Source organism: Solanum verrucosum, unplaced genomic scaffold (assembly GCF_900185275.1).
Source record: "Solanum verrucosum unplaced genomic scaffold, falcon-dt-bn FXZP01000238.1, whole genome shotgun sequence".
NCBI lineage: Eukaryota > Viridiplantae > Streptophyta > Magnoliopsida > Solanales > Solanaceae > Solanum > Solanum verrucosum.
Window position 1 is genome coordinate 1,701,209 of NW_026020630.1, and position 53,199 is coordinate 1,754,407.

At 29.5% G+C, this 53,199-nt stretch overlaps 4 protein-coding genes across 4 annotated transcripts; 2 read left to right on the forward strand and 2 right to left on the reverse strand.

Annotated features, from left to right (window-relative positions):
* Nucleotides 1–13,307: 13,307 nt before the first annotated feature.
* LOC125811691 (receptor-like protein kinase 5) lies at nt 13,308–16,901 on the forward strand. The gene is made up of 2 exons (XM_049491220.1): nt 13,308–15,898; nt 16,166–16,901. Exons 1-2 carry the CDS (start codon nt 13,672–13,674, stop codon nt 16,594–16,596), a joined length of 2,658 nt encoding a protein of 885 aa, XP_049347177.1. The 5' UTR covers nt 13,308–13,671; the 3' UTR covers nt 16,597–16,901.
* LOC125811698 (hexokinase-1-like) lies at nt 16,902–22,607 on the reverse strand. Its single transcript, XM_049491229.1, has 9 exons — nt 22,213–22,607; nt 20,152–20,305; nt 19,883–20,065; nt 19,262–19,336; nt 18,962–19,117; nt 18,733–18,831; nt 18,528–18,658; nt 18,192–18,273; nt 16,902–17,928 (listed from the first exon to the last, which is right to left on the reverse strand). Exons 1-9 carry the CDS (start codon nt 22,485–22,487, stop codon nt 17,584–17,586), a joined length of 1,500 nt encoding a protein of 499 aa, XP_049347186.1. The 5' UTR covers nt 22,488–22,607; the 3' UTR covers nt 16,902–17,583.
* A 14,782-nt stretch (nt 22,608–37,389) lies between these two features.
* On the forward strand, nt 37,390–40,154 carry LOC125811885 (protein IQ-domain 26-like). The gene is made up of 3 exons (XM_049491438.1): nt 37,390–37,896; nt 38,601–38,804; nt 39,534–40,154. The coding sequence occupies exons 1-3, from the start codon at nt 37,480–37,482 to the stop codon at nt 40,152–40,154; spliced, it is 1,242 nt and encodes a 413-aa protein (XP_049347395.1). The 5' UTR covers nt 37,390–37,479.
* Nucleotides 40,155–41,884: 1,730 nt separating this feature from the next.
* On the reverse strand, nt 41,885–47,812 carry LOC125811701 (probable pectinesterase 53). The gene is made up of 5 exons (XM_049491233.1): nt 47,418–47,812; nt 46,073–46,262; nt 45,219–45,425; nt 44,195–44,430; nt 41,885–42,044 (listed from the first exon to the last, which is right to left on the reverse strand). The coding sequence occupies exons 1-5, from the start codon at nt 47,765–47,767 to the stop codon at nt 41,897–41,899; spliced, it is 1,131 nt and encodes a 376-aa protein (XP_049347190.1). The 5' UTR covers nt 47,768–47,812; the 3' UTR covers nt 41,885–41,896.
* Between the last annotated feature and the right edge of the window lie 5,387 nt (nt 47,813–53,199).

The following is a 53,199-nucleotide window of genomic DNA, read 5'->3' on the forward strand; positions in this document are numbered from 1 at the left end:
AATTTCTGAATATATAAATTTTGTTTCAAAAATTTTAAAAGATTTCATACTCAAATTTACAGTCAAAATTAAATTGCTTAATTTTTTAAAAGCGAAAAGTGTCACAAAAAATGAGATTAAGAGAGTAATGATTAATATGAGTATTTACTGCAATATGCATATTAATAGCTATATAGTCAACCCTGAGGGATAGCTCAGCTGGTAAAGGCCTGGGACAAAGTCCTTCAGGTCGCCGGTTCGAGCCCCAGCAGGGCCACTGGAGGCATTACAAACCGGCCGCGTCTCCAGGGCCCCGTGGAACTAACCGTGGTGGACCCGCCTTGAAACAGTGGGACCCGGTGGGTACAGCTAGTCGGGTTCGCAAAGCGACGCCCGGAAACCACGGTAAAAAAAAAAAAAAAAAAATAGCTATATAGTCTTAGAGATGTTTATGATTAGGATTAAAAACGATTTAAGACCAAATAATTGATTAAATAAATCATTTTTATTTGGATTTGATTTGATTTAGTTTTATATTTAAAAAAAATGGTTTGATCTTGATTTTGCTAAAAGAAAATGAAGAAATAACCAAATCAACAAATTATGTACAATTTTTTTATAATTATATATACATATTTAAAATTTGGTGTGCAAACTGCAAAATATAGTAAAATATATCATATACATTATGTTGCACTTGGAAAACATGAAATTCGGATAAGTTCAAATAAAAGATTAATTAAAGAATTTTATCTCAATTGATATTTTATTTTTAAAACGATAGGATTCTAAAGCAAATAACTCATTATTCTATTGGTCCAACACCAAAAGAAGGTAACGATCATTAGAAGAAAAAGTGACTTCATCAAATGATGCACGTGGGCTGAGTCATTTACATAATATGAATTTTAAACTTCTTGTGACATGCCTTTTCTATAGTTGAACATTATAAACATTATTGTTGTTTTTAGTTATTGTATATTATGAGTTTGAATACTTCTTAAAGTTGCATTAATTAAATACTTACTATAGAATCTTTATGAAAATTGCAAGAGAAAGTATTTTCACTTTTTAGCCAGGGAGGAAAGTGGTACCGTTAGTGGCTATATTTGTAAAGGATTTCTATTAGCATTTAACACGTGTTAAGGTGTTTATTAGTGTCATTTTCAAACAAAATTATGATGATACACATTAAATGCAATAATATATAGTCCCGATTTTTTTAGTTGTCACTATTTTAGATTTCACGTTTTTTTAAAAAAATTAGATAAGTTTATCATTATACCCTTATTTTAGTGTTCTCTTGAGAGCAAATTTTCAATAAATGATCACAAAGTATTATTTTTTTTCGAAAAGTACATGTAAGACAAGGTGTATCTTTAATAAGAACGACATATAAATAGGAATAGAGAGAGTATTTTTTTCATCTTATTTGGTATTTGATATCTTCATTAAAATTTAACTAAATTTAAATTAATGTATTACATGACCAACTTCTGTAAATAGCGCTCCTAACAAAAAAATATACATAAAGATTTAAACTCGAGACCACTAACAAGAAAAAAAAAATTCACGAACCATTTCTCAGAATCCATATTGTTATAATATTTTAATTTCATCTCATATGAAAGTGAAACACGTAGTTCCAGAAAAATCCAAATAATAATTTGGACCCTTAATCCCTTTTATTCATTTTTTAATTTCTTCATTGATTTTCCCAGATTTGGTCTCGATTTAGTCAAGTACTAAAAGGGATCTTCAATAATTTAAAAACTCAATTTCCAAATCTTAATTAAATAAACCTTTCTAAATCAAACTTATTAATCGGGAAAATTAACAATAACACATCAAATTAAGCATAAATAATTCAAAACACACATTATGAAGTAGATATTAATACCAAATATTGGACGGTCGACATTCTTTCACTTTTAACCAAACATTTCAAGTTTGATTTTAATGAATGTAGTACTTTTTGACGACATTGGAGTCAGAAATTTCATCAAGAAATTTAAAATATGAAGAAGTAAAACATATAGAGAAGTTAAAGGGAGTTCAACATATGTTATATATTCATAAAAAAAATAATTTAATTATATATATACAATGTAATTTTTCATCAAACAGGATTCAAAAAAGCTCTTTAACCCTTACTGGTTAGGCCCAACTTTTTTATATGAAGTGTTTAACTCTCTTAAAAAACTTAAACATATTCTATGTAAATATGAATTAATCAATCTAGTAAATTTCAAATATCCACGAGTTAAACAAGAAAAAAGAATGTGAGTACGTTATCTTTATCTACCTAAGAAAAACCTATATCCAAAAATTTAAATCCAATGTTTTGATTAAGAATGAATGAAACTTTTACCGTTCTATTGACCCTTTGTGACCGTACTAAAAATAGTTGCGTGAAGAATATTTTGCCAATGATGCAAGCTGTATCCAAATGGCACTAATCAAAATGGAATATGCGTTTAAATTTTTCCTTCTTTTTTTAAAAAACAAAAATCTTTTCTTTTTTTTTTGGACATGTTAGTATTATTATAAACTTATAACATTTCATATTCATACAACTGGCACAGCTGTACTTGTCAACTAGCAAACTAATTAATGTAACAAAAATCATATTGTTGTCACCCAAATACTTTAGTATTAGTCATAGTCATAGTCATGTTGATGTGCTGGGATGACAATGCTATGAAGTTAGAGTTGAAAATAATTTCAAGCTTTTTGTCGAATTTCAAGTTGGATTTGGAATTTGCATAATCAATTATTAAATTTTAAATGAAGTAAAATATATTTTAAAAAACGTGAATAATTTTATGACCTAATGAGTCTTATATAACTTAACGTACGTATCAAATTTTCTGCATATTTTAGCGCTGACACAATGCACTGGGCCAACCTGGCGCAGGAGTAGTATCATTCCTTGCGGCATTAGCCATGTAGTTGACCACTTAGCTAGTGGCACGCCGAATGACTCGGTTGATTAAAAATTTTGGATTTGAACTTTGAAATTGAATTTTTTTCAAATTTAATGGATCGTACATTATATAAATTCAAATTTCTATCGTGATTATTGAGATTCGATCTTTCCGTTGTCAATGGTGGAGTTACCTTTGTCAAAGGGTGTCATTGACAAAAAAAACTTTTAAACCTAACATTTTATGTAGAAATGAAAGTTGGTGAGGAAGAATACCTTATAATACATATCTATGAAACGATTTTGATTGATTTAAGAAAATTGTACATCTGATTAATCTTGAATTTATATCTACGTATAATGTATGTGTCACAAATATCTTTGGTTCTTGAATATTCAACTCTTGTTTCACTAAATAGTTTGGTAAAATGTAAAGGAAACATGCATGAATTATAATCTACTTATTTTATTTCTTTGTCATTAACTTATAATTTGCTCTTTGATACATATTTTATATGATACATTGTAATTGGAAAGCAATAATAAATTGAAATATTATCCCTTATAATTTATGAGAAATATTAAGGCACTTGATTGAAATTTGTCCCCTGGGCCGGCCCACTTGTTGATCTTAATTTTTGGGCCCATTACATATAGCCCATGTAAAATGTTCTTAAATTTGTCCCCTGGGCAGCCCACTTGTTTTTCTAAATTTTTGTGTCCATTATACATAGCCCAAGTAAAATGTTCTAAAATTTGTCCCCTGGGCCGGCTCACTTGTTGATCTGATCTTTAGGGCCCAATATATATAGCCCAAGTAAAATGTTCTAAAATTAGCCCATATCTATATGAGCAAAAGTGGGTCGTAATCCTTTTTTTTTCCGATTTTCCAACTGGTTTCCAGAGCCCACATTGGAACGTCGACTAAATCTGGATCGCACACTTCATGGTCCATTTGGAGGGGGGGGGGGGTGGTGGCCCTCCCAATAAGATTTTCTTCCTATTCAGGGCTCAAATCTGAAAACCTTTGGTTAAGGGTGGAACAATCCCACCATTCTAGATGTCATTAGCCCAAAATTCTGAGAATTTTTCGGAACATAATTATACATTTGCTATATATTTCATTTGTCCTAATTTATATAACACACTTTCCATTTTAATCGATCTAAAAAGAATGACATATTTCCCAAGTAAAATACTCTAAGATTTGCCCCCTGGGCCGGCCCACTTGTTGGATCTTTTGGGTCCATTATATATAGCCCAAGTAAAATGTTCTAAAATTAGCCCATATATCTAAATGTGCAAAAGTGGGCCGTAGTCTTTTGGATTCCCACCGGAATTCAGAGCCCTCATTAAAGACCCGACTAAACTCGGATCATGCATTGCATGGGTCATTTAGGGGTGACGTTTCCAAAAGGATTTTCTTCATACTCAGGGCTCAAACCCGAGACCTAAGGTTAAGGGTGGATCAGTCTCACCATTTCAAATGTCATTAGCACAAACTTATACATTTGTTATATATTTCTTTTGTCTCAATTTATATGACAGACTTTTTATTTTAATCAATCTAAAAAAAATGATACATTTCTATACAGTAACAACTATTACTAATTATTGTGGCTATACGTGCGAAACGTTTTCTAGCTGGTTAGTTTTCAAAAAAAAAGTCAAGATCCAGCCTCCTTTATCAGTCACAAGGTGCATTCAAACAAAATAAGTTAGATTGGTGGACCTTATACATAATGATTTAGATAGGTCATTTGCACTTTTGTCACAAGATAAAAGTAATTTTTTCGCGGAATATAAATTTATATTTAAGTAGATCATAATATTTCATAAATTATGTCTTGTAGCTTTAAATAATTTAATTATATCCCGCTAAACATAAGTTCGATTGTTAAGGAGAAAATTTAAAAACCAATCTATTAAAATGGATAAATGGGAAAAATTAGCCTATTTGATGATTGTGCAATTAAATGTTATAGTTTGCCATTATATATCAATTTCTCAGTCTCTAAAATTTTCTTACTTAAAAAATAATTATTGCTTCTTAGACTAGGCTTGATTTATTTAATTATGTACACAATAGCCTCTGATTCAACATAACAAGAATAGTATGAAAATGGTGGAGTAATAATATAACGTTCGGATTATTACCTTTACCATGTCAAAAAGAAGCCGACTCTAGTTTCTAAGCTTCAACGATTATAAATGGCGTGTTCAATCATGTAAGTGACATACAATGAATCTTGAAAATTAATTCATGAATCGTAATAGTTAATCACGTGGAACTTTATTCGAGAGGAGAACATGTGAATCATGGTGATAGGCTAATGGAATAATGTGAAAATTAGTTCGAGGAGGAGACAATTGGATTAATAATACATGAGTATTTGCTTAAAAGGAAATATAATGATGTAGGCAAAAAATATTAGCGTAACGTAAGGTATATATGATAATTAATTAGTCAAAAGTTTGAACATTGAATTGTAAATGTGACAAAAGGGTTTTGTTTCTTTTTCCCCTTTAGAAAAAGGAGTGGAGGATTTTGTGTATTGATTTATTATGACGTTGATGGATGAAATAAGTTTGTATATATGAGTTCATTTTTAATTAGAGGTTTTGAATTTCGAATTTTAGGTACTGAATCGTTTTTATTATAGTGTATTTGCAACAAATTTGTGATGAATATGTGTGGATATAGTATTCTGTTAATTATCTTTTGATTCTTTTCTTCAAAATATTTTATGTGATTCGAGAGTCATTACTAACGTATATTTCGAACATATAATGATATGGACCTCCTAATAATATATTTGATCAACAACAATGTCGGGCAACACGTTGCTTTGTGAAAGACAATATTTGATGTCTTGATCTCTATGTGAATATTCAATGCTTTGTGAGAGACGATATTTGATGTTTTGGTCTCTTTATGAATATCCAAAATTTTATGGAATTTTTGAAACACATCTCTTCAAGAGAATGGGTGTCCGACTTGAGATAGATTTAAGATAAGAATATTTAAGCCTAAAATTTTTTTTGTCGAACTTTAGGATTTGAAGAATATGATCGAAATTCAAATTTAATAAAAATGAATATCAAACATCGAATAAGAAACAAAACAAAACAAAACATATAAATGTTACAAAATAATTGCCATGGTTAGGTGATTTAAGTATAAATTTTAAGATATTATAACTAATTAAAATTTCAAGTTCATTTATATCTTAGCTACAATATTCAGACAGTGATGGAACACGTTTATACAATACATACACTTATGCCTTATATATAGAAAATAAATATATACAACAAGTTGCCTGGTGCATTAGCATAGGGCGTGTAAATCGTGTTTATAAACTACGGGTTCACGTAAATTTAATATCACTTTAATATATATACAATACTGTTTGTTTTGAGTCAAATCCATAATATTTTTTGCAAAACTTTCACTCTATTATGAAACATGTATAAACTATTGTTTTTTTCGCGAGTTTCACATCCCAACTATCAATTGTTCTTTTTTCCTACTCAAATTATCATCATATTATGTTCTCCTACCTGAACTTTAACCATCTATGTACTAAAACACGCTTTGAAGCTCACTAGACCAACTATAACCAATTGTTTTCTTTTCCTACTAAAATTATTATCGCCTAGTTGTCACGACCCAGACTATCGTGATTGACACCCACACTAACCCTCCGGTGGGAGAACTACTACTACAACCCAAACCAAGCAACTAACCCAAAAACTAAAGCATTTAAGTAATGGAAGCAAGTTAAATGGCTAAAACTAAAGTTCCCATAAACTTCCAAAAGATCTAACAACTAAACAATGCGGAAATACGCCTAGAACCTGAAAGTCAATGTACCAAAACTCTAACAATGAACCAAAGTCTAAACAAGAAGGGTTACAACCCCAAACTAATGAACTAATAACCAACTAGAAAAGCTACATCCGAAATATGGACATAGACAGAAAGAGAACTCATGGTAGCCTGGAAGAATTGGCTCACCCTTGAATTCGATCGGCGATCATTGATCTTCTAAGCGAGGTCTGTCAATAGCCGCTTGAAGATGCCATGTGCTCAACAAAGAAAGAGAAAGTGCAGTATCAGTACACAACCACAGTGTACTAGTAGGATCACATGGCTATCCCACTAAGTGTAACATACATAAGTCGTTACAACAATATAATCACATGTATATATCGAACATATACAATATTATCAATAATTACAAACAAGGTACAATTCACGTTTCTCAAGATACACAATTATGTCAACTCATTGGTCCTCTCATGGAACCCAAACCCAAATAGTTAGCATACCAGAACGTGGTACCCGATCCAATGACTATGCCGGAACGTGGCAACCAATCCCATAATTATGACGGAACGTGGCAATCGATCTAAGTTAGTGTGTCGGAACGCAACACCCGATCCATTCAACAAGCCACAAATCACAATCAGAATCTCAAAGTACATTCTCATAATTATACAATCAAGTCATGATCATGGCAATCACCATTCATATATCCTCATTTACAATTAATGTGATCAATAATGCAACATTCACACACATACATGTATCATAATGAAGCAAGAACAAATATACATCACACAATCATAGAATCACAACCATCACCTACCTTAAAACAAGCTTGAAACTCTAAGAAACTTGATCCTTCCCTTTTCGGATTCGTTCCGCTTATTTTTTGTCTACAAACAATCAATATAATACGGGAATCAATAAACAATCATTGATTACTCGGATTACTAACAATTCTAACAACCCTAGATCATACCCATGATCCCACTATCCAAATTAAGGCTTTTTCCAACATAATTTCTAGATCAAAACCCTCCCACATCGATATTTACCCATTAGATTACGTTCTACTGATCGAAAAATGGATGCGGGGAGTTAAAATCTTACCTTTAGTCTCAAGAATGGTGGAAAACTGTTAAGAAAGTCCCTGGATTCGTTCCTTAGCTCTCAAGTTCGAAATTGCAAAATAAAACGTTTTTGGGGTTTATTTCCGACTTTAAGTCGCGTCTGCCTCGCCATGGCGGCACCCACCCCGCTACAGTGGCCCTGCCCTGGCGGCAGAAATCCTGCCCCAGCGGCTTGCACGGAACCAGTGAGTTATTTTAATAATTCCAAGACCCCATTTCACAACACACCTTCAACCAACGACACTCAGAAAATACCGATCCGTTCACGCCAAGATCAGTTTCGGGAGTTCTACTAGCCCGAATTCAATTCCGTAAAGTCTACACCTAGTACTCAAGTATATTCATTTTAATACATAGATGATGATACATTCAGTAGGAAAAGAAAACGATTGATAGTTAAAAAGTATTACTTGCGAATTAGTGATAAATTGGTAATTCAATTGTGTTTTTTTATTATTATCTCTATAACTTACCATTTCTTTTTTACTTTTCAGGTGGGACGCTGTTCACATAATTCAATAATATTTACCTAAACTTTATAACATTTAATTATAAATTTAAAATTATTATTATATATTAACTTTAGATTATTATTAAAAAAATATAAATTTTAAATCTTAATTCCGTCTGGTCCCAATCTTTTATGAGTATTCAACAAAGGTGTCCCCTTGACTTCTATCAATAAAATAAAATAACAACAATCAAGCAGTGTGAAAGGCAGAACATTTTGGCTTTGTTAAGATGGGTATCACTATCTTAAGGAAACTTCCTTTAACAATAATTTATTAACCAATCAACATTTGACATTTGGAATATTCATTTACAAATTAGTAATTTAAATTCTTGTATTTCCTATCTAATTCGACAGAAAAATCATGTTTTTCGCAAGAGTTTAAATTTTATTCGTTCATAATATAAAAAATTATGATTAGTTACACTAATATATATATATATATCAAATTTAAAGTTTATGTATTTATTTTTATGAAGTTGAAAAAAGACAAGTTTTTTTGTTGAACTTTTTTATTTACGCTTTTAATGAAGAAAAAAAAAATATTTGCTTGAAATATAAATATATATTTGAAACTCTTAAATATAAAATAATACAAATTATTTAATAATGAAATAAGCATCCTAATGAGACAGTAGACATAGGTGGATGGATAAACTTAGCATATATTTTTTTTAAAGATTACAATATTATTACTTTGACTATGCATTTTTTAATTATGAAAATTTTGTATATTACATTTAAAATACACCAATTAAGTTTGAAAAGAAATTAAGAAATCGACCATAGAATATTCTTTACAATTAAATAAGTTGACTTTCTTCCAAACTTATCTTTTGGGCCAAATGTAGCAAAATAGAAACACTCAAAATAAATAAACTAATTAATAAACATCATGAAACAAATAATAATACAACGTATATTATACTAAAAAAAAATTTAAAAAAATTGGACCAGACCTCATGTTCATAGTCGTCCACTAAGTTCAATAAAACTTATCAATATTGGAAAAATTAATTATTATTTTTACTTTCACTCGGTGTATAATATCTGTATTGAAAATTTGATTAAATTATTATTCACATGTTACATAATACTGGATATTCAATATATGTATTGAAGTTTAACTAAATTAAGATTCACGTATTACATGTAGAACTTATTTTTGGAGGCAGTGCTTTCAACTGGATATTTTTATCTTAAAAACTCAAACTAAAATCTTTGATTAAAAATAAAAAGATTTGGACCCATCCACCATAATTCATATTGATAATTTAAATTGATTTGCCACTCAGATCCAACAAATATCTAATGGTTTTTATTGTGGAAGACAAAAACAGCACCAAGGAGGAAAATATCATCATATTCCATGGTTAATGGCACTCAATATGTGGTTAAAAAATTTTATGCACTCAATATTATTTAATGGGTACTATGTTCAATAAGAATATTAGAAGAATAAAGAAAATAGAAATTGTAAATGTATTAAATAAATATTCCAGGCTATAGAATTTAGAAAATTACTCATGTGATTAAAGTTATTACATATTTTTATTAAAATTTAGAAGGGTGACTGAGCTGGTACAACAAGTGATATCTCATTAGGAAGGTCAGAGATTATTTTTTCCTACCAACGTCTTCTCAATCTAGCCTGTTGCACTGAACTTGCCAATTGCGATTTACAACTTTTACGTAATTTACAAGTTATTAGATTTATCCAACATTCTTAAAAGACTAATAAATTGACTTGGAGACAAAGAACTCATCTAGTAAATTCCAACAATAATAAGTCATCCGCTAAAAGTTCCAATAAATTTAAGAGATCCTTTTATTGAAAATTCATTTGCCACTAATTATAGCAAAATCAAATGTTTCTTTAGCGGTTTTACTTGGTGGAAGATAAAATTAGCACTAATTAAGTAAGAAAATATCACTATCTACAATGGTTGTTGATAATCTTCTTGCTATTACATGGGAAGAAAATGGAAGACTTTAATCATGGGCAAAATCAGAATTTAAAATTTCATCGTTTTATTAATTGGAATAAATATTTATATATTTCTAGTGAACTTCTTATTCGATTATAAAAATTAAGAAAAAAAAATTAAATTTATCTAAACTCATACTTAATATTATAGCTTCGCCCTCGATTTTAACCAAGGAAACAATTCCAAAATTCATTTGTGATCTTAAAAATCTCACCTTTCTTGATTTTAACCATAATCTCATCCCTGGAAACTTCCCTGATATTTACAATTGTTCAAATCTTGAATTCTTAGACCTTTCTTATAACTACATGGATGATAATATCTATATTGAAATTCGATTAAATTATGATTTGCATGTTATCGGGTACTTGATATTCAATATTTGTATTAAAATTTAATTCAATTAAGATTCATGTATTACATGTAAAACTTATTTTGATGGCAGCCTGGATATTTTTTATTTTAGAGACTTATATTAAAATCTCTGATTAAAAATGAAAGAAATTTAAACCATACACCACAATCGATATTGGTATTGAAAATTCATTTGCCACTAAGTTCCAACAAACTTTTCTCTAGTATTTTTTACTGTGAATGATAAGATAAAAGCAGCACCAAGGAGGAAAATATCACCATATTCCATGATTAATGACACTCAATCTGTGGTTAAAATTTTTTATGCACTTGTGATTAATGTTATTAAATATTTTTATTAAAATTCGTAAGAGTGATTGAATTGGTGCAACAGGTAATATCTCATTATGGAGGCTAGTGATTGATTTTTTCTACTTATCAAGTGTGATTTATGTCTTTTATGTGATTTACGAGTCATTGCACATGAACGAATTTACCCAACATCTGAAAGGTAATGGTTGAGGATTTCGATGAAAGTTCCAAAATAAATAAAAAAGATATTAAAGAGTGTATAAAAATCATAAAAGACTAATAAAATGACTTGGAGACAAACAACTCATCTAATAAATTCCAACAATAATAAGTCATCCACTAAAAGTTCCAACAAATTTAAGAGATCCTTAAAATTCATTTGCCACAAATTATAGCAAAATCAAATGTTTCTTTAGTGGTTTTACTTGGTGGAAGATAAAATTAGCACTAATTAAGAAAGAAAAATATCATCATCTACCATGGTTGTTAATAATCATTTTGCTAAATTACATGGGAAGAAAATGGAAGACTTTCACTAGTGATAGAATTAGATTTTGAAATTTATTGAATTTTTAGCTAGTTTTATTTATTGGAATAAATATTTATATATTTTTGTGAACTTCTTATTCAAATATAAAAATTAAGAAAAAAATTATTAAATTTATCTGAACTCGTACTTAATACTATACCTTCGCCCTCGATTTTAACGAAGGAAAGAAATGGTCCTAACTATCCCATCTTTGATTTATTAACACAACTAAATTGAGAAAAGTATTTAACCTTTGAATTTAAAAACTTTGCCAGTTTAAGACGCAATTGTCTGGCTTTTCTTCTCGAAGGAAAACAAAAATGAATAAATAAAGGCTTTAATTAAGTTATATATTTCAAATTTTGTCGGACTTCAAAGAACTCATGATTGGAAAACTATAACTATAGTGAAAGTATACGAGAATCATATACTGTTTACTTGAATAATAGATAACACATACGTTATGTTAGAATATTTACAATCCCGCTAGAACATAAATTTATTGAATTTAATTCGATAAATACCTCTTAAAGCGTGAACAAATACCTCAAGTGCTCCACAAGGTAGACTGTAGTTCAAATCCTATTAAACATAAGTTTAAAAATACTAAAGACATTTTTTAAAAAAATCAGTCCATTCAAAGAATAAATTGTGCAATTAAATAGAGATATTTGCCTAATCCAATTTTAAGAAAGAAATCATTTGACAAGTCATTTCAAGTTGCATTAGTTAAATCATGATTACATAACTAACCATAGTTTGCCACAACTGTCATTTCAATGGTGGTGGGACCCTAACTTTGCATTTTTTTACTTTCAACTTATTCTATCCGTTCAATTTTAATCTAATCCATTAGTTAATTCCCTATTACATAAGGACATGATGAAACGGTAAAAATTTCTTCACCTTAACTAAAAGTCTCGCGTAGAACCTTCATAGTATACTTTCCTACTACACAAATCCAAATCAATTAGATCAAGTGAATTTTAGACACCGAATAATTGAAATTTAATCAATCATCATGTTCCACAAACTTAATTTCAATGGGGGGATGAGGCCCAACCTTACACCTTTCCCTTTAACTTATTTTATCCATCCAATTTCAATCCAATCTATCAGTCAACACAATCAATCAATATTACTAAAAGGCACGGTAAAATGATAAAAAATACTTCATCTTAACTAAAAGTCTCATGTAAAACCTTCATAGTATACCTTTCTACAACACCAAACCCAAATTAATCAGATAACGTAAAACTTTTAGGAATCGTTTGGTTGGAAATAAATTATTCTGGAATTGATTATTTCCGAATAAGTTATTCATTCCACCTTGTATATAAAATAACGTATTTCATCATTACGACATAAATGGTGGAATAAATAATCTCAAAACTGCCTAATATCTCCAACTAAAAACACGATTATTATTACTTATACCTTACAGACTCACACCAAACAACTTCTCATATTATACTTTTCTGTAACACAAATCTAAATTAATCAGATCAGTAAGTTCCGAACACCGAATACTAGTGGAGTTTTTAAGAAAGAAGGAAAAAGTTGAGTCAACTAACTAATAAAGAACTAGAAGAAAAAAAGAAGAAGAAAAAGTCTATAAAAACCAAAGTTGACCAGTATGAGTTTTCACGTTTAATCTCACCATACCACAATTATACCTTCATCTTCTCAGTTTTTTTTTTACCAAATGTTCATACAAACTTAGAAAAAATCACCAAAAAAAATGTCCAAAATTATTTTTTCACTTTTCATTTTTCTGTTTTTCATCATTTCTCATGGAAAATCCCAAGAATCTCCAAATCAAGAAAAGGCCATTTTACTCCAACTAAAACAACACTGGTTTACTTCACCAAATGTCACAAAATGGATTTCATCATCAAATCATTGTTCTTGGGATGGAATAATTTGTACCCAAAATTTAGTTTCTGGTATTCAAATCCCTTATGGAAATATCTCAAAACCAATCCCAAATTTCATTTGTGATCTTAAAAATCTCACCTTTCTTGATTTTAGCTATAATTTCATCCCTGGAAACTTCCCTGATATCTACAGTTGTTCAAATCTTGAATTCTTAGACCTTTCTTATAACTACATGGCTGGTAATCTCCCTGATGAGATTAACCGTCTTTCGAGTAATCTAAAATACCTAAACTTAACTTCCAACAACTTCAATGGTGATATCCCTAAAGGAATTGGTGGATTGAGTCAGCTCAAAGTACTTGACCTGAGGGGGAATATGTTTGATGGATCTTTTCCTGAAGAGATTGGTGAATTGTTGAATCTTGAAGCACTTATGTTGAGCTCGAATGGTTTTACTCCACAGGCTATACCATCACGATTCACAAAGTTGAAAAATTTGAAAAATTTTTGGATGACAGAAGCACATTTGATTGGAAATATCCCGGAATATATTGGTAACATGACAAGTCTTGAATTTTTGGATTTGTCGAACAATGGATTGAGTGGTAGTATCCCTGATGGTTTGTTTCATCTCAAGAATTTGAGTACTGTGTTTTTATATACTAACAAATTGTCAGGGGAAATACCACAGTCAGTTTCTGCAATGAATTTGTATGTTGTTGATTTGTGTAACAACAGTTTGACAGGAAAAATACCAGAAGATTTTGGAAAATTGACGAAAATGACTGGATTGTCTTTGTTTTTCAATCAATTATCAGGTGAAATACCATTGAGTATAGGCAAGTTATCATCATTGGTATCTGTTAAGTTGTTTGGGAACAAGTTATCAGGTGAAATTCCACCTGATTTTGGTCGATTTTCGAAACTTTTTGACTTCCAAGTTTCAGAAAATCAACTTGTTGGAAAGTTACCTGAGGGTATTTGCAATAACAAGGCTTTAGCTACGATGGTTGCTTTTGGCAACAATCTAACAGGTGCACTGCCAGGTTCACTTGGAAGTTGTGACAGTCTGAGGTCTCTTCGAGTCGAAAATAACCGACTTTCTGGTGAGGTTCCTGATGGATTATGGACAGGTAAGAGTTTGTCAATGCTTTTGATGAATGATAACTTGTTAACTGGTCAGCTTCCACATAGAGTGGCATCAAATTTGTCAAAAGTTGATATCAGCAATAACAAGTTTTCGGGCGAATTACCAGCTGGTATGGGTACTTGGCACAATCTAAGTGAGTTCAAGGCAAGTAATAATCTCTTAAGTGGTCAAATCCCTCAAGAATTGACTCTTCTTCCAGGGATAACTAAACTTTTTCTTGATGGTAATCTACTATCTGGAAATTTTCCATCGAATATATCGTCGTGGAAGACTCTTGTCACATTAAATAGCAGAAAAAATCAGCTTTCAGGTCCTATACCTTCTGCACTTGGCCTTTTACCAAATCTCATTGATTTGGACTTGTCAAGTAACCAATTTTCAGGTGTTATTCCAACTGAATTAGGTAACTTGAGGTTAACTTCACTTAACCTGTCATCCAATCGCCTGTCGGGTGAAATCCCATCTCAGTTGGAAAATGCAGCTTTTGGTAAGAGCTTCTCGGATAATCCTGGTCTTTGTGCAAGTAATCCATCAGTAGAAGTCGCGTCTTGCAAGAGGGAAACTAATTCAGATAAGTTTCCTGTTGGACTTGTTGCTGCTCTTGCTAGTGTAGCAGCAGTTACTTTCCTTGTGGCAGTTCTGTATGGTCTGTTTGTGTTGAGAAGTCATAGAAAAAGAAAACAAGAATCAGTTTCGACATGGAAACAAACATCATTTCACAAATTAGACTTCACAGAATCAGACATTGTATCCAATCTGACCGAAAACAACATAATTGGAAGTGGAGGATCGGGACAGGTCTACCTCGTGCCTTTAAGCCAATCAGGTGACTATGTTGCTGTCAAGAGGATTTGGAGAAACCAAAGGTTGGATCACAAGCATGAGAAACAGTTTCTTGCTGAAGTTCAGATATTAGGCACGATTCGACACACCAATATAGTGAAACTCCTCTGCTGCATCTTCAGTGAAGAGTCGAAACTTCTTGTCTACGAATATATGGAGAATAGGAGCTTGGATATATGGCTTCACTCAAAGAATAGGTTGAACAATGCCTCAAGATCAACACCACATCTGGTCTTGGAATGGCCTAGGAGGCTGCAAATCGCGATAGGAGCTGCCCGTGGTCTTTGCTACATGCACCACGACTGCTCACCACCTATTATTCATCGCGATGTGAAGTCAAGCAACATCCTATTGGATTCTCAATTCAATGCAAAAATTGCAGATTTTGGCCTTGCCAGGATGTTACTCAAGCCTGGAGATAACACAGTGACAGCAGTAGCTGGCTCTTTCGGATACATTGCACCAGGTATAAGACCATCAACTTATCTATAACATCATTATAAAGTTTAGAAGTTGGTTTAATCTCTTACATGGAAAAAAGTTTCCTATGCTACACAATTCAATAACATATCAAGGGGTCGTTTGGTTCACGTACTAGTTATGCATGAGTTGTAACACGGGTTGTTTATGTAGTAAATAGTAATGTAGATATTAGTACGCGAGTAGTTATTCTTAGTACACTAATTCTCGCGTAACTTCTATATATGCTAATATATTCATGATGATATTTCAGAGTATGCACGAAAAACTAGAGTGACCGAGAAAATTGATGTGTATAGCTTTGGAGTCATACTTTTGGAACTGGTGACTGGAAAAGAAGCCAATCTTGGAGATGAAGATTCATGTCTTGCAGACTGGGCATGGCGCCACCTTCAAAAAGGGAAACCGATGGCTGATGCATTAGATGAGGACATCAAAGAAACGCGATACTTGGAAGAAATCTTCGTTGTGTTTAAGCTTGGAATCTTTTGCACCAGCACATTTCCTTCATCAAGGCCAACAATGAAGGAAGTTCTGCAAATCTTGATCCAATGTAGCAACGGTTCACCTACATCTGGAGAAAAGAAAAATGAAACAGAACAGGATGTTTTGCCACTCCTCAAGAACTCAAGGAGTGAGAGGATTGAAGAAAATGATGATGTTGGTTTAACATCAATTATTTGATGGCATTACAATATGATTAGAGTGAAGGAGAGCCTTGACGTAACTAGTAAAGTTGTTGTGGAAATAGTCTCTCGCAAAAATGCAGGGTAAGGTTATGTACAATAGATTCTTGTGGTCCGGTCCTTCCCAGGACCTTGCGCATAGTGAAAGTTTGTGCACCGGGCAGCCTTTTTTTAACAATATGATAAGAGTAAGAAATAGCAAAGAATAAGACCAATAGATAATGTATCAGGTAGTGAAAACTAGCATTGTACATACACTGTATTGGATCCATAGTGTTGCTTTGCATTGTTTTGCTACATAAATTTTGCTTTTCCAATGTTTTCTTTACTCATAAAATAACTGTCAAAAAGGTACATTAAAACCATAAACTATTGAATGGAGGATAGATTTCCTAAAAATCCCGAAAAATAGAAACAAGCTTGAACTACCTCAGTACTTTAACTTTTGGCAACCATAAACAACACATCCGATGTAATCCCACGAGTCCCAAACTTTTGGCAACAATACAACAACATATCTGATTTAATCCCACAAGTGGCTCTGGGGAGGGTAGAGTGTATGCAAATCCTACCCTATCTCGTAGAGATAGAGAGGTTGTTTCCGATAGTAACTTTTTGGCAACAATAAATCTTGTAAAGGTCACCTACTAGAAGAACTTTATTTGTATCCTAGCTTTATTTCTGGCTAGTGAGGAAAAAATTTAAGTTTACACTGGGGATAAAGATGATCCCTAGAGGCACCAGGAGTGAAAAGGTCAGCATATTGATGTTTAGCTGAAGAGAGATGTGCTCATTTGGTACATTGAACTATGGCTCACTTCAAAGCTCACTCTTGCATGACGCGGTGCACAAGGAAGCAAGAAATATTTCAATCATCTTGGAGAAGAAAGTAAGAAGAGGGTTCTCTTTAGCAAGAAGAGGGGTGATTGTAAACGTACAAACTTTGACTAGCTAGGCACTTTTGTTTGTGTCACTCTGACCATGATCATGATTCCTCGAGATCTGTGTATTGGGAATGCGAGGCAGCCAAAAGTGCAGCTCCAACGCCTGAACCATCATTAGAAAGCTCAATGACTATGCTGTCCGCAGCGTCTCCCAGTAACTCTTTCATAGTTTCCTCCAAGCAATTTCTGAACTTGGTGTAACGCTCAAACAATGCACCGTCCACAGCTATGACAGACCTCTGGTTCTCTCCGTCCTTCAAAGTGTCTTTTCCCAATTTCTTGAGGATGCCCACGATTCCTGCTGCAGAAAGACGAGCTCCACGAGAGGTGATAATGTCGCATAGCTCCACAACTATTTTCCTCATTTTCAAGGTAGAATTAGGTACCTGTGAAAAAAATGTATATATAGCAAATAGGATGAGAAAGACGTTCTCCACTTAATTAAGCCTAGCCAACTTAGTGATGTTCAGACAGGAGCTAGGAATTTGAGTTTATGGGTTCCGGATAAATTATTTACACATATTAAGTGGGGTTTTTAGTACAAATACAAAGCTACTGGTTTTTTGTCCTATCATATATAGGACAAAAAAGATGAGAACTTCAAAGACTAGTAATGTTTCACTTTAAGTCAAATGTTTGATCTTAATACCTCTAAGATATCCTTCAGTTTATTGCCAACCACCTTGAGATCAGCCGACTCGTCGTGATGCATAGCAGCCATATCCGGAGTCCTGCATGTGTGGCAGTAAATAACCTTTTTCACAATATTTGACAATTCAAAGCTTACATATGCTTAATAAACGTACACGAATCTAGTCCAACGAGAAGCATAACTTACAGTGTAAGAGATTAGTGCAATTACATAAACCTTAAGTTGCACTAATTGCATGGAGAAGAATAAGGTTAAAATTGATGAATGCAGATAGGGCCTGCCAAAAAATAAATTACTGCCGTAATAAATGTGTTGGTCAAAGCAATACTCTACCTCAATATGAAAGGAATTTTCAGTTTGGATGGGACATAATCACCGAATAATGAAGCTTCTTCAGCCATTCTACACAATACTCTACGCAAAATTTCTCCAAGATACATCCCGGAGATCATCTTTTCATAAATCTGTGCAGTTTCCGAAAGTTCAACAACAGATGTAAGATAGAAAATGTAGAAAGGAAGGGGATTGTCTTAGTTACCTGCTCCCCGGGGTTTAAACTCTCAACATCAAGATTTTGGTCATATTCTGTTACTGGAAGATGTGATGAGCGGAAATTACCCCATTCCAAGTTGATAACCTTTAAAGACCAGTCAAAATTACGTTTAAGTAAACAAACGTTTATGAATCTACCAAGGAAAATATTTTTAGGAAATGAATTAGGCACATATCAAGTCATGAAGGTGTTATGAAATGTCATAAGCATCTACCATCTCTCCGGATTTCGGCAACAGGCCATGCCATTTGGGAATCGCATGTGCCCGCTCAACATATGCTGCATTGGTTCCAGTACCCAGTATTAATGCAGCAATGACATCGGGATTATTGTACCGACCTCCTGCTAACGTTCCAACAGTATCATTGACCTATACAGCCAAGTCAACTAAGAAATTCAGGCTCAGGAATTGCTTAAGATTAAAAATCAGAAATATCACACATGCAAAAACCTAATACATGAACATCATCAGCTTACTTATATTTTATTGAATTTGATTGGGAGAAAAGCTTACTAAAGCAGCCACACGCACATCAAGGCCGGCCCTTTCCATTGCTTTTGCTAATTCTCCAACCACATCTTGGCCAACCTATGTTAGATTCCATGAAGAGTAGTTCAGAATTGAAATACAATAAAACGTTGGAAAAGGAACTCTTAATAACGTACTTTAAATCAAATCGGTGCAAATGCAATGAAACAATGATCAACTTTGCATGTATAAAGTTGTATGCATTAAATCCTTATCAATGCCAACCTATGTTAGGCCATGAAGAGTAGTTCATCATTGAAATACAACATAACGTTGGAAAAGGAAATTCTATAACGTATTTTAAATCAACTCAGTGAAAAAGCAATGAAATATACGTTGTCGGACTCTCCAATAATATTACCGCACCTGTGTCAGATCCTTCAAAATGTACTGCTTTTGAAGGATCCTACATGCACCTGGCGACATCTTTGAAGAGTCCAAGCAACATAGATGAAATAATCATCAACTTTGCATGCATAAAGTTGTATGTATTAAATCATAATCAATGCAAAACCGTACATTGAAATGGATGGACTAAATCTAAGGTTGATTGTAGGCATGACATGATCAATCGGAAGTGAAAATGAGAAACTATGTATGACTAACCACGTCTTCTATGGAGAAGCCCTTTGTCCATTTAATAAGAGTTCCTGATGCAATTGACAATTGTTTCACAGGGAAAGAGAAGGTAAAGCCTAACTCCCTTTGTCTACCAGGTGGAAGATGAAAATCATCACCTTCTGTAGCTACAAATTCTGCAAGTGCCGTGGCAATAAAATCAAATAACACCTGCAATTAACAGTTTAATAATGTGAGTACAACCTTGAATGAATTAAAAAAGTTGCATTGCATGGCTGATACAGCTTAAGACTTACTTCAGATGACGATCCAGCCATCACATTCTGTGGAATTGAAACTTCTTTAACTTCATGTTTAACTATACGCTTTTCTTTCCCACCCAACTGCACACGCATCACACGAAAGTTTGTGCCGCCTAGATCCAATGCATAAAACAGACCTTCTTCATCCCTAAGATGGAATAAAAGTAATACCAGTCGTTAAACTGAAGTAAATATACAAGACATACATGGAAAACATACCCCACCCCTAATGCACTACAGAGGTCTATTGGCAGCAGCTTTTGAAAATTTGTCGATACACGTAATATTTATACCCAATTTTAGTAAGTTTATCACAAGAACTTGGAAATGTTACCAAGTCCCTGCCTCCGCCTGAGTAGTGGGTATAGGTATGCCATTTTTAAACTTAGACAATGTCAAACTGATTCATATGTCATATATTCTTTTCTTATGGATCTAACTTCATGATGTTGAACACAGAGATGAGAGTATCAAGACAGAGACAGAAAATACTTGTCTAGAAATGTCTGTGTAGACACATAAAAGTATGCACACTAACAAATAATGAGCAGACAGAAGAAGATAGAACTGAAAAATTTACACGCATGATAAGTGTTAAAGAATGGAACTGGCAATGTAAAATTCAAAAAAGGTGGTCAAGATACAAAACAGTAGAAGAGAATAGAGAATAAACATCAAACTTAGGATCCTTAGATAACGAGTGACTTGATCACTTGTCAGTTAGAAACTTCTTAGTGGACTCTAAGTTCAACAAATACTTCAAATAATAGAGTTTCATTTTTGCTCTTTGTGATTTATAACGATGCTCAAGATAATCACCTTAAGGACATCAAAAAAGAGAAATTCTTGATACCCAAATTAGCAAAAATCAGTTTGTGCACATATACACACAAATACTCATCCAATGCGGAGGCTATCAACTTAGCTAATAAGCATCTTAAGTTTTCCAATGAATCATTAGTAAAAAACACAATCTGATATAACTCTCCACCACAGAAGCTAAAATCAAGAGACAACACTACCAAGATCACAGCTTTATTGAAAAAAGAGACAAATTCTTGACACCCAAATGAGCAAAAATCAGTTTATACACACAAAAATACTCGCCCAGTCAGATGGTTATCAACTTAGGTAATAACCATCTTGAGTATGTTGATGAATCAATTGTAAAAACACAAAAAAAGAACTGACATAACTCCAACCCAGAAGCTAAATTAAAGAGACAACACCTCCAACCGAGGTGAAGCTAAAATTTGATGTTTATAGGTTCTGAACTTGTCGAGAAAAAGCTATTAGGTTCATCCGAACCCGTATCTAATATGTAGCTCCACCCCTGCCTCCAAGATCACAACTTTACTAAAAAGAGACAAATTCTTGAACACCCAAAATAAGCAAAAGACAGTTTATGCACATTCTTAAACACCCAAATTAGCAAAAAACAGTTTATCCACATTCTTAAACACCCAAATAAGCATAAAAACAGATTATCCACATTCTCAAACACCCAAATAACCCCAAAAAAAAACAGTTTATGCACATTCTTGAACACCCAAATAAGCAAAAAAAAGTTTATCCACACTCTTAAACACCCAAATAAGCAAAAAAACAGTTTATCCACATTCTTAAACACCCAAATAAGCCAAAAAAAAAAAAAAAACAGTTTATGCACACTCTTGAACACCCAAATAAGCAAAACAGTTTTTGCACATTCTTGAACACCCAAGCAAGCAAAAACCAGTTTATGCACATTCTTAAACACCCAAATAAGGCACCCAAGGGTGCGGCCTAGTGGTCAACGACGTGGATTGAGCAGCATGATGTCTCAGGTTCAATTCCCAGCTCCTATCTATTCTAGCCTTGGTGGACTGAATACTGATACTTGTTGTTGGTGTGAGGTGCCAGGATTTAGTCGAGGTGCACGCAAGTTATTCCGGATATCAAATCAAAGAACACCCAAATAAGCAAAAAAAAAAAAACAGTCTACACACATTCTTGAACACCCAAATAAGCAAAAGTCAGTTTCTTCACACACACACACAAAACACAAATACTCACCCAGTAGGAAGGTTATCAACATAGCTAATAAGCATCTTGAGCTTACTCCCACCCTCAGAAGCAAGTCCAGCATGCATCTCTACAGTCATAGCATCAGCTACCTGCTTAAGTTTCCCCACTGGAGTTGCACACTTCTCCTCAAAATCCTTCAATAAAGCTTCAACTTTTCCCCACTCGCCAGAATTTTTCATCCTGCGCTTCATTAACAAAACTGCCACCCCACATACTACAGCAGCAGTACACACAACTGATACACCTACAACCAATTTTCCCATATTTTCTTGAAAAAAAATCAATCTTTTTGTGTATATTTGAGTGAATATACTGTAAAGATTGAAACTTTTTTGGTTGATTTTAAATGGGATTTGTTAAAGATTCAGAATTTGATGTGTGGGAGTGACAGAGAAAGAAGAAAAATGGGAGTTGCAGAGGATATTTTATTAAGGTGACATGGAAGGATGAAGACAAAGAAATAGGTTCCAACCATATAGATTCTTTATTTACTTTTTTGTATATATAAAATTGATACAGTAAAACGATTCCTAATAAAAACGATTCTATAAATGAAAAGATTCAAAGTTAAGGATAAATGAGTACGTATTATCTTAACAGTAAATTAAAAATCTCTCCATTTCAATTTGTCTTACTCCCTCCGCCTCATTTTAGATGACATTGTTTGAATTAACTTTTTAATTTTAAGTGATTTTTTTTTTTTCTTTTTTTGTTTTGTAAGTGTTTAGATAACAGAAAAAGTGTTTTAATCTGAAAAAGTAAGAAAAAAAAACTTAAAATTGCCTAATTTTTTATTTTTAACTTTTAATTTATAAGTCACTTATAAAAAACAATCCATACACCCCTCCATTCACAAAAAAAAATAATCATTTTACTATAGTTAGATATAATTTAACTTTAAAAGTTCTTCTATATCTTTAATAAAATGATTTATAGCCATATAAATATTTTTTTTTAAAAATATCATATTAAATAAAATAATATCACATAAAATAAAATGGACAAAATACAATTTTTTAAACAATTGTTTTGGTGCTTATCAAAGTCTGTTAAAAGAATCTTTTTATGTCTGTTTCTATATATAGTTCTTTTGGGATGTGTACCAATTTTTAAGGAGTTTGGATAATTTATTTTCTTTCCTTTTTGGTTTTCCCTATGTGTGATTAATTTTAAATAATGTACTATATGGATTACTTTTATGAGTGACATGTTTAACAATTTTGTTTTAAAACTTAAATCTTAATTTTTTAATTAAAGAAGAAGAAATTTCAATCTTTTGAGGCTTCTACGAAATAATGATAATATTTGCATACACACATTTCTCTTTTTTTCCAAATAATTCTTTTTTTTAGTATCAAAATTATATAATCATCTTATTCAAAAAATTAAATTATTATAAATAGTAACTTTAAAATACGTAAATATGATAAAAAAAAATTTATCCTTTTTCCCAAATAATTCTTTTTTTAGTATCAAAATTATATAATCATCTTATTCAAAAAATTAAATTATTAAATATAATAACTTTAAAATATGTAAATACGATCAAAATATTTTTAAAACTATAGGTGAACACAAAATACTTTATGCAACTAATGATATCTCTTCTTGGCACATGAATCAAACAATGTCAACCATTGTTCTTCAAAAGTGAATTATTCTATAGCGACTTATAAATAATTATATTTATATTTTTTTTATAATAATGGGTGGGAATCTAGCAGGTCATGTGATAATACTATATTTTAAAAAAAATCACAACTTTTTTTGGTGACCATAGGACCAATTTGCACATAAAGTGACAAATATCAATCACCTATGAGGTGACGTATATTCTTATTGGCTCAATGTTAGGCGCATATGGCCCTTATCTCGATGTGATTGGCCGTTATTAACGAATTTATAATTTAAAATTTATTAGTTTTCAATACTAGGATTGTCATTCAAATATAGTAATTGAATTGTGAATTTAAACTTTATATATATAAGGAATTTCTTTACTACATACATAATTTGGATCAAAGCTATTGAATTTTATTGAATTCCTATATTAAAAGCTACGTCCAATTGTTTTTTGTGCAATTGCAGTTATTTTTATGATTATTTAAAAAATATATATATAATATTAATTACAAATTAAGAAAACAAAAAAATTCATCCGTAAGTATTGAGATTTCTCCATCTCTAATCAGATGTCTCGAATTTGAATCATGAGAACTGAAAATATCTTGTTTGAAGTGCGACTAGATTATAGGAGTTGTATTGATTTCCTTGTTCCTTTTATATGTCATTTATAACATATTGGGCTTGCTTGTACTTCATATTCTTTTAAGGCCCAAAATTTGTATTGTGGGCTCATGCAGATGGGCTGGGAAACCACAAAACCATAAGCAAGTAGGAACGAGGCGAGTTGAACTGTATTTGGACGAGTTAAAATGAAATGACTCATGAACGAGTAAATGTAATGAGTGTAATAATCCTATCCATGTAATCTCTCGTTTCACTTAAAAATGAAAGGAAACTATAGTTATGAACGTAAAAGAAACAACAACATATTCAGTATAATTTAACAAGTGAAATCTGGAGATGAACGTAAAAGAAACTAACATATTCAGTATAATTTCACGAGTAAAGTCTCGAGACAAACAAAACACAATTTAAATGGTAAAAGGGCCCCATAATGCACGTTAGAAAACCATGTGAAGCCAGGCTAGGCCATTCCATAAATGGGCTTTAGAGCTATTGGAGGCCTTTTTATAGAAATTTTTTTGTACAAAGTAACCACTTTTAAAATTAATTTTAAGAAAAAACAGCTAGGGATTTTAATGTTTTTTGAAAAGCAACTAAATTTAATGTGAAGACATCATGACGATTATACAGTAAAAATTGTACTAAATACTTACCTTTTAAATATCTTTGAAAAAATATCTACTATTTGAAAATTTGTTGAAAAGTAGCTACATTTTATGCGAAAATATCATGACAATTATATTGTAAAAATTGTACAAAGTAACCACTTTTAAATCTCTTTTAAAAATTAACCAATATTAGAAAATTTGTTGAAAATTAACTACATTTAATGCGAAAATATCATGATTGTTCCATGGATTTCAAACTTAAACAAGTGAATAATCCAGAATATTATCCTGATTATTTCGTTTTCCACGAATTTCAAACTTAAACAAGTGATTTTTTTTTTAATATTGTCCTGATTTCAGATTTTATGACATTGTTATGGATTTCGTCCAGGATACTATGATGGATTTCACTTCTTTTAGATTCAAAAATCCAAAATAGTACCATGGTATATCCACATAAAAATAGATATTTTTCAACGAATTTTCTAATTCGAGTTTTTTTTTTTTTTTTACAATTACAAGTTCGAAAAATGACTATTTTTGAAATATTACCCTTAGTTTTTATTTCCTTCCTTGTGGTCCATTATGCAGAAATAGGAAACATAGGCCCGTGATGAGTAGTCCTTTAATTTCCTTTTACGTATTTTGTAATTAAAGTTTTTGGGCTTTTATTACATTGTTTTGTCACAATTTATTTGCTAATTTTAGCTTTCTATAAGTAGACTACTAAAAAAAAAACTATATTATATACACTTTTATTCTTTGGAAAATAATTGGTTCATAGGATTTAATAGTATAGGTCGTGTTAAGAATAGTTAGTATCGATGAGAGTATTTGACATAATGTGGAGCGAGGAGAGAGGTAGGTGTGTTATACAACATTTGAATTTAATATGTAGTAACTAGTAAGTAATCCTTCCGTCTCATATTAGATATGTTTCGTTTTTATAGATTAAATTATAAAATATTGAGTTGATCCAATTTAGTTCAGGTTAAAAAACAATTCAAATTAATGTTCGAAAAAAGAAACATAACAATTAATTTGAGACAATGAGGAATAGTCGGTAATTGATACACCCTTAGACAAAAATGACTCTGACACCGACTATAATAATATAGTATAAATTTTAAATCTAGAATCTGTCTCCAATAAAATGGTTAGATCTTGAAGCTATGGGTTATTTTGAATGGTGGAAAGGTCATTATAGTACAATTATAAGATAGAAATATGGCCCGTGAATGTGCATTAAAAAAAGTACGTAAATTTCAGAAAGAATTTTTTTAAAAGATAAATTAGGGTGTGTTAGGTATTTTAATTTTCTCATTTTTGGTGGTCAAAATGTTTTTATTTTTTTCCTTATTATGAAAATCGTGTTTCTTAAAAATGAGAAAAATCACGTGACATTCTAACAGGGGTAGAAAAAATAAGTTTCATTAGTGACATTCCAAGTTCATTGTCCATTCCTTATCCATCCAATCAATTTAGCAGCCAGAATTTTCACTAAAGAGGTTCAAAATCTAAAGAAATTAATTAACACACGAACAAGTCAAATAGGGTTCAACATCTGCTATATATACACGAAAAATAATTTTTAGCCATGCAAAAATAGTATAATTATTTTCCATCGAAGGGGGATAAAATAAATCTCTAACCTTAAGCTCGGCAGCTGCACCAACGCCTTCATTCCCCACTCCTTAACCACCCCTGCCCTCAAATCTCATATCTGCACCTCATATCACTCATACAGTATTTTGTTAGATTACATATAAATACTTTTGGAATAATATTTTTTTTATTTATTGACCAGAAGCTAGAAACAACAACATACACAATATAATTTCATAAGTAGAATTTACGAATGATAGAGTGTACGCAGAGTGGTGTAGCCACATATAACTTAGGGTGGACAGTCAGACGCCCTTCGTCGATAACTTGCATATGTAGATAAAAAATTATTTGATCACCCTTAACGAAATTTGTGACTTCGCCACTATCAGTATGCAAACCTTAACCCTACCTCATAGAAATAGAAAGATTATTTCCGATAAATCCATTTATTTTTTGAAGAAAATATTTTTGATGTTTTTGAAAGATGATAAAAAGGGTTCTGAAATTACCACAGTATTCTATTTTTACCAGGCTATATATAAAGTACCTAGACAGAAGAAGTTTTGGTCAGTTACTATACAGATAAGAAAATGATGTTCCAAGAAAATGAATCAATGGATTTATTCTTCCAAGATTATATATATGTGGTAAACAAAAGCCAAAGGATAATTCCAAATTGTAGTAACATCATATGATTTTTGGAATTTTATAGCATTTATTTACTATGGGTTAAAAATATTCATTAAAAAATTGACTCAAAGGATAACAGTTACAAAAATTAAAAAGTAGTTGGGGTCATATAGTATCAGTGCTTGAACTTAGTACATATAAAATAATAAATGCATATTATCATTGCATCCAAGATTTCTTCATAATAATAAAATATATCTTTGTCGAATGAGACTTGTCTATGATTTATCGCTCCGTATAATATATGAGCTATTACATTGAAGTGGAGTTTATCTTATGTATAAAATAATATATCAAATTAGGTAATTTGACCGCGCAAATAATAATAATTGCATTGAACTTGTAAATAATCCTTTACTAATATTCATATATTAAAAATAATGGAAATAATAGGTTTTTAAAAAAATATTACCAATATTCCAACATGAATTTGATTATTTGTCGTTATCACATAACTCAAGAACCTCTAATGAATGAATTATTCAGGAAATAATAAATCATTGGTTCTTTAATCAACATTAAAAGGAAAATAACAATATATATAAAAAGGCATTTCGTATGAAAAAGAACACATTTAAGTTGCATAGATTATACAATTGTGATATAGATCTTAGGAAAAAATTCAAAAATTTGTTAACAAATTCTAAAAAGAAATTACGCTTGAACATGAAAGCAATTATAACTTTTGAACTTGCATAATGAATTTCTTCAATTGATAAGTGAGAAACCTCATATCTATGTAAAAATAGATAATATGTAAGCTTATATATAGTACTTTTAAGTTATAGAGTTTTATATAGAATATCAAAATATGCATTCTTGGAACTGAGTACGATAATTATTTTCTGCACAATGAATATACCTACTATATGTGTATATGTTCAATATAACCGGAGATAATAACTTTGCAGAAACATAAACAACAGAGTTTAAAACATGTACTCAAAAATAACAATTAATATCATAAGTATAAATTAATGACTGTAAAAAAAACATATCAGGATATGTAAAAATAGAATGAAATAGAAAGGAAAAAATTGAGTCCTCTGAATGCACAATATTCCCTTAAGAAAACTATTCCCCTTTAATACATGAGGTTTAAAGAATTAGATCATCTCAGGACGAAACAATTTTATTCACCAACGTATTGATAAAAAAACAATGGTGTCAGTAAGTCATTCAACATGAGCAAAGTACACGAATATTTAATTGTGCAAAAGAAGAAGAAGTTCAAAATTTTATTTGTTTTAAAATGAGAGGAAATCCCTATATTTATAGATAACAAAGAGTAGTGTGAACAAATGTTTATTGTGCCTTGTCGGAAAGGTCACAACTCTCTGGAAAAGTCACAACCCTTCGGAAAGGTCACAACCTTTCATAAGCGTCACAACCTTTCGTAAAAATCACAACTCTTCATAAAAGTCACAACTTTTCATAAAAATCACAAATTTTCATAAAAGTCACAATTTTTCATAAAAATCACAATTTTTCATGAAAGGGGAATTTGGAAATAAATAAACTAAAAGGAAATTCTTGTTTGTGGTAGTGCCACGTAGACGGACCTAGGGTTCTTTTATATATATATATGATGGTAATAATTCTAGATGAATAGCGTTTTAGAAAAATGAAAAATAATATCCATTTATTAGTACCTTTTTTTAAAAAAAATGCACACTATATTTTAGTGTTTCAATTTATGAAGTGTTGACTTATAAATCACGTATTAAACCATGAAATAAACATTGTAGCTTATGTCAGAGTACGCTGCCTTCATCATTTTTTTATTGTGATGCAAAATCATGTGTGAACGTAAAATAATTTGGGCACATAATTTCCTTTTTTATACTAAATAACAAAACGTTTAAGGAGAAATAAATCGTAATTTATAAAAAAACGCTCTTATATTAAAGTTATTATAGGTATATTTTTAAAAAACAAAATGTTTAAGGAGAGACATCATACCATATTTATTCAAGCGGTCATTCAAAAATTATACTATATAGATAAATAATTCTCTTAACTTCTACATGTAATTATTTATTTAATTATATTTTAGTTTTTTTCTTAATTAAAATTTTAACCCCACAATTAAAAAAATATATAACTCATGATTATATATATACTAGGTAATGTTGCCCGTGCTATGCACGGGCACGGGCCCAATAATATAAATGGTATGTTTTGGGGCTAATAACGGAGATTTTGAAGCGACTGTTTGCGTGGATAAAGGAATAAGTTTTTTTATCACAAACTTGTACTTTATTTGACGTTATTCAAGGCACAATAAGACTATCCACATACAACAACAACAACAACAACAACAACAACAACAACATGCCCAGTGAAATCCCACTAGGTGGGGTCTGGGGAGGGTAAAGTGTACGCAGACCTTGCCACTACCTCGTGGAGGTAGAGAGGCTGTTTTCGGGAGACCCTCAGCTCAAGAACAATAAATCTAAGTGACAGGAGAGATATGTATAAAACATAACAGCCAATACAAAAGATAGCGTATAATCAACAAATGAGACAATAACAGCAAGAAAGTAACGCGATGCGTGAAACGCAGTAAACAGCATAAGGCTAGGTCTACTCCAAACGCTAACAACCCATACCCTTGCAAGGGAAGACAACACGCTAACCCTACTAACCTTCAACCTTAATACGCGACCTCAACTCCTTCCTATCTAGAGTCATGTCCTCGATAATGTGAAGCATAGCCAAGTCTTGTCTAATCACCTCCTCCCAATACTTCTTGGGCCTACCTCTACCCTCCGCGTATCCTCTACCACCATTACCTCGCACCTCCTCACTGGGGCATCTGCGCTCCGTCTCTTCACATGTCCAAACCATCTCAGTCTCGCTTCCCTCAACTTGTCCACCACAGAGGCCACTCCCACCTTCTCCCGGATAACCTCATTCCTAATCTTGTCGCTCCTAGTGTGCCCACACATCCATCTCAACATCCTCATCTCCGCAACATGCATTTATGAACATAAAACATTTTTGAAATATTTTATGTTGTCAATTATCATGATTTATAGTATTTTTACGATAGATTTACTTAAAGAATGAGTGGAAATTTTTGTATTTTTTTTCAAAACATATTTTATGTTGTCAATTATCATGATTTATAATATTTTTACGCATTTTTTAAATATAAAAAACCCAAAAAAAAATAAGACAAATAAATTAAAATGGACCCAATATATGTTATTTTTGTTGTCTCAATTTATGTCACACAAATAAAATTTGGAGAGTCATCCAAATTTTAATTTTTTTAAAAAAAATGTTTTAAGTTATTAATTATTGTGATTTATAATATTTTGATGTAACTTTCAAATAACCAACATTACTGGTCACTTTGTCCTAATTTATGTGATATGGATAAAATTACAAAATTAACCCTTTTAAAATGTCTTTCAGATATTTTAAGTTGTTAATTATTATTATTTATAATACTTTTTGGGTAATTTTAAAATGATATGTGTTATTTTTTCTGTCCTAATATATGTGAGCCTGAAAGAATTCTGAGAGTGAACCTATTATATTATATAGCTTTTAAATATTTTAAATTGGTAATTATTGTAATTTTTAATGCTTTTTAAGTCATTTGTAAATGATATATGTTGCTTCCTTTGTCCCATTTTATATAGTATAAATAAAATTCCCGAAACCAACTAAATTTTTAATATATTTTTAAAAATATTTTAAATTATTAATTATTGCGATTTATAATATTAAAAAAAAAAGTACAAAACTTGTATCAGCCTAAAAAATGACCACGATAATTCGAAGCCTACAGAAAGCAATATGGTTGTACGTAATTTTTAAATACTTAATATATATTACTCCACTTGTCTGAATATATGTAGCATTGATAAAATTTCAAGATTCAATCAAATGTTGTTAATTGTTAACATTTATAATACATTTTACGTAGTTTTCAATAATTTCACATTAAACAATACATATTACTACTTTTGTCTCATTTTATGTGACATTGATAGATTAATTTTAACAATCAGTCAATTTATTTTTTCTGTTTTTTTAATAAATATTTTAAGTGGTCAAAATCACGATTTATTGTATTTTATACATAATTTTTAACGATAGATTAATTTCAAGATTTAATCGAATTTTTTTATATGTATTTATTTTTGAAATATTTTATGTTGTCAATTATCATGATTTATAGTATTTTTACGCAATTTTTAAATATAAAAAAAAATTAAGACAAAAAAATTAAAATGGACGCAATATATGTTATTTTTGTTGTCTCAATTTATGTGACACAAATGAAATTTGAAGAGTCATCCAAATTTGCATTTTTAAAAAAAATGTTCAAAGTTATTAATTATTGTGATTTATAATATTTTTATGTAACTTTCAAATAACTTACATTGCTGGTCACTTTGTCCTAATTTATGTGATATGGATAAACTTACAAAATTAACCCTTTTAAAATGTCTTTCAGATATTTTAAGTTGTTAATTATTATTATTTATAATACTTTTTTGGTAATTTTGAAATGATATATGTTATTTTTTCTGTCCCAATATATGTGACCCGGATAGAATTTTGAGAGTCAACCTATTTTATTATATATCTTTTAAATATTAAATATTTTAAGTCAGTTGTAAATGATTTATTATATTATATTATTATATATTATATTATATTATATGTATATATATTATATATTTATTTCTACTATATAATAAAAGGGGTTTTATTATGATATTATATATTATATAAACTCCCTTTTATTATATAGTAGAAAAATAAATATATATTATATATATTATATAGTAGAAAAAATGATTTATTATATTATATTACTATATATTAGAAGAGTCTAGGATTTACTACCAAAAGTGGGCCCCATCTCCTTCCACTTAAATAATATTTTTCAACCTTATCATGGTAAAAGTTGAATTTATTATCCTTTTCATTTAATTTTATATGATATTATTTTTTCTATAAAATCATTATATATGTTTTAATAATTTAAATTTCAAAAACATTATAATTTAACTTTAAACATTTTATTTTATCAAAATCTTGTACATTGAAATATATAGTTATGAATTTAAAATATTTTTAAAATCATATAAAATTACTATTACTATATATTAGAAGAGTCTAGGATTTACTACCAAAAGTGGGCCCCATCTTCTTCCATTTAAATAATATTTTTCAACCTTATCATGGTAAAAGTTGAATTTATTATCCTTTTCATTTAATTTTATATGATATTATTTTTTCTATAAAATCATTATATATGTTTTAATAATTTAAATTTCAAAAACATTATAATTTAACTTTAAAGATTTTATTTTATCAAAATCTTGTACATTGAAATATATAGTTATGAATTTAAAATATTTTTAAAATCATATAAAAATTTCAATAACTTCTCAAATTCCATAATATAACACTTAAATAAGAAGAGTCTAGGATTTACTACCAAAAGTGGGCCCCATCTCCTTCCACTTAAATAATACTTTTCAACCTTATCATGGTAAAAGTTGAATTTATTATCCTTTTCATTTAATTTTATATGATATTATTTTTTCTATAAAATCATTATATATGTTTTAATAATTTAAATTTCAAAAACATTATAATTTAACTTTAAAGATTTTATTTTATCAAAATCTTGTACATTGAAATATATAGTTATGAATTTAAAATATTTTTAAAATCATATAAAAATTTCAATAACTTCTCAAATTCCATAATATAACACTTAAATACTACATATTATATATTAATTACTATACTATAAATGACTTAAATACTCCATATTATCTATTACAATAATTAACAATTATTTGACACTTTAAATTCTATCAATGCCATATAAATTAGGATAAAAAACCTAACATATAATATTTAAATATATTTAAAAATACTATAAGTAATACTATACATTACAATAATTAACAGCTTAATTATTTAAAACTTATATACAAAATTTAATTGACTCTCTAAATTCTATTGGTACCACATAAAATGGATTATATGATAAACATAAATTGTTTGAAATTGACGAAAAAGAAACAATAAATTACAATAATTAATAAAAAAAATAGTCGACGAAATTGACGAAAAACAAATTATAAATTACAATAATTAACAAAATAAATCTCTCGACTCCAACAAATCTATCAATTAATGCCACATAAATTGGGACATGGCAAATAACATATATTATTAAAAAATTAGGTTCAAAATGTACTATAAAATACAATAATTAACAACTTAATATATTAAAGAGACATATAAAAAGGGGTTAATATTTGAAATTCTGCATGTGCCACATAGATTAGAACAAATAGATTAATAAATATTATTTTCAAAATTATGTTAAAAAAAGTACTACAAATCACAATAGCTAACAATTTAAAATATTTTTAAAATCATATAAAAATTTCAATAACTTCTCAAATTCCATAATATGACATAAATTTTTAAAAAAAGTGTTATAAATTGTACAATATTTTAACTACTTTAAAAGTATTATAAATAGTAATAAATAATACAACAATTTAAATTACTTATTACTTAAAATTTAACGACTTAATTTTTTTTTCTTAAATGTATTAAAATTTTGGTTAATTGTCAAAACTTTACATGTGCCACATAAATTGGGACATGGAGAGTCACACATATTTTTAAAAAAAAATTACATTAAAAGTATTCTATCAATTAACAACATATATTGTTTGAAATTGACGGAAAAAAATAATAAAAATTACAATAATTAACAAAATAAATCTCTCGACTCCAACAAATCTATCAATTAATGTCACATAAATTGGGACATGGCAAATAACATATATTATTAAAAATTTAGGTTCAAAATATACAATAAAATACAATAATTAACAACTTAATATATTAAAGAGACATATAAAAAATGCTTAATATTTAAAATTCTGCGTGTGCCACATAAATTATAACAAACAGAGTAATAAATTTTTTTTTCTAAATTATGTTAAAAAAAAGTACTACAAATCACAATAGCTAAAAATTTAAAATATTTTTAAAATCAAATAAAAATTTCAATAACTTCTCAAATTCCATAATATGACCTAAATTAAAATAAAAAAATATATATTTGGGCCCCGTGCTGGCACGGGGTCCTATATCTAGTATTATATAGGGAGTTTATGATGAGACACATAGAATGTCCCATGATAAACTCCCTCTTATATAATAGTAGAATTACAATTACAAAATTAACCCTTTTAAAATGTCTTTAAAATATTTTAAGTTGTTAATTATTATTATTTATAATACTTTTTTGATAATTTTAAAATGATATATGTTATTTTTTCTGTCCCAATATGTGTGACCCGGTTAGAATTTTGAGAGTGAACCTATTTTATTATATATCCTTTAAATATGAAATATTTTAAGTCATTTGTAAATGATTTATTATATTATATTATTATATATTATATAAACTCCCTTATAGTAGAAAAATAAATATATATTATATAGTAGAAAAAATGATTTATTATATTATATATTATATATTATATAGGGAGTTTATGATTGGACATCACAATGTCCCATCATAAACTCCCTCTTATATAATAAGAGAATATATATATATATATATATTCTTTTCTTTAGTATACAAGAAGTACAAGATGAGAAGAGGTGCAAAGTCAAGAAAAGAATATGTACTTCTAAATTTGTCCAAGCATTCACGAGGGTGTCAGATAAGCCTAACTCAAAGGTATCTCTGGTCGTGGTAAGATGAATCGAGGTTTCTTCATTTTTAATCATAAAATTTAGATTTGAGTGAGTGATTTAAAAAAAAAATAGGAGCGTTGTTCTTAAAAACAAGTCATATAATGCGTGATTTCAAATTTCACTGAGTTTAAATATAAATATTAATTATTAGGTGAAAAATAGAAAAGAAGAATAAATTTCTTCATATATCACTTGAGTATTTTCCATAGCCTCATTTCATGAATAAGATATACTTAATTAGCAATAAAATTTATCACCTTAATTAATTCGTAGCTAATTAGTTTCTTATAATTCATCATTAAATAAATTCTTGATGTATAGTGATAAAAATTATACGACACATTATGTTATACTTTAATTAAAACTTATTTATTCATATTCAATGTTTTATATCGAATAAAACTTGTATATATCCTGTATTGCATATGGATTTTTTTAATTTAATAGTTAGATCGATTAAAATATTTTCACTTTTACAGATACTTTTAATAGGAATAGGATCAAGACTGCCCATTAATTTATTTAGTTTCTTCTTAAAACATGCAATTAAATCACTATCTTTCCAAATTATTTATTTAATTAATACACTGTGCTCCATAAAGTTTTTTTTTTCTCCACTTTTTCCATCTTTAGTCTTTTTCTCTTTTTTTCTTTTTTATTTCTTGAGTTTTTAATTGGAGAAAAATGAAAATTACAAATGTTCCAATTTTCTATAGAATCTGATTCTCACTTTTTTTCAGTCTAAAAAGTCTTTAAGTGGGGACGCATTAGCTTTGACTGTTTATCTATCAATAATTCACTACCTTTTTGCCTTTTAAAAATAGTTATCGTTTCATCTCAATTTATATAATATAATTTAATTTTAAAAATCAAATAATAAGAAATTACGGTTTATTTGTATGGCCTTCTAATTGTCAATTCTCTTTATTTATAATTTCTTTTAATGTATTCTTAAAAATTATATATCTGAGTTCACAATCAAAATAAATAAATTTGATTCACAAAGTCTGAATTATATTATATAAATTAAAAAGAAGGGGATTTTTTTAAATTATTATTAATATTTTTTTTTTTGTGTTTGGTGGTTGGTAATTTAAAATTAATTTTTAAGTCTAGTTAATAATCTATTTTACTAAAATAAGCTTCTTTTTAAAAGGAGAATAATTTGGCGATCTCAACAACTACTCCTATATATAAATTAACATGCATTTTTCATAGAGGTGATACTATTTACGAGTTCAAAAATAATTAATAGAGTGATTTTTTATTTGACTTTAATGTGGGTATCAAATATCGAATGAGAATGAAAAATAAAAATAAAATGAAATTTATTCATTAGTTGTGCAATTAAACATATTTAATCCATTTGTTAGTATACATAATATATCCATAAATTATGTGTATATAATATATATTTATCAAAAAAAAATTCTTGAGTAAGCGACTATTTATGTCAATTTCCCTCATAGGGAACCAAAGGCTAAAATTTAAAACTCATTAACATATATAGTTGATTTTAACTTATTCGAAATTGAAGTGTGGCTCTTCTTCTTCTCATTATTATTATTATTATATTCTAACCAATTTTGAATTTGAAAATTAGTTTTTTGCGATAAGGTAAGTACACCTATTTCTTTGTCAATCAAAGGACTTTTTACCCAACCCTTAGAAGAGTAGTCCTTGTCAATTACTTATTTTTAGAAGAATCTTCCCTCCTTTAAAAATTATATCCTACACTATTTACATCAAATTAATTTATCATAATTAAATAATAAAGTAAGGTGACTAGGTCATTGACATGTACATTTAAAGAAGGTCTTAAAACAATGATAAAATTCTTTTTCGTATGACTGACCTATAGATTACAAATTTACATTCTAAAAAAAAAATTACATCAATCTTTTTTTAAATCCTGCGAGAATATATAATACTACTTTATATATCGGACTATGACTATCCTCTTATTGATATATATTAACTATAGTTAAACAAATACAATATAATTTATTTTCTCTGAAAGTGTAACTAGTATACATCGATCATATAATTTACTGCATAAAATCATAAATGTAAAAACCATTTTGTTATATAAGATTTTTGTAATATTCAAAACTCCAAACTGAAATAAATTTGAACTTCAATTTCATTAACTTTTTTTTACTTTTTTTTTTTTTGACCTTTTACATTTTCCTTTTTTTATGACAACTTTTCAGCCATATGACAAAATCTTTGGATTATATTAAAGCTTTATAAAAAGTTCTTCTCTCACTTTCACTCTTTTAAAAAGCCTTTTAGTTAAAAATTTCCATTATTTTCTCCCAAAAATCCCCAAATGGGCAAAGCAATCAAGTGGTTGAAAGGTTTGTTTGGTATTAAAAAATTACAGATTGATGAAAAGGGCAAAATTGGAACAACATGTTTCGGGCATTCCGGTAGAGACACCACCGCTGTCGCCGTCGCCGCCGTGTCCGACCGGTTATGTCACAATCCGACGACTATTCCGCCCAACATTACTCCGGCGGAAGCGGCGTGGCTGAGCTCTTTTTACGGTGACGAATCTGATAAGGAACAGAGCAAGCATGCAATTGCGGTGGCTGCGGCCACCGCTGCGGCGGCGGATGCTGCCGTCGCCGCGGCACAAGCGGCGGTGGCGGTGGTGAAATTGACTAGCCAAGGCAGAAGATCCGCCGTGTATGGCCGGGAAAAATTGGCTGCAACCAAAATTCAAACGGTGTTTCGTGGTTTTTTGGTAAATTCACTAAATCTTCATAATAATTGCTTAATCATTTGTTAAGTGAATTAACTCTTTATTTAATGCAACTCTTTAATAAAGTACCACTTGTTTGGATATACATATTATTTTATAAGAAAATTAAAATTTTGTTAGTGAAACCGTTTTTGAAAATATTTGAATATTAATTTTTTTAAATCTAATCAAAATTTACTGTCAAACAAATATATAAAGATAAATTTTCAATATCTATCGTCAATATTTACTTGACTTTTTATATCATTGATTTTGGTTTTAAAATAATTAAAATAATATTTGTTTATCAGCTTGACAATTTATTTCAACTTCAAAACTGTAAAGTATATAATTTGAAGTTCCAAAAATCATTTTTAGAGGTTTTTCAAGTTTTTATTTCTCACAAAATTATAGTAATTCATTTTCATCTTAAAACATGACACTAACTTTCAAATATTCTTTTCGAATTTTAACTTCAAAAAAAAATAAAATATATATATATATATATGATTCATTCGCCTCCTGTTGTAACAGGTAATCTGTTTTATTTTTCAAGTTGTTAATAACTTATGGACAAACAATTATTTTATAATTATATTTTAGATGATATGTACATGTTTTTTGATCGGTTAATATATAGAAGTTAAACTCATTAAAAATTTACATATTTTTTTTTTTTTTTGTTGTTGTTGAAATGTTAATAACAGGCAAGAAAGGCATTGAGGGCATTAAAAGGATTAGTAAAATTACAAGCATTGGTTAGGGGTTATTTGGTAAGAAGACAAGCTAATGCTACACTTTATAGTATGCAAGCATTAATGAGAGCACAAGCAAGTGTTCGTGCCCAAAAAATAAAAGGAGGCTTCTTCATTAATCATCAAAATTCTCAATTTCAACCAAGAAAATCACTTGTAAGATCCCTAATCTAGACTCCTCTATGATATTATTATATGTGTATGTTTTCGGTTTTTCTCGGAGTAGAGTATTGGAATAACAGTGAAAGTTGTCTTCGTGTGAGTTATATGTCACGTGTTTGAATCATGGAAGTTTAGGTTCCCACTCCTTGGGATGAGACCCTTCTTTGAACTGTGTTGCTTTGTGCGTCAGATTGTCTTTTTCTTTAAACCAAAATGATAAATCATACAAATGATGATGAGGATGAAGCTCGTATATTATAGGTTCAACTGAATTAGCATTTTCAGGGTAAAAAATTCCCGTTTACATACTTTTTAGTCCTTGTAATTGAAAAATAGTCATTCTCATTGACTGTCAAGTTCAACGAGTGAAACTTCAAGACATCATCATAGAGTTTCACTTGTGCAATTTGAAATTTCATCATAGTGGCTATTTTTTAAAAGGTAGGGCTGAAGTGGCTATTTTTCAAAGATAGGGCTGAAAATGGCTAGTGAAAGTTTTTTTATTCTTCATTTTCGATACTGGACATAGATATAAATAGTGAAAATCTATTAAAATTTCAACGAGTATCATGTTCTGTACCACAATTTTCAAAGTAAAACAACTTCGATGTGAATACCTTCTGTGTTGAGTCTGTCATGTTTAAATTTTGAATCTGCATTTACCTACAGAACTCGTCATAAATCCGTCTCCGACTTTCTAACTTTGTTACCATTGATTTATAGGAAAAGTTTGAAGAATTAAGAAGTGGAAGTACAAAACAAATGCCTAGTAGAAGGCTATCATCATCATTTGAGGCTAACAACATAAATGAAGAAAGTGCTAAAATTGTAGAAATGGATACTGGAAGGCCCAAATCAAGATCCAGAAGAACAAACACTTGGGCTTCTAATCCATGTGATGATCCATTTGAAGAAGTGCTACCTTCATGGGCCTCAGATTGGGCCCAACAACCAGTAGGAACAGCCCAAAGTACACCAAGGTTTGCAAATTCTTGTGGATCTAATACACCAACAGCCAAAAGTGTTTGTGTTGAAAGTCATTATTTTAGGAATAATTATTATGACACTAATAATAATTATTATCCTAATTACATGGCTAAAACACAATCATTTAAGGCTAAATTAAGATCTCATAGTGCACCAAAACAAAGGCCAGAGTTAGGTCCTAAGGTGAAAAAAATGTCATTAAATGAAATGATGGAATCTAGGGTTTCATTAAGTGGTGTTAAAATGCAAAGATCGTGTTCGCAAGCACAAGAAAAAATCAGTATCAATTTCAAGAATGTTGTTATGAGCAAACTCGGAAATTCATCAGAGTTTACTACAAGAGTACAAAGAAGGTGAAAGGGACTATTAACAATTGCATCGACCAGTCCAAGACGAGCACGACCGTCATAGTAATGGTGAAAGTTTTAAGATAGAGAATAGATAGAGAATAGAGAGAGAGAGAGATAGAACAAAAGGGAATATTTGTTTGTAAAGTTACAAGCATAATGTGACTTAAAGATTGCATTGAACTAATTTTCGAGGTTGATTTTAATGTTGGTAAGTGTAATTATTAATACTATAAAAAACTTGTTTATTAGTATTAATTAATTGTGCAAATGATTAATCACTTGTTTCCCTCCTTTTTTTAAAAAAAAAAAATTATGTTCATTTTTCGATGTGCATTCCATCCAAAAGAATTTATAAATTATTGTTAGTTGGGACACAAATGTCAATGATACTTCTTGTCTTTTTCTGTAAAAACTAATGACTCTATTTTGTACTCCCTCCGTCCACTTTTACTTATTCGAAACTAAAGTAGTTGTTGGTGTTTACTTGTCTAGTTTAGAAAGTTAAGAGAGAATTTACTCTTATTATTGACTGTAGTCATTTTCCAATGTATTTCCCTAAAAATGAATTTATTAGTTTCAAAGAATGATATCGTAAAACTGATATACCCCTTGTAATCACAGGTATATGTGAGCCCCTTTTATAACGAGAGGTATATCAACTTTAAATGACAATGTTGAAGGATATATCAAGCCTTTTTTTCCTTTTATTTATTATTTCTTAAAAAGTGTGTGAAGTCAATACTAGACAAGTAAAATTAGACGGTAAGATGGAATGATGGATAAATAATTTCCTCAAATTATGTGTTAAAAGTAAGTTTCATATTTTGTCACTACATGAAATTTTGTAGTGGTTGATTTCAAAATTCAAAAAAATGAGAATAATTGGCCGGAATATCCGGATGGAAGTATTTTTTGTTGAAAAGGAGATAGCTTTCTAACAATATTTGTTTCTATTTACTATATTTATTTATTTTTTTGTCATTTTTGGTGAGCAAATCATTTCTACTTTTCTTTTTCTTTTGGTTTTAGTATTCCATTTCTTTCTTTTTTTTCAATTTTAAACTTTTTTTTGTGTGTGTTAAAAATCATCTTGAATTGACCAGTTTCGCATTGGTTTATATGAGCAAGTTGCAAGTTCACTTTGCATAAATTTTTGAGTTAATATCTTTGATCACTAAATTAATAACTTTTTGTGCAAAAAGTCACTCAACTTTGTTTTATTACTCAAAAGGCATTTAAGTAATGGTATTTAATTTAAAAAATCACTCAATTATTGATATTTTACATAGAAAGTCACCCGACCAATTATTGTACCATTTTTTTTGTCACATAAAATCCATTTCGAGACAACTTCAATCGTATATGCAAGAACTTCAGATAGACACATATGACTGAAATTCCGCCGTTTTTGCCTAACATATACTTTGTGTCAAAAATAATCTATATGTCCATTTAATTAATTCTTAAATTGAAAAAAAAAATGTCATAAAAGAAAAATATTGTATATATTTGTACATAGAAGCTGATAATATCTTCTCTTTTTTTTTTTTACCTTAAACATTTAATGGTAGAATGCTTGATATAATATTTCAACCATTTTAATCAAAAGAAAATCTCACCTTTAAATTAACATAATTTTCATCAAAAATTTTCTAATCTATGCCTTTTTGAACTTACTACAAGATACATGGATTTTTACAAATCAAGCCAAAAATAAAATACAAAATTGTAGGGAATAAATTTTATTTATTAAAATTTGATCCATTCAGAACCATCAATAAAGCTAAGTGAAATAAAAGGCTTAGCTTCTTGTTCAGTTAATTCTCTACACCATGAAACTCTTCCTGCAAAACTTGCCCCTGGTCCACTACATTTATATTGCCCATAAAATACAGTCCTGTCCAAAAATAATTTTAAAAAATAGCAATAATTAATAATAATAAAAATCGACAAAACAACATATTCAATGTAATTCTACAAGTGAGATCTGAAAAGTGTGATGTTTACGAAGATAGAGATACCAATAGACCTTCAACTCAAGAAACACATATATTAGACGATAACCGTAGTGAAAGAAAACAATGAGTAATAATAAAATTGATGAAGATGGTAGAAAAGTACTAATAGTAATGTAATAATAATACTCCATAAACAAATACAAAGGGAATTAAAATAAAATAAAAAAATTATCTGCATGAGGGGACCTGTCTATGATAATTAATCAATGATTAGTGTTTAAGCATAATTAATACACTGTCTTCATGCATGAAATCATTAATTATTTCCAATTAAGCTAATTAACCCCTTTTTTCATTATTGTGCATTACAGTTAGGATTATAGTTGATAATTTAGAATATACAAGGGGTCGTTTGGTTTGAAAATTAGTTATGATGGGATAAATTATGTTGGGATAAGTTATGTTGGGATTAGTTATGATGGGATAAGTTGTGTTGGGATTATTTTTTATTGAGTGTTTGGTTTGTTTTATTCAAAATAATAAATTTTAAGAACAATTTATTTGTTTACAAAAATACCCTTCATTAATGTAAAAAGTGATATAACAAAAGGGTTGAAAGAGACATTTTTGTCATTTACCTATTTTATCCCGGGATAAGTTATCCCGGGATTACTATACCACCCCAAGAGAGGGATAACTTATCCCGGTATTAATTATTAATCCCGGGATAAGTTATCCCGAACTTGCCAACCAAACAACAAAATAAGCGGTACTATAATTTAATCCCGGGACTATTTGGTATTATCCCTCACACCAAACGACCCCTTAGGGTCACATGGAAAGATGCAACTTTTCAACGGTAGATAATAGATGTGACCATATCTACTCACTACTTTCGACTCGAATTATATAATAAGTGAAAGTTTATATAATCGACCTAACAAAATATAAAATATGAGATATAATTTGTTTATGGAGATAGTGGAATATTAGTGAAGGTAGTGGCAATGCTGGAAAAAGTGTGTTAATATGACAAATTTCCAATACCATAGTGTATATATATAGATATATAGGTATCAGATAAAAAGGACAGCACCGTCCCATGCTTACTATATATTATAACAAAAAGTTAATTTTATAATTTTATTATAATTTGTGGACTTATAAACTTAGCCAAACTTTAGTCTATAGTTTATAGTTTGGTTGGTTTTTGGTAATTTTGGCAAGAAAAAATAAACTTATCTAGGTTCTACATTCTTTTCTTTAATGAAAAAGTGTAAAGCTATCCATAGCTCAAAAGGTTTAATCTTTTTAAAATAAAATAAAAAATTAGGTAAGGACTTGCACTATCTTTTGAGTGGTATTAAAAGGTAAACTAAAATAAGGTTTGCATCAATAAACATATCATGATTCTATTTTATTTTATTTTTAGATATATCCTTTGTTTTTAAGAGCTTTTTTTATTTAGTGTTTAATATTTATATTAAAGTTAAGATTAATTTAAATTTACATCGTGTAAGGCTATTAAGGGGGAAACACTCTCTATCAGCATTTTTTCTAATCATGCCTCAAATTTGACACATCTGATTAAGGATGGAGAGATACTATTGAAAGCAATGAATTCATTACTTGTAATATGTTGGATACTCTTAATGGTACGAAGCATTTTGAGTAAAATCATGCTAATTTGATTCAAAACAGACAATATCAAATCATGTTAAGAGTATTTAAGATTGTTATAGACTTATAGTCCAACAAAATATACTCGTATGAAACTATTTACCACGAAAAATCCCATATTAACCATATCATTCTGATGCAGTAGCGAATCTAGAATTTCTAGAACATGTATGCACTTCAAAGAAAAAAAAAATATCTAGTGTGAATTGATCCTTAGTCCTCTAGGTAAGTAACTCGAGCTTCAACTTAGTGCACCATTTAACTTTCTTATCCCATAAATATTAACAGATAATATTATATACATAAAATATCTAGTTTTATACAGAAACCACAAGTTCACATGTCCCTAGTAAGATTTGCAAATTATTTATAATTAAACGATGTCACGTAAAATGAAACGAGAACTTACATTTCTCTAAGGGGGTCACCCCAATTATGCCATCCTTTAGGTATGATAATGTTGTCCATATATGTGTAAGCAAAAATGACCCTTGAGAAAGGACCCCATGCCCTACCTAGGTACAATGCACCTGAACCTGTGACCTTACAGTTCACAAAACTAAATCCAGTGTCCTCCAACATACTGCTCCTTCCTTGTGCTGTTACTGCACCTGTCACTTGTGCTATTGCATGCAAATGACATCCCTACAACATAAAAAAAATTCACATGATTTCATATTGAGTTTACGTTATATGCACTGATATGTACAATTTTAAGAAGTTATATAGTGAATTAGAAGAGATATGTGTATGTTAAGGTGCAGAAATAACTAGAATTGAAGACAAGGAGTATGAGAAAATGTGTTGTAATGCTTATTGAATCAGAAAATTGATTATGATACTGAATTTAAGTTATATGTACTGACATAGTGACATGTACATAAGCAATTATTTGTAAAATTTAAGACATTATATAGCAAATTAATTAGAAGAGATTTGTATATGTTTTTCAGGTCGATTATATATAAGATATAGAAACAACTAGAATTGAATGCAGAAAATAGGTTAGGCTCCTATATGAAACTATTCGACTCGTAACGAAATTTCAAATGACAAATTATAAATTTCATGTAGTAAAAACTAAAGGGGACAAACGTGCTATATTCGAGACATACGAAATATAGTAAATATCGTAAAGGCAGATCCACAAGAAAAAAAGACCAAAAGTGTATATTTTAAAAAATTGAAGATCGAATATGCATAACTGTAGATATAATAGGAACCAAAATCAGAATTGTAAATATTTCAAGGACTAAAATCGAAAATTTCCTTGGTTTCTAAAAAAAGATCTTAATTCACACAAATATATTTACTATTCATAACTTTTCGTAGCCAATATTATATACTGATTATACATATATGATATATTTGTCAACTATTTTTAATTTAATCAGATGAATAAACCGCGGAGATCGAAAGAAGTGATTAATTACCTCAAAGAAAGAAAGTCCATTGCCAAAGATGAAATCCACAGAGCCTTCAATATAACAATCTTTATAATAATGTCTACCCAAATGATCATAAAGTGTATCTTGTGCCCCCAAAAATTTGCACCCTACAAAGGCTGCTGTATCTGCTGATATTCTAAATGCTACTGCTTGTTTTCCTATGGCTCCTGGTGGTGGCACTGGTGTTGTGTTCTGCATTTTAATCGCGCATTTAAGTTTTATATACTGACGATACATAAAAAAAATAATTAAAATGTAGATGAATGCATGCTGAATCCTTTAAAAGTAGCATAGTTTTGGAGGATTCGAAACGGGCGCAGGCAACATTAGTTGAGGATTGACCACATGATAGACTAGTTTTTGAAGTTAAATTGAATTAGTTGTCATTTTTTGAGAGTCAAATTGACTAACATTTGAAGTTAAATTGAATTAAATCAATATAATATTTTTACTATTAAAATTTATATATTCAAAAACTATACGAAAAGTATTACCAGTTGCAATTTGTTGCATGTCAATATGGTGAAAAAAATAAACTTTAAAATATTGATCAAAGTTAATATAGTTTGACTCCCAAAAAACAGCAACATGACAACTAATTTGGAATGAAGAGTGAAATAAAATTGCACATATAATGATATAAATGAAACAAAATCCCTGACGTAACTAATAAGGTTGTTATTCTGTAATCAAGAGGTCACATGTTCGATTTGTTGGAAAGAGTTACATAAATTAGACTTTTATGATATGATATTTTCTTGAACACCGTGCATAGCGAAATTTTAGTTGGATTCCAACAAAAGAGAAATGGAAAAAAAGATAAAGAATTATTTTTGTACCTTAAAAGTAATATTTTTGGCTTGGAAATAAGGTGAATTAACAGCAAAAGTAGCTGAACCAAAAGTGCCAAGGGGTTTTCCATTTGGGCCAATAGTTTGTGCTGTATCTCCATATTGAATTATTGTATTAGCTGCTCCTTCTCCTTCTATGGTTATAAATGATTTAAATGGTGATATATTTACTTTCTCCCTGCAAAAAAATACAAAAAAAAATAAATCAACTTAATAATAAATAAAAATACATTATCTTAAAGAAATATAAAGGTCAACTCGAGCCACTAAGCTCTCATAATGCACCGGTCTGAGGAGTGGTCGGATCACATTGAGTCTTATGTGTTTATGCAACAGGTAGTTTTTGTAGTTTGAACTCATAATTTTTTAATTATGCAAAAGACAACCTTTATTGTTGAGTCGGGGATTATTTTGAAGAAATATATAGAACTTTGGATTGAAAAGACATTATTTTGGAAAAAATATGAAAGATAACTCGATGCATTAAGCTTTTGCTATGTGCAGATCTAAAAAAACAAGGTTTGATCATATCAAGTTCTATGTATCTAGAGATTGTGTTTGCTGCTTAAACTCGTAATCTTCTTATCACACAACAATAATTTAACTACTCATAGAAAAGAACATTTTGTATGTGATCACAAGACTATAAAATGACAAAAAACAAAGGACAACAAAAAGCAAAACTCTATTCATCACACAATTCTCCATGAATTGACAATTGACCACAAATGTTGAGTTTGGGACAAAACATTTATCCAACATGTGAAGCTATGAAAAGACAGATCAACAAAGTAAAAAATGACATTACACCAAAAGACAAAACACTTTTTTGAGAATAAAAACCTAAAACTCAATAAATTTACCTATTGCTAAGTTTTATGTCTTTCTTTTCCCTCTCATTTTGGAAAAAAATTAGTACAAAGGTCTTCACCTATTGAGCTACTCAAAAAAGGAAAAAAAATCAATGGAAAACCACATAATGTAGATGTATCAATAGCATATTCAATTTCAAGAATTGAAAAAAAGAAAAACCATCAACTTACATGCAATTCAATTATTACTTAATAAAAAAATTTGAAATATGCATAAACTGACTCAAACCTATACATGTATCAATGACAAACACTCATCCAACTAACTAATTTCCAAAATTGAAACAATAAGAGTCAGTTTACACGCACATCAAATAACTACTCATGAAATAATCAATATCAATAAAATCGCTAATTTTCAAATTTGATGGGAAATTAGAAGTGTTCTAATAATGTGTATGAACACAAACTGACATGAACACCAATGTTATAAAAAAAATATAAAAAAACGTGCGACTTACGTGTAAATTCCTGCATGGATTTTAATAACAACTCTAATAAGATTGATAAATGGAAGAGAATCAATGGCTTCTTGAATTGAAGTAAAATCTCCATGAGAAGGATTTTTGTCAACAATAAGTGTATATGAAGGGAACAATTTATTTTTTGCTGTCTTAAAAAGTGAATGTTTTAAGCTTCCAACAAATTGTACCCATTGTATAAATTGTTGTTCAGAATGTTGAACTTGTGTCATGTTCACATTTAATTGCTTCTTTTTTGGCCTAAGACCTTTTGTGTGACAATAAATTAAGTCAAAATTGATGAGAAGAAGAAGAAAAATGAGAAGAAGAAATGGTTTAAAATTTGGCATTGTTGTAATAGGTAGTAAATTAAAGTACTATCTAGCTATCAAATGAGAATAAAAAGAGGAAAAAACAAAAAAAGTGTTTAAAGAGAGAGATGTTTGAAATGTATTGCAAGTTGGTTATATATACATAAATTCGATGTGTGATTCTATGTGTGGTTTTGGGGAGTTCAAGTGGTTTTGAGTAATGAGTCATATATCATTGTTTTTAAAAAAATAAAAATGATAGCGGTGTTTCGATCCGTTTCCAAGTATTTTGACTATTTCTTTTTAATATTTGTTATACTTTTTTAATAATTTGGGTATCAAATAACTATGTCTATCGAGATGTAAGCAAATAAATTGAAATCACCTATGATTTTACGTATTTATGTTTGCACTAAAATTATCGGATAACTCTATGGACTATGATAATGTGTACTTATTAAGCATATAAAAAATCGTTTAATCCTTTCGGACAAGTTTATGTGATCTTATTTCCGTTTTAGTCGTTAAAAAAAAGGATATGATCGTTCTCTTATTTCAACTTCATGTTTTACTCTTAATTACAAGTTTTTATGGTTACACAAATGTTATGGTAATTAGCTAGACAACAATTTCAAAAGTCTTTTAACAATAAAAATGTTATGACATATATATAAGACCAAAACTTTTTTAAAAATCATTTATTTTTCTAAATTTCTAGTTCAATGAAATAGATTCACATAAATTGATCCAAATAGAAGGAATAATACATTTTCTACATTATCAATATTTGAATCACGATTTATCATGATTTTTCTCCACTTCATTGAATGTTGGATATACCCTTAAGGAATATGACACAGATAGTTTTTTCCATGATACAATTTTTGTTAAAAAAATTATACTACATATATATGTATATATATACTAAATATTGAATTCCCTTAACGTCTTGTATGTTTTCTTTTTATTTTATAATTTTAATCTATTTTAATAAAAATTCTGACTCTGTTATTATTCGACAAATTGAAAATAATAATGAGTCATCTTTTAGGTAGAAAGTGGTACAAATTGGAGAATCATGAGTCATGACATAGGATTGAGAGTGTCACGGGTGCTTCCACTGAAATGAATGCAAGAAAAGTTGGGGGTGGGTGGGTAGTGGGTAGGGTGGTTTATAGGGGTGGTGGGGTGTTCACAAGAAAGAATTTTGGCCACAATTTCTGGTTATTTAATTAAGAGAGAAATATTGAAAATATATTTAAATTTAATGTGAATTATTAGTGTTATTTTTGAACTAGTAGAATTAGTGACAGTCTTAAAAACACTCTTTTACTTGACTAATTGAACTTGAATACACGCTCGATTTTGCAACATGAGTGAAATAGACTCCTAATTTTCGTTTGTTTAGGAGTGTTTTCAACACTTCTTTCGGGTTTTCATTAAACAGACCCATGCTTTTACAAGAATTTAAGACCACTTTATATGCTATAGGGCAGATCGGAGGTGTATCTAAGTTTAATTAGTCAAATAGATGAGTGTTTTTAAGACTATCAATAGTTTAAAGACGAAACTAATAATTTTCGTCAAATTTAATGGTATTTTTAATACTTGTCTTTTTTTAATTAATTAATATATATAAAGAACTCTTTTTTTTTTACCTTTTTTTTTTTTTTTGCTTTTTTGTTGTTTGTTAGCTCCCGTGAGTGTTCTTTCTGTTGTTGTATGTATGGAAAGTGAATATATTCCCATGAGTAAAATGATTTTATGTACTTTTATTTATGTATTTTTACTATTTTAGCTTAAAGTAATTGCCTTTTCATAATTAATTAAATAGCCACTATACAGTAAAATAACAGATTAATCAAGTCTCCTGCATAGTACATTTTATTGCTTAGTTATGGAATTTAACTTATATTCACAAAACGTTTCATCAGAAACATTAGGAAAATCTCATCAAATCTTATATTGTACTAGACACTAAAAAATAACACAAGTTACGCTTCAAAAGTTGCACAAAATCTTGTAATAGATCAAAAATAACGAAATAGTAAAGTTACAACACCAAATACGAGTCCCCATCAAATCAAACAAAAGTAATTTGTTAAATATTTGACGGGGACCAAAATTATTTAATTTTATCAAATTTAAGGGACCAAACTAGTCATGGATATATTTAAAGGCCTATTTTAACCTGCCGCAAAAAAATTTAAAAAGTGATTAATTTTGTTATTATCTAGCATGATGCACAAAAAGAGAAATTCAAATGCTAATGGATGATTAGAAAAGAACAATAATTTTGGAATATAGTAGTTGGGAAAGTAAAAAAGACTAGGATAAAGTACCCTAGGATATTCATTGTAGGTATTAAATAATTTAAAAGGTACTGTTCTTTTATTTAAAAAAAAGTTTCGACTTCCTATTAATTTAAATTTGTATAGTATAAGACTTATTAAATAGAGGACACTTTTCTATTTGGATTTTTTTTTATTTTCAGATTCAAATTTGAAACCTTTAATATTTGAAGACTAAAGATTCCTTTTTAATTCAACACGATTTTAAAAATAAAACTCCAATATGAAATAAATGAACTTCGCGTGTCTAAATTCTTTTAAAATTATTAAATATATCACTCGATACGAACGACTTTTATTTTTTCATTGGTCTACAACCTTGACCTGACGATCAAGCTCGAAACACAACTAGATAGGCAATTAGTAAGGAGAGGATTGACATTTTAACTTTTAACTATAGTTTAAAATTATCGTCAAGGTTGGAGCTCCATTAGGAAGTAAAATCTAAATCAAAATACTATTAAATAAAAAATTTAATGAAGGACAGAGTACTAAAATTTGATAATTTTTCTAATCTAAATGAGACCTTTAATTAAATATTGCTTTTTGTTAAACTATTTTGGAGAAAGGAGACAAAGTATTCGAATGATATTAGATTCTAAATGAAGTTAGGAACTTATTTATTAGATTATAATAAGAGAACTTGCACACTAAATTTTCATTATGTGTAAAGTTTGGACTAGATCACAAAAATTTATTAATTAGATTATAAAAAAGAATAGTTCAATGAACTAAGCTTTTGTTATACATAAAAAATTCCAGAAAAAGGTCGAATCATAAAAAATTATCGATTAAATTATGTTGTTAAAATATATATAAAATTTAGAACAAAAAAAGCCAAGAAATTGGTTACCTTTTTGTGAATTTTTGGTGGCCAATCATTTCTCTTGACTCTTGGAATTATCTACAAACTACTTCACGGGTGGAAAAAAGATATACCAATCAAAGATATATATAAAAAGTATATATATATATTTGGCATTTTTCATAAAAATAAAAAATCAATTTAAAAAGGATATCCATTGAAAAAAAGACTTCCACTATTGTTTCTTTTGCCACCATATGCAGCACTAAAGCAAATTAAAATAATTAGAGTCTGTTTGGATTAGCTGATAAAACGTAAAGGGATACGTATATTCCATTACAACCCTTGGTATCTACCTGGCTACATATCTTGCATTATAAATATTTTTTTTAAAAAAATGATAAAGAGTGTTATTTTATTTAATAAATCAAACTTTTAGATTGATCACACAATTAAATACGATATTTGTAATGAGAGAATTACACGGTTGAGTAAATCTATATAACTTAATTAGTCATCATTGCTATAGTTTGTTATAATTATCACTCGCGACTAACACTAACTAATAATTACGTGGGCTGACTTAGAAATTGTATAATTAGTCACGTTTGTATAATTCGCCACATTTGTATAATTCGCAACTAATAATTCTTGCCCTCTCTCGCTTGACTTCGAGTTTGTATAATTCGCCACATTTGTATATACAAACGTACCGGCGAATTATATAAATTATTGTCCTCTCTCACTTGCCTCTCTCCTCCCTCTCCCAATATCGCTCATCTCTTTCCTCCCTCTCCCAATATCGCTCGCCTCTTTCCTCCCTCTCCCAATCTTGCTCGCCACTCTCCTCCCTATAACATGTAGATAGGAATTGTAATTAGTAAATTATAGCTATGGATCGTAATTAAGTTATTTTTGAGTGACTATATGCGAAAGTTTCTCTTGTACTAAACTATTGGTCATTGTTACGACTTGTGGGCTGTGTCAAGCCCATCTATTGAAAACTTTTGATGATCCATCAAGGCCCAATATTATGAATGAAGCCCAATACAAGCAAACATATATATGTCAGGCCCAATATTGTCCAGCTTGAAGACTCGATCTCTTAAATAATAAAAACATTCTATTAAATTTCATTATACATTTTTTCTGATTTAGCAATAAATAACCTGTTTTTTCCCTTAAATAACTCTTAATAAATTAAGAAAAACTTGACTTGATTTCTTAATATACCAAGAATCTTAAACTATAAAAGCCACTGAATTTTCCATCTCTCCATTAATAATCCAATATTCAAATTGGTGAAAAAAAATTCACCAAATACATCTCAGAATAATAAAGGAAAGCAAATTAATTGTCCCATTAAGATATTCTAACATTTATTTTTATTTTAATAAGGATTATAATTAGATCTTTAAATGATTTTTTCCCATCATAAATAGGAATTAGTCGAGTCAATATACTTCATGGAAGAAGAATCTAGATAGAGTGATTGTAGTGTGTTCTCTTCATATGATTAAAATCGATACAAAACAGTGTTTACATCATATGTCGATCCACGCCTAACACCTCTTGCGTCATGATACACACTTTGTAGGGTTATATTGAATATGCTATTGTTATTAGTGGAAAATTGGCTTATTTGTCTAACGAGGACAAAAAAATCTATAAAATTCACAAATAATCATTTTTTAACTGTTGTAATTACAAAATTGTCCTGTCACAGAGTTTCAAATTCAATATATGAAACTCGATGATATTATCATAAAGTTTCACCTATATAATTTAGAATTCCAAATAGTGCATCTTTCGAAGACATGACTGAAAAGTGATTACTAAACGTTATTTCTATTTTAAAAATAAAAGAGAAAAGGGTTTAAAATGCTCTTAAACTATGTGAAATGAACAAAAATGCCCTCCGTTTATAGTTTGGCTCAAAAACACTCTCGTCGTTAATATTTTGGTTCAAAAATGCCCCTATAATTGCTGAATGAGTAAAAAATGTCCTTTTCCAAATAAATATATTATTTCTTTTCTTTTTAAACACATTTTCTTTTTAATTAAAATACCCCCCACCCCAAACAATTGTAGGCCCAAGTCTTGGCCCCTCTTAATGACACACACATATATCCAAGAATCCAACTATTTCTTTATGAAAGATTCTGAAACTACCTTGAAAAAACCAAAAAATTAAAATAAAAAAAGCACTCAAATAAATGGTTATTTACGTACTCCCTCTTTATCAGTTTATATTAACAATTATTTTGAGTACATTTAAAAAATTATATATTTTTATATTAAGTAACAATTTAACT

Coding starts and splice junctions, on each gene's coding strand:
- LOC125811691 (XM_049491220.1), top strand. CDS start 13,672: ATGGCTGGTAATCTCCCTGATGAGATTAACCGTCTTTCGAGTAATCTA. Junction 15,899..16,165: donor TTTCGGATACATTGCACCAG/GTATAAGACCAT, acceptor ATGATATTTCAG/AGTATGCACGAAAAACTAGA.
- LOC125811698 (XM_049491229.1), bottom strand. CDS start 22,487: ATGGGAAAATTGGTTGTAGGTGTATCAGTTGTGTGTACTGCTGCTGTA. Junction 19,337..19,882: donor GCTTCTCCATAGAAGACGTG/GTTAGTCATACA, acceptor AATCTAACATAG/GTTGGCCAAGATGTGGTTGG. Junction 19,118..19,261: donor ATGTGCGTGTGGCTGCTTTA/GTAAGCTTTTCT, acceptor TTGGCTGTATAG/GTCAATGATACTGTTGGAAC.
- LOC125811885 (XM_049491438.1), top strand. CDS start 37,480: ATGGGCAAAGCAATCAAGTGGTTGAAAGGTTTGTTTGGTATTAAAAAA. Junction 37,897..38,600: donor CGGTGTTTCGTGGTTTTTTG/GTAAATTCACTA, acceptor TGTTAATAACAG/GCAAGAAAGGCATTGAGGGC. Junction 38,805..39,533: donor TTCAACCAAGAAAATCACTT/GTAAGATCCCTA, acceptor ATTGATTTATAG/GAAAAGTTTGAAGAATTAAG.
- LOC125811701 (XM_049491233.1), bottom strand. CDS start 47,767: ATGCCAAATTTTAAACCATTTCTTCTTCTCATTTTTCTTCTTCTTCTC. Junction 46,263..47,417: donor ATCCATGCAGGAATTTACAC/GTAAGTCGCACG, acceptor ATTTTTTTGCAG/GGAGAAAGTAAATATATCAC. Junction 42,045..44,194: donor GGTGACCCCCTTAGAGAAAT/GTAAGTTCTCGT, acceptor ATTTTTGGACAG/GACTGTATTTTATGGGCAAT.